The 62833-nt window shown below is 45.9% G+C and overlaps 2 protein-coding genes across 2 annotated transcripts; both read left to right on the forward strand.

Annotated features, from left to right (window-relative positions):
* The first annotated feature begins 5051 nt into the window (after positions 1–5051).
* LOC133090602 (CDK-activating kinase assembly factor MAT1-like) lies at positions 5052–30044 on the forward strand. The gene is given in 6 exon segments (XM_061188998.1): positions 5052–5085; positions 5924–6052; positions 6055–6447; positions 6559–6711; positions 8067–8233; positions 29775–30044. Coding segments are annotated over 6 exon segments (1146 nt in total).
* Positions 30045–30350: 306 nt separating this feature from the next.
* Positions 30351–35802, forward strand: LOC133090603 (protein LEKR1-like). The gene is made up of 3 exons (XM_061188999.1): positions 30351–30568; positions 34489–34511; positions 35657–35802. The coding sequence occupies exons 1-3, from the start codon at positions 30351–30353 to the stop codon at positions 35800–35802; spliced, it is 387 nt and encodes a 128-aa protein (XP_061044982.1).
* Positions 35803–62833: the final 27031 nt, after the last annotated feature.

A 62833-nucleotide genomic window follows, 5' to 3' on the forward strand; every position in this document is an offset into this window, starting at 1 on the left:
CTTCACTCTGTATGACAATCTCTAGGTCCATCCATGTTGTTGCAAATGGCATTATTTCGTTCCTTTTTATGGCTGAGTAATATTCCACTGTGTATATGTACCACATCTTTATCCATTCCTCTGTTGATAGACATTTAGGTTGCTTCCATGTCTTGGCTATTGTAAATAGTGCTTCAGTGAACATTGGGGTGCATAGATCCTTTCGAATTATGGTTTTCCCAGATATATGCCTAGGAGTGGGATTGTTGGATCATATAGTCATTCTATTTTTAGTTTTTTAAGGAACCTCCATACTGTTCTCCATAGTGGCTGTACCAATTTACATTCCCACCAACAGTGTAGGAGAGTTCCCTTTGCTCCACACCCTCTCCAGCATTTACTCTTTGTAGATTTTTTGATGATGGCCATTGACCGGTGTGAGGTGATACCTCATTGTAGTCTTGATTTGCATTTTTCTAATAATTAGTGATGTTGAGAATCTTTTCATGCGTTTTTTGGCCATCTCTATGCCTTCTTTGGAGAAATGTCTATTTAGGTCTTCCGCCCATTTTTTGATTGGGTTGTTTGTTTTTTTGATATTGAGCTGCATGAGCTGTGTGTATATTTTGGAGATTAATCCTTTGTCAGTTGCTTCATTTGCCAATGTTTTCTCCCATTCGGAGGGTTGTCTTTTCCTTTTGTTTATGGTTTGTTTTTTATTTTCATTACTCTAGGTGGTGGATTGAAAAGATCTTGCTGTGATTTATGTCAAAGAGTGTTCTGCCTATGTTTTCCTCTAAGAGTTTGTTTATCTATTTTATATATGGTAGTGTGTATCTGTTAATCCCATATTCCTAATTTATCCCTACCCCCATTTTCCCTTTGGTAACCATAAGTTTGTTTTCTATGTCTGTGAGTCTGTTTCTGTTTAATAAGTAAGTTCATTTGTATTATTTTTTAGATTCCACATATAAGTGATGTCATATAATACTTGTCTTTCTCTGTCTGACTTCACTTAGTATGATAATCTTTAGGTTCATCCATGTTGCTGCAAATGGCAATATTTCATTCTTTTTTAGACCCTTTCTCTCTTAATGCATTTTTGGGTGGGTTCCAGTTTCTGACTGTTATGAATAGTGAGTGCTGCTATGGACACCCTAGCACATGTCTTTTGTTGAACATATGTGCACATTTCTATTGGGTATATATCTAGGAGTGGAATTGCTGGGCCAGAGGATATTCATAAATTCAATTTTAGTAGATTCTACTCAACAGTTTTCCAATTTACAGTTGTACCAGTTTATACGCATGCTGGCAGTGTTTGAGAATTGCAGTTGCTCCACATCCTTGCCAACACTTGGTGTAATCAGTTTTTAATTTTAGGCCATTCTGATGAGAGTGTAGGGCTATCTCAGTGTGGTTTTATTTTGCCTTTCCCTACTGACTAATGAAATTGAGCAACTTTTCAAATGTTCATTGGCTTTTTGAATGTCCTCTTTTGCGAAGGGCCTGTTTAAATCTTTTGTCTTTTTCTTACTGGTTTGTGGGAATTCTTTATATATTTGGATACCAGTGTCTTGTTGGATATTTATTTACTGTGAATATCATCTCCCAGTTTGTGATTTGCATTTTTACTCTCTTAATGCCATAGCAACCATTTTTGGCTCTGGCCTTGTGACATGGTTCTGACCTTGAGGTAGTAGCACTGCTGGTTCATATGCCTGGGGTATCTGTGGCTGAGTAGCTTCTTGGGTTCTGGGCAACCAGCCCTGCCGTCCATGGTAAACTCCTTGAAGACATAACACATGTTTGATTCTGCTTGTTTTCCTCATAGTTGCCAGAGCATTGTTTCTGCTAAGAATATTTTAGTCACTCATTAAATAGGGGAAACTCCAATAAAACCCTTTGGATTTGAAGGAGAGGGCAGAAATCGCGATTATGTATCCTTTTTTATGCATTGTGGTGGATCAAATATTTGCATAGCAATTTAAGTGGGATAATTTAAACTCCATGGGTTTTTAAAACATAGACAATGTAAATGTAGAGATGTAGATGAGATATCCTACACCCTCTTAAGGTCCCAATCCTAGTCCCGCCTCCTGATTGCTGTAGCCCAGGAAGAGCCCCTCTCTTAGAACATGAGTGAAACATGAGTATAATTGTGTACAATCCTTCTGGAAAGCAATTTGGGAATTCTCATTTTATGAATCTTTGCAAATATATGAGGTGAAAACATCAGACTATAATTATTTTAAATTATTTTGATTATTTTCAAATGTTTGTAATCCATTTGTATTTTTCTTTTTAAAAATGTATCACCTATTTGCATTATCTATTTATCTATTGAGATCTTCGTTTTTTCTTATTGATTTTTATGAGCTCTTTATATTAGCTAGTATCCTTTTGTCATTTTAGTGTATGCTACCAGTATTTTTACCATTTGTCTTCCTAAAGCCTTCTTTTTTATTTTAAGGCACCTGATGATAATATATAAAGGAGATACTCAAACACTGGTGGGGTTTTGTTTCCCAGTTAGGACTGGCCATGGGCCAATGGCAGAATGAAGGCTGGGTGCATCAGGGCCCCAGGCCACTGAACCAGCTGCCCTGAGTCAGTGGGGATTCCATAGGACAAAGGCCGTTCCTACTCTGGCCTAAAAGACCATGAAGAGCCCACAAGTGGCTGACATTAGAGATTGGTCAAACCTGGAGGGCTGCCTTCCTTGAAATTTCCATCCTGGGCCCCAAAGCTGGTGAAGATGGGATGTGGGATGGAGGTGGAAGTATCATTGGCTACTTCTAGGACAGAAGGGAATTCAGAGCAGGTAAACCAACAGAAAGAGGTGAGGAAAGAAAGGTCCTGCAGTTTGGGCTGGGGGTGGTTTTGGGGAGCATCCAGAATAAAGGAAGGCATCAGAAATGCCAGGCAGTGAGTCTTGTGGGCAGTGATTTGGAGCTCAAGCTTTGGAGTAGGGCTGTTTGCATTGTTTAACCTCCCTGAACCTCGATGTTCCCATCTATAAAATGGGAATAATACTCATACTTCTTCAAAAGATGACTGTTTTGGAATTAAAGAAGATAGTGTAGTAAAGCAAAGATTCTTTGGCCCTTCTCCCATGGGGGGGTGGGGTAGGTGGGTATGTCCTTTCCCTTTGAATGTGGGGCAGGTTTGACACTGCTTCAATCAATATAACCGGTAAAATACTATAGAAGTGGCACCACATGACTTCTGTGGCTAGATCAGAAAAAACCATGTAACTTCTGTTTTTCCGTTTGCTGGAACATTTGCTCTTGGAGCCATGAGGTACCACATAAGAAGTCTGACTACCCTGAGGCCACCATGCTGTGAGGAAGCTCAAGCCATAGGAAAAGACCACGTGTAAGTCCGCTGACTGACAGTTCCGGATGAACCAGCTTTCTAGTCATTCCAGCTCAGGAGCCAGACCTGTGAGTGATGCAGCTTCCAGATGATTCCAGCACCCAGCTGTTCCAGTTTTCATAGCTGAGGCCCCAGACTTCATAGAGCAGAACAAGCCATCCCTGCTATGTCCTGTCCAAATTCCTGACCCACAGAATCAGTGAATATAATAAAATGGTTGTTTTCATATCACTAAGTTTTGGGATGGCTTGTTAGGCAGCTGTAGATAACCAGAACACTGTTCAAGCAAAAAGATTTAGCATACTGTTTGCTTGGTAGTAGGTGCTTACTAAACAGGGGCCCTTAATAGTATTATTGGTGACGGAGTTAACCTGGAATGGAGAACACAAGGCTGTTAAGGGAAAAAAAGCAGACAGGCCTGCTGTGGGAAAGTTGATCCAAGATGATTTCAGGCCTTCCACCTGTACTGTGTCTTCATTTTGGCTCCAGTGTTAGACCCCCTTCCTTCCATAGTTCTAAACTGCAAACAACCACAAAAGAAGGTGGTTGGAGGGCCTTAGCATTTTCTCTTTTTGCACCCCACCTCCTCTTTTAAAAACATTCTAGAGTGGCGTTGGCAAAGGTTGTAAGCTGGAGTGGAGCTTGGGGAATGTAGGGGTGAGGAGCAGAGGTGTGAGAAACCATTTTGTTGCTCCAACTATAAAGCCATAGAACTACAGTAAGCATAAAAATAATTGTGCAGAGTACGAGTAACCCCTTGCCTCTGGGCGCTGCTTTTCTGTTTAGGAAGTGCCTGTCTTCCCGTGAGTTACCTTGTCTTCAGGTATTTGAGGGCAGAGAATACATTCTAACACACTTCCAGGCAGGTTGTGGGTGTACAGCAAATGCTTTCGGATTGATCATTTGAAACCCACCCAGCAGTGACTTTGGACGAAGTCTCTGCACGTGCGCAGTGCCTCCTGCACAGGAAGGGGGTCTTTCCGTGGCTGTGGTTCAGCCTTCCAGTGCGCGCTGATCAGGTTCACCTGCTTATGTCTCCCTCCCTGGGGGGCTCAGGGGAGACAACTAAGGGGTGTTACATCTGGGGGCTCAGACCTGCAGAAGGGAAAGCCTTGGATGAAGCAAACATGGTCAGATTTAGAGCTGCAGCAGAAGTGTCGGAGATGGTGTCCAGGCCCCGGCAACATTCTGGGCGGGGTGGGGGTGGGGGATTCCAGGAGAACTGGGCCTGGGCCTGGGTGCCGAACCTTCTCGGGTTTCCGTGGTGAGCGCCACCCAGCACTCTTTAGATCTAAGAGGCGTCTCCTCCCTCTGAAGAGCGATAAGGCAGAGCAGTACCAAGAGGACATCTGGACAGACTGTCACCACGGCGCAGGCCACGCCCCGCTCCCGGGCTTCCTCCTCGCTCTCGCTTCTCTTGCACCTCACCTTGACCTTCTCACTTGCCGAGGCTGCCCCAGACACGGGTCCGCCTGCCCGCTCTTCGTTCTGCTGGGCTGCCTTAGCTGCTGGTTGCTTTTCCTAGAGGACCGGAAGAGAGGCAGGGAGGTTGAACGAGAAAAGAGAGATTGAGACCGAAGAGAGATGGTGATGGAGGTGGCCATGGGGCGGGGGTGGGGGTGGGGGGGGGGCGGGGGCGAGGCGGGAGGCGCGGGGAGAAACTTCCAGGGAAAGGAGTTTCCAGGTGTGACGGAATGCCCCCAGCCTGGCCTCGGAAGGCTGCTGTGGGTGAGGAGAAGGAAAACTCTCCTCTCTCTCCTCTCCCTCCTCTCTCTCCTCTACAAGGAGACAGACAGCGGCCAGGTGTCAGGGAAGGAGAGTGGGCATCAGATGATTTTTTTTTTTTTTATATTAGCACTTTAATATCCATGCTTTTCAAGGTGGAAGTGAAAGGTATTACATACTTTGACATTGTGATTACTTTTTTTTTAATTTTTGAATTTTATTTTATTTTTTTTTTACACAGCAGGTTCTTATTAGTCATCAGTTTTATACACATCAGTGTATACATGTCAATCCCAATCGGAGAGCGGGCATCAGATGATTAAAGGACATTTAGCTTTGATGAAAACGTTCATCTGCTTGTTTAACTATGGTGAGAGGGCCTTTCTTTTAATCGGCTAAATGTGGCTGAGTGGGGGTGAAGTAGGCAGTAAATCATTTTGTGTCAGAGGGAACTCTTCTGTGTGAAGCAGGGGCACGAGCCCCAGCGGAGAATCCAGTGGATAATCTGCCTCTCACTAGCTTTGCGAGCCCACCAACTCCTTCCCTTAGTTGTGAAGATGGGAAGAGTAACTATACCAGCTTCTCGTTGTTGTCGTGAAAATGAACCGTGACCCTCTGTATTCACTACCTAGCTCAAGACCAAACAGGGAGGGTAAAGGTTAATTTCTCCCTCCCCACACGCCCCCAACTCGCTTAACCTCCTGTCTTTTTTTTTTTTTTTTAATGAGGATAATCACACCTGTCAATTTCAGGTTATTGACCAGAATAACCAGAAACCAGGGGAAAGATACTATACACATGTAAGCAATAACTTTTCACTATTGGGAATATGCCTTTGAAGAAATTGCCTCCCCAGAGGGCGGGGAGAGGTGGGCAGCCGGACCAAGCTGGTGCGGAAGGTGTGAAAGTTGCGTGGATTTACTCTTTGTGAGAGGAGCTGGAAACTGTCCTGAGTGTGGCACTCCACTTAGAGCAACTTCAGGGTACAACTCTTTGAAGATCCTACTGTTGAAGTTGAGATTCAGAAAAAAGTGCTAAAGATATACAATAAAATGGAAGAAGACTTTCCTAGTCTAAGAGAATATAATGATTTCCTGGAAGAAGTGGAAGAAATTGTTTTCAACTTGACCAACAACGTGGATTTGGACAACACCAAAAAGAAAATGGAAATAGACCAAAAGGAAAACAAAGATGTCATTCAGAAAAATAAGTTAAAGCTGACTCGAGAACAGGAGGAACTGGAAGAAGCTTTAGAGGTAGAACGACAGGAAAATGAACAAAGAAGACTATTTATACAAAAAGAAGAACAACTGCAGCAGATTCTAAAAAGGAAGAATAAGAAGGCTTTTTTAGATGAACTGGAGAGTTCTGATCTCTCCGTTGCTCTACTTTTGGCTCAGCATAAACACAGATCTACCTAGTTGGAAATGCAACTTGAGAAACCTAAACCTGTAAAACCAGTGACATTTTCCACAGACATCAAAATGGGTCAACATATTTCATTAGCACCCATTCAAAAGCTTGAAGAAGCTCTATATGAATACCAACCACTGCAAATAGAGACTTGTGGACCACAAGTTCCTGAGCTTGAGATGCTAGGAAGACTTGGGGTTCCCTGGTGGCGCAGTGGTTGAGAATCCGCCTGCCATTGCAGGGGACATGGGTTCGAGCCTTGGTCCAGGAAGATCCCACATGCCGCAGAGCAACTAAGCCCGTGTGCCTGCCCTCTAGAGCCTGCGAGCCACAACTACTGAAGTCCGCGTGTATAGAGCCCATGCTCCGCAGCAAGAGAAGCCACCGCAATGAGAAGCCCATGCACCGCAATGAAGAGTAGCCCCCACCCGCCACAACTAGAGAAAGCCCACGCGCAGCAACAAAGACCCAACACAGCCAAAACTAAAGAAATAAAATTAATTTATTTAAAAAAATTACATTTGAAAGATTATGGAAATGGCCATGAATAATAACACAAAAATAAAATGTACAACAGTTAGTACAAAGGATAGGAAGAGGGAAAAAACTTTGCTGTTGTAATGTTCCTACACTATACATGAAGAGGTATAATAGTATTTGGAGATATTTAGTATAAACCCTAGAGCAACAGCTACAAATGTAAAGCAAAAGGGGATAGTCAGTAAGCCAGTAGCAGAGTAAATAATGAGATCATTAAAAATACTCCATTAATGAAAAGGAGGGCAGGAAAAGAGAGGCAAAAAATAAAGAAATGGTATAATTAGGAAACAAATAGCATGGTGGTAGATTTAATCTTAACTGTATCAGTAATTACATTAAATGTAAATGTTCTAAACAAGCACTATCCAATAAAGCTTTTTGAAATGGGAAAAAAAAAAAAAAGAAGAAATTGCTTCCCCGCGCCCTCCACCCCTTTTAAACAGTGAATTGCATGTTTGGTTTGTTTTAAGAGAAGGAAAGAAAAGGATGTAAAAAACAACAACAAAAACCAAATAGACACAAGGTCTCACCTTAAGGGAAAACCTTCCACCCAGATGTCCCAGTCTCCTGGATGGTGAAAGTAGAAAGAAACACCTTTTGCATTCCCACAATAGGAACAGGGGCTGAGGGCAGGCCTTGGTCCACCAGCCTGGGTCTTTGATTTAGAGCGTTAGAAGCAGGGCTAATTCTGGACAAGGCAGTCTTTACCAAGAGGTGGTCTGTTTCTAAGTTGTGGGGTCTTTAAGCATCATTCAGTACGTACAGTGAAAGAAGATCATCTTCCTATAGGGTGGGGCAGGGGAGTTCTGAGTGGACTTCCTATCTTCCACCAGTTTTTGGCAGCATGATTCTAGGTGGAATCAGATTCTAGCCAGGAATCTGGCAGTGGAAAGTTGGCTAGAAGAGAAGGATGTGTCTTTGTATCCTAGTTGGGCTTAGGAATCCCCTGGAGTTCTTGTTTATTACAGATTCTTGGGCCCCACCTCAGAAACTCCTATTTTGCCCGGCTTAAGAGTCTGCTTTTTAAACAGGCTCCCCAGGTTATTTTGATGGCACAGGTTTTCCTGTGTGCACACTGACAGAGCTTCAGTCTAAGTATCTGAGAGCAGTGTCCTGTCTCGTGGGATGCACCGTGGCTCCCGTTTCTAGGTGGAGAACAAGCAAGGCGGCCCTCAGGAAGCTGTCTTTCAGCGGCTGGGTAGGCTAGTGCAGCCCCATGGCCCTTGAGGCTGGCTGTAGCCAAACTTAACAAAAATGCAGACCCTCTTTGGCTGATTAATTGATTTTATTCTTATTTTTATTTATTTATTTTTTGATGCATTGATTTTAATACTGTGTTTCCACAAACCTCATTCATAGATTTTGTTAGTTTCACATCTCATGTTCTGGCTCCTTATTTTTAAAAATTTCCAGTTCTTGTTGTTTTATAAAATTATGTAAGTAGTGAATATATCCTCAATGTAAAAATTTCAAAATCCTAGACAAATCACTCCATTTTCCTAATCCCACTTCCCTCCCCAGAGATAACTTGTTACCTGGTGTGTGTCCTTCTAGCCCTGAGCTGTTGAATAATACCATAGCCATAAGCCACATGCGGCTTTTGAGCCCTTGAAATGTGGGTCCTAAGAATTGAGACTGCTGTAAGTGCAATTTTGAGGATTTAGTACAAAATAAGTAAAATAAGATTAATAATTTTTTATATTGATTTACATCATATTTTGGATACATTGGGTTCTATAAGATAAATTTCACTTTGTAAAAATATGGATCTTGAAAATTTTAAATTAGATAGTGGCTCACATTATATTCCTATTAGACAGTGTTGTTCTAGACCTTTCGTACATTTACACTCACAAGTACAAAGAAAAGACAACTGGGATCATTCCTGTTGCATTGATCAACCATTTGCTATTTTTCTCTTGCCAAACTGCCTTGGAGATCTTTCCATGTTAGTACATATAGATCCACCTTTTTCTTTTAAATTGATGGAGAGTATTCCATATCACAAGCCTTGATCGATTAAACCATTTCCTATTGATAGACATTTGGATTGTTTCCATGTTTCCCTGTTACAAACTAACGAACATCGCTGCTCTTTGGCTTTGGCTTTTTAAAATTTATTTTTGAAATATATGTTATCTCTGGCTTTTTTTTTTTTTTAATCCCCACATCTCTTGGCTTGCCGGGCTATCTGGGGCTTTCCAGATTCTTATTGAAAAGCATAGGTGGTGACCGGGCCAAAGGTAGAGGGACTGCCTAGTTTAATGTCCAAACAGGGACTTTTGAGAGTGAAAGGCAGTGATATCAGTAACAATTCTGGGATAACAAGAGGAACAAACTGGGGCTGTCCTACGCAGAGTAGGGCATATGGTCACCAAAGCCACAGGAGTCCCTGCATGTATCTTTACAAGATAAGGATGGGAAGCTCATCTAAACCCTTGTTTCAAACAAATGCTGGACTATAGTCTCCAATTCCTCAGCCTCTTTCTGATAACGGGTGGGCACTGGGACCATCTTCTGAGGCTGGCGGTGGGGAAAGGATCAAAATTTCCAAAGAGAAAGGCTCAGTGAACGGGGAGCCCCACCCGCTGGAGGCCCCGCCTTAAGGAAGCTCTTTGTACAAAGTAGATGGTGGACAAGTCAGCAGAGGGTTTGCAGAGGTTGATTTCATTCTTGACCACTCGGTGCTAACTCAGGGACAGTCTGAGCTGTTGTGACCTCGAGGTGAAACAGCCCAGATCTTGTTACTGGTTCCTTCAGGAAACCTCCGCTGTCTTCGCTCCCTCCTTTCTGTGACTAATTTCTGAAATCTCTGTAACGGAGAAGGCATTGGATGAAGTTTCCCACTCTGGGAGGGCTGTGGGTGCCAGACTGGGGTGGGGGTGGTGTGGTGTGATGGTGGGTGAGGGGTGAGTCCTGTGCACTCACATGCCATCCCTCAGGAGCGGGAGCGGAGGCCCCCGGATTGGGTGGCGGCAGCTGGTGGGGTGTTGGGATAATCTTGCTGATGACTGGGTAGATATGAACCTCTTGTGTTAGTGGATTCCAGAAAGCAACGTGCTCCTTGATGAAAAGGCCATGGTCATTGTCTTGTGGGATCGGCCTGGCCTGGCTTTGACAGTTCTCAGCTGCTCCATAAATCTCCCATCAGTTCCATCTGGCCAAAAAGATGTCATCACCATTTTCTCATAGTGACAAAGAGTAAAAGGTAAATAATGAAACAGCTCTGCCACCCCTGTTCAAGCCAAGGAGGATGAACTTAACTTTTTCAGTGGAAGGTGAAATCAGTGTCATGTTGGGTTGTTTATGCTGTAGGATAGTTTAGATTGATATATTAGAGATTATTATAAGGAGGTTGATTATGGTTCAGGTATTATCGACTATTCTGGGCACCCAGATACTTAATACCCAGAACAAGGAGTCTGAACGTTGGAGGGAACCTCAGCAGTCATCCAGTTCAGTTGTTTTCAAAGTTTTGTTTTAAAGCAATGGAACCTTTATTGAAAATGATCTTTTTATGAAGAATCCCAATTCATAAAATAGAAGGACTGAGTGTAGGGGAGTCCTCCTGTCTTCATGGTGGCTCCTGTTTGGAAACCGCTGTGTTTAAATTCTCTGTCTAGTTCCTAAATGCCCCAGCAGTTGGTTTTTATTGTCTTGCCTCTTGCCGGCATAACTCCAGTGAGAGGGCCTCGCTGCCTTGGGAAGCTGCCTCTACAGTGCAAAGATCGGGCCAATGATCAGAAAGATTACTTTAATGCCAGTAAAGTCCTCTGACCTCCTCCTCTCCCAAATCTGTGCCCCCACCCTCCAGTGGCCCATTTAGCCCCTGCCTTGGAGATGGTGAATATCTCAGGCTGCTGAGACATTTTTGTGCTGAACAAATATGGGTCCTTTTGTTGGATCATGTGGTTTATCTAAGAATCAGGAAAAGTTCACGTTGTCTGGAATTGAGTGGCCACTGTCGGGGGTCACACATCTCCCTCCTCCATCAAGAGCTTGAGGACCCATCTGGCCCTGGGCGGGAGGGTTCCTGGAGCGGGAGGTGGGAGACACCCTGTTCTTGCAGTTTCCCCTCCAGCCAGAGGTTCCCTGGTACACAGGGACAGCACAGGCTTCAGTGTTCCCCTGTGTAGCACTCTTGAGGTATTCAGTAATACCAGAATATATGTCTCAGTAATTTCCAGAATATACAAAAACAAAAAACCAGAGGCATAGTTATCAGATGGGACACAAGGGGAGCTTGGGAACTTGACTGTGTCTTGCCTCTGGTTTTGCCTGAAGGCTGCAGAGCACGGTGTGTGTGTGTGTGTGTGTGCGTGTGTGTGTAGGTGGGGGTGGGTTTGAAAGACAGGGGTTCTTTTTTTTTTTTTAAATCATGTCATTGTGAAAGAGGGAGTTTTTTTTTCTTTTAAATTTTATTTATTTATTTATTTATGGCTGTGTTGGGTCTTCGTTTCTGTGCGAGGGCTTTCTCCAGTTGTGGCAAGCAGGGGCCACTCTTCATCGCGGTGCGCGGGCCTCTCATTATCGCGGCCTCTCTTGTTGCGGAGCACAGGCTCCAGACGTGCAGGCTCAGTAGTTGTGGCGCACGGGCTTAGTTGCTCCGCGGCATGTGGGATCTTCCCAGACCAGGGCTCGAACCCGTGTCCCCTGCATTGGCAGGTGGACTCTCAACCACTGCACCACCAGGGAAGCCCAAGACAGGGGTTCTTATTGCACTCTACGTGCTTTCTGCTGGCAGTCACCGGTAGCAGTGTTGTCCCATTCTGCTTCTTTTAAAAAATTTATTTATTATTTTATTTTATTTGTATTGAAGTAGAGTTGATTTACAGTGTTGTTTCAGGTGTATGGCAAAACTCCTAATTTATCCCTCTCCCCTCCCCCTTCCCCTTTGGTAACTATATGTTTGTTTTCTATGTCTGTGGGTCTATTTCTGTTTTGTAAATAAGTTCATTTGTATCACTTTTTAAAAAAGATTCCACATATAAACATATCATATGATGTTTACCATTCTGTTTCTTGATCAGTGATGCAAATTTAAGTTCTGGACTGAGGATAAAAAACTCTAAATGGGCTCTGCTATTATTTTTTTTTAGCCTTAAAAAACCATTTTAGGGCTTCCCTGGTGGCACAGCGGTTGAGAATCTGCCTGCCAATGCAGGGGACACGGGTTCGAGCCCTGGTCTGGGAAGATCCCACATGCCACGGAGCAACTAGGCCCGTGAGCCACAATTACTGAGCCTGCGTGTCTGGAGCCTGTGCTCCGCAACAAGAGAGGCCGCGATAATGAGAGGCCCGCGCACCGCGATGAAGAGTGGCCCCCACTTGCTGCAACTAGAGAAAGCGCTCGCACAGAAACGAAGACCCAACACAGCCATAAATAAATAAATTAAATTAATTTTAAAAAAAAGCCACACCCTCAATTTAAAAAACAAACAAAAAAAACCCATTTTATTTAATATGAACTTCCCTCCCATTTCTTTCTTTTTTTAAAAAAAAATTTTATTTATTTATTTGTTTTTATTTTTGGCTATGTTGGGTCTTCGTTGCTGCGTGTGGGCTTTCTCTAGTTGCGGTGCGCAGGCTTCTCATTGCGGTGGCTTCTCTTGTTGCGGAGCACGGGCTCCAGGCCCACGGGCTTCAGTAGTTGTGGCACCTGGGCTCAGTAGCTGTGGCTCACGGGCTCTAGAGCGCAGGCTCAGTAGTTGTGGCGCACAGGCTTAGTTGCTCTGCGGTATGTGAGATCTTCCCGGACCAGGGCTCGACCCCGTGTCCCCTGCATTGGCAGGCGGATTCTTAACCACTGCACCACCAGGGAAGCCCCCCCCCATTTATTTCAGCTAGTAACTTTTAAATAATGTTTATTTATTTATTTATGGCTGCATAGGGTCTTAGTTGCGGCATGTGGGATCTTTCGTTGTGGTGCACAGGCTTCTCTCTAGTTGTGTTGCATGGGCTCAGTAGTTGTGGCACGCAGGCTTAGTTGCCCCGTGGCATGTGGGATCTTAGTTCCCCAACCAGGGATCGCACCCATGTCCCCTGCATTGAAAGGCAGATTCTTAACCACTGGACCACTAGGGAAGTCCCTCTGCTAGTATCTTTAGTAGCTAAAACAAAAATAAAAGAGCTCTCTGGTTCTTCCGGTCCAGCTCCCAAGGAGGGCTGGCTGCCTTCCCGGCTTCCTCCCTGCCCGGCCTGTAGACTCTGTTGTGCAATAATAGCCGCTCATGTTCCTGCCCCCTTGACAGATGGCACGATTCTGTTGGGAGTAAAAGGACTATTTCTACTAAGCTCCGTTATGAAGGAGAGAGTTCTGCCTTCAGGTGAATGACCAGAGACCAGGGAGAGGCGAGGAGGAGTCGGGGAGGGATGCTTTGGCCTCTACCGTCTTTCGAGCCAGTGTTCTGGGCATGTACATTTGTCTGATCTGGTTGTTCCCTTTAACCAGGGATTCTTAAACTTAAACAAGCAGCGGGATCATCTGGAGGGCTTGTTACACCAGATTGCTGGTTGCCATCACTGTGTTTCTGATTCATTTGGATTGGATAGGACCCAAGAATTTGCTTTTCCAGTGAGTTCTCAGGTGATGTTCATGCTGCAGGTCTGGGGACCACACTTGGAGAACCACTGGCTTAGAGCTGTCCCTTGAGCTATGGGGCTCGAGCTGAAACATATTTAATCTTACTTGTAGTAGATTGTTTAATAGTCATAGATTTCTCCCAGCACAGTATACGCACCCCCTTGAATGTGACTTTGTTGCTTCTCCCCAGCAGAGGTGGAGTCTCTTCCTCCACTGCCTAGAATCTGGGCTGACCTTGTAACTTGCTTTGGCCAATTGAATGTGATGAAGGCAACCTTGGGTGAGTTCAAGAGCTCACATCTCAAGAGGCCTTGCAGCTTCCACCCTGGCCCTTTTGGGACTCTGCCCTGAGACCATGATGGAAGGAGTTTGGGCTGGCCTCCTGGAGGATGAGAGGCCATGTGAGGGAGAGCTGAGGCCCCTAGCCAACTGCCAGCACCAATGCCAGACATGTGAGTGAGGGCATCTTGAATTTCCTGGCTCAGGTGACTCTCTAGTTTGGGTTTCTCAACCTCAGCACTATTGATATTTGGTTCCTGTGTACCATAGGATGTTTTGCATTATCTCTGGCCTCTACCTGCTAGATGAAAGTAGCACCCACCAACAATGTCTCCAGACATTCCCAAATGTCCCCTGGGTGGAGAGATCACCCCTAGTTGAGAACTGCTGCTCTAGCTGAAAGCAGCTGCATAAGTGAGTTCAGGGGGAACCAGCAAAGGAACCATCCAGACAACGTACAAAGTCATGAAAAGTAATAAATTATTGTTGCTTTAAGCCATTACGTTTTGGGTGGTCTGTGCTGCAGGGATAACTGAGCTACTTCTCCTCTAGGAGTGTCTCCCAGAGCTCTTTCTCTTTGTAAGCCTTAGCATCACATGATAAGAGTACTAATTCCTTTTGTTGAAGTGTTTGCTCTTTTTTCATTCCACTTTTATATTTATCATTTGACCTTCCTGTAAAGTGGTTGGACAGACATTTTGTTTACTTATTTATTTTTAACATCTTTATAGGAGTATAATTGCTTTACAATGTTGTGTTAGTTGCAGCTTTATAACAAAGTGAATCAGCTATACATATACATATATCCCCATATCCCCTCCCTCTTGCGTCTCCCTCCCACCCTCCCTATCCCACCCCTCTAGGTGGTCACAAAGCACCGAGCTGATTTCCCTGTGCTATGCAGCTGCTTCCCACTAGCTATCTATTTTACATTTGGTAGTGTATATATGTCCATGTCACTCTCTCACTTCATCCCAGCTTACCCTTCCCACTCCCCATGGACAGACATTTTAAAATCTATCCCTAGCAGAGAAAAATGAGGATCAAGACATTAAGTAATTGCTCAAGGTCACATAGCTCCTTGGAAAAGCCAGCATCTCCGAGTCCTAGCCCAGTGTAACCCAGACCCTGAGGTCGGGCTCCCTGATAGGAACCTTACAATAAATACCATCTTGGGCAAGTCACTTAACATCTGATGCTCCATTTCTTCATCTATAAAATGGGGAAAGTAATATCACTTACTTCATGGGTTTTTAAAACAATTGTTTTTAACCTCATGGGGTTTTTATGAGGTTTTAATGAGATAGAGCCCAGGTTGGTAAACTTTTTCTCTAAAGGGCCAGATAGTAAATATTTTTGGTTTTGTAGACCATAAGGTTTCTGTTACAACTGCTCAGCTGCTGTTGTAGGTGAAAGCAGCCATAGACAGTACATATCGAATGGGTGTGGCTGAGTTCCATTAAGACTTTCTTCACAAAACCTGTTTGTGGGCCAGATTTGACCCACAGACCACAGTTTGTCAACTGCTGTGATGGAGCATGGAAAGATCTTGGTCTTTGTCCAATATAAGGGGAGCACTCAGTAAACAATAGCTATTATTGTTATTATTATACTATTATTATTACTTTATTCCTTCAGCAGTCCTGTTCTGCTTTTTATTTTTGTACTTTTGTATTTTGTATTTTTGTCCGAGCTTTCACTGCGGGGGGCCCAGGTTCAATCCCTGGTCAGGAAACTAAGATCCTGCAAGCCATGTGGTGTAGCCAAAAAAAAAGAAAAAAAAGAAAAGACAATAACAGTGAGCTTACTTGCCTCACAGATTACCATGGAAGCAAATGAGATAAGCTACATGGAAACATGGGACCCAATGTAAATGAAAAGTGCTAAAGTCCATTTCTCCTTGATCCTCATCCTGAAATTTCCAGAGGCATCTGAAATCTTTGGGAAGATGAGCCCATGCTGACTCCAAGCCCGGGGTGATGGTGCCAAAGCAGTTTGCATCAGGCAGTCCCTTCTGTGACTTTCCAAGCATCAGGCCAGTTAATGGTGCACAGTTCATTACAGCAGTCAGATCTTAAATCTGGATCATCAGATGAGTTTTTATTACACTTTTTCTCACTCCTTTAGAAAAAATAATTGCATTTCAGGAATCATGCCTGGATCCTTTCTTTTCTTTCATTTTTATCCCTAATAACTTTCCATGAGCAGATCCACAGTGGGCAGTAGCAAGGAACTTAGTTAAGAGCAAGCCTCCAAGCCTTGACCTCCCTCGGCCAGCCAGGCCTGCCACCCTCAGGGGCCCCTCTGTGTCTCACTCTTATTTTGGCCTTGGTGCACTGTGCAGAACCAGGGTTGACCCTGCCGATCTGTGGATGTGTGGCCAAGACAGGTCCCAGTGTCCTGCCGGGGCTGTGCGTGTGAGGGGAATCTGTGATGCAACGTGATGGCATGTGAGACAGGGTGAGGGAAAGAGATTGCCGGCTGGGGCTCTAAGGGGTGTGATTAGATTACAGCTGGAGTTGCCTGTCTGGCAGAGATGGAAGACCTGGGTCTGTTGATTTCATATGCGGTGAAACCCACATTTACATACTGGCCAGTAGGCAGCGGCCCAACAAGCGCAGAGCCAGGAAGCTAATTCCACAGTGCTTCCCCATGCCTTTGCTTTTGAGCCTTTGCCCCTTTTCCTTCTCTGACTTTCTTTTTCTGGGCTCACGTGTCTCCCCAATGTTGAAACATCTGGGGAGAAATATTGTCAGCTACCGGGAATCTTGTCAACCTCAGCATATGTTTCCCCTCCTCCTCTTACTTCCTCATTGCCTTCTGTACGTAGGTAAGTCCTTTCAGAGGCAGGGCGCAATGTAGTTTGGTGCAAAGACCTTGGGCTTGGGTGTCAGATTCAGTAGGTCTGAATCTTTGCTTGGCCACTTCTAGCTGGCTAACCTTGGATGAATTATTTAACCTCTCTGAGGCTCAGTTTTCTCATCTGTCAAATGTTTGCTGTGAGATCCATCTCTTAGTTGTTGTGAGGGCTGCATTAAATAAAATGTATCCTGTTTCTAATATAGTTTTTGGCACACCGTATGCATTTAACAAATAGCATTTCCTTTTATTCTCTTGTTATTTTGGGGTTCATTTCTGTTAAATATCTAAGGAAAACCTTTTATGATGAGGAGGAAGAGACTCAGATATAGTTAGGATGCACCGTAGTTATGATCTCAAATGTCATCTTTGATGTCAGTCTTCTGGGGTCTGTTACCAAGGGTCTGGGGCGGATGAGCAGTATCTAGACCCAGGTTGAAGCCAACTGGACCAGGAAGGAACTCCATCTGGAGCCTCATGGATTCATCCAGGGTTGAAGAGGGAGCTGAGTATTGACCTCTGTTTAGGGGCCTCCAGGCCTTCCACATCCTCATTGTGGAGCTCTGTCCCTCTCTCTGATTCTTTCTGTGGGTACCCTTTTTGGGGCAGGAATCTCAAGAGTGGAAATGGATTATCCCTCACCAAGTCAGGTATTGGTACATTTTTTTAAAGTTAATACCCTAATGTAGAGTTTCCTAAGCATCAGTTGTTTGCCACAACTAGGCAAATATTATTTTTATTTAATATTTTAATTTACTTTTTATCGAATATTTTAATTTGACTCTTTTATATTTTTTAACTAGAAAACTTTTTTCAGCCTTAACCAAAGCAATCATATCCAAGAAATCATGGGTTTCTTTAATGCACAGGTGATTGTCAGGCCCAATGCTTCTTCTTTAGAAAAGAAACTGGGGAGAAACCCATGGCATGATGAGTTCATGCAATAGAAGAAAAAAAGTTATAGTCTTACTAAGTAACAAAAAGCCAGGAAAGGCGGTCCAGTGGTTAAGACTCCATGCTTCCAATGTGGGGGGCGTGGGTTCGATCCCTGGTCGGGGAACAAAGATCCCACGTGCTGCGCGGCGTGGCCAAAAAATTAAAAAAAAAAAAAAAGCCAGGAAAATATTTAGGTGTGTGGCTTTGTTATTTTTTTACATGTATATTTTACATAATTGAGATCACATAATATGCAATTTTTCCACTTAGTATAAAATTATAAGCATTTCCCCATGTCATCAAATACTCTTTTCGAATTTGATCTTGGTGGCTGAGCTTCCTGTGGTGGCCCTGGTGGCCTTTCAGCCTCACAGCCCCCTCTTTCGACAGGGTCTCCATCTCCCATGGGCCTGGGGGCTCTGAAGTGGGCAAACCTTCCATCTATTCCATTTGCCACCTTGAGTCAGGGGATCAGACACTCATACAGCTCAGGGTTTGCTTTTCACTGAGACATTTGTGGCTGGTCTTTATGATTATGTCACGGGGAGAGAACACAGTGACTTTCTTCTGCAGTGATTATATGAAAGTCTGTGTGATAAAGGGACATGAAACTCCAAACAGAAATAACATTATTCATAATAAGTTGGATTCTCCAATCGAGGGAATCAGAGAACAGCCTCTCAGAATCCAGTCAGGAGGAGTCTTGTTCACTGCCACCCCTGGTTTGTGCAGAGATGACAAATGATTCCATTTCCTATTCTTTCTGGTTTACTCTGGACTATTCCTCTCCCCTTTTCCTGGATAGACAGAGGATGGTCATGATGCTTCCAGAAGGAATCAAATGTACCCAAACTCACGAAGGACATATCTCTGAGGCCCAGCTGCCACCCTTGTTTCTGAGCCCCTCTGTGGCCTCCCCCATCAGCGTCCATCCACTGTGGCCCAGCCTGAGCCGACTCCAGGGTCGCTGGGCTCTGTTTGCAGCCGAGTCTGAGCAAGAGAGCGCCTCACGACCATCAGAAGGGATGAGTGTGCAGGGCCCTTCAGAAACACAACTGGGAAGTCAGGACAAACCACAGAGAATGTGGGGATAGACATGACTGGAGGCTGGGGATTGCTTGTCCGTCAAGCAGAGAATCAAGGAGCACAGTGAACCGGGCAGGGGAGGCCCGAGCTGTTTGCACCATCTCCACCAGCCCTAATTAAATGTGCTGCTTGAACAGAATGGCTGAGAACAGCAAGCCCAGCAGCTGCTCCCAGACGGACGGTGGTCTCCGCAGGAGCAGTGGTGGCATCATTTGGAACCTCAGTGGTAACCACTCGGGGCAGCCAGCGTGTCAGAGCTGAGTTCAAGAGCCTGTGGTTGGCGGCCACAGACCGACCACCCTGGCACTCAGGACCAGAATGTGGGAGGGACATGGGAGAGGCTCCGACCTCCCAGATTGGAGGACCATAATGACACCAGTGATGGTAATAATACCCAGAAGTTAAAAAAAAAACAACTACAAATCTAGATGATTCCTTGTATATCATCACATGTCTCAACTAAGACTGGGAGACCAGGTTCTCATTGCTGCAAGCTCAGAATTTTCATGGTGCTTCTAGAAAAATCATCTCTTCCCACACAGAGTGGCGATTAGAGGTGTTTTTCATCAGGTCTCTGTCCTCCAGTTGCTCCCCGGCCCCCCAGCTTTACGCTGGCTTACACTCGCAGCCTGGGCCACCCAGGGGCAGTGGGCTGCTGAAGGGGGCAGACCCCACAGCTGCTCCCTCCAAATTCTCCGGGATTCCAGGCCGGGCGCTGGGTGATTACACTGCTGTTATCTGGGATTAGCTATTTTCACTCCCTGTATTTATATCGTGGAAGCTTCAGCGTGATGCTGCCAGATGCCAACATAGGCAAACTGCGCCTTCCTTCTGGACACACCTGCTGTTCTGCTCACGCCCGGCAAGGTGGCAGTTGGTGGGGACCAGACCTGCCAAGCCCTCCGCCCCCTTCCCCAAATGTCTAGAGATATGAACTGAGACACACAGAGAGGCTGGGCTCTGGGGTAGTGGCAAAGGCTGGACCCAGGCTCCGGGAGGCGTGGGCGGGGACGCTGGCAGCGTTCCCTGCAGAAGACGCCTGTCACTGTCCTAATCCCCTGAAGTCTTCGAGTCTAGGAAGCTGCTTGCCTGCCGCCCACCCCTGTTCCACTCCCACCCATGTGTACTCCCCTGCTTGCACGTGAGGAGTGCTGAAGGGCCCTCGTTTTAGGCGGCCCGGAAAAGCGCCAAGTGCCCAAGAGTCCCAAACTTAAGTGCAGGGGGATTAAAAGGCCCTGCTCTATTTAACTTGGTCCATCTTTGTTTCCACCCCTCTTTCTGCCCCCTCTGCCTTGGAGGAGATGGGGAGATCCTGGCTTGCCAGTCCTTCTTTCAGGAAATGGAGAGATTTTTCAAAAGTATGTTATATCTCACTAGGATTGGGCTGGATGACCTCAGCAAGTGACTTAAAAATGCAGTCTATCATTTAGCAAGTGGGATTTGCTCCCGGCCCCGTGGGATGGTGAAAGGGCTTCTTCCACCACCCGGGGAATGTTGCTTGCAGACTCATACCTTCTCCTGGGTGAAAGGGGACAATGCCACGCCTAGACTGCCCACCTTGGGTGCTTTCAGACTGGGTCAGGAAGATGCTCCGGATAGAGCCTGGTGGAATTCTGCCCCCCCGCCCCGGGGTTTACCCCGGGTGGGTGGGGAAAACAATATATTCACCGTGGCCTCCCATATACCCCTAGTGGGGCTCCCCCTCTGTCTGTGCTTCTTTGCCCAGGCCTGCCTCTTGGGGTGGGGAATCTCAAGGATGACAATGAATTATCCCTTCCAAGTATGCATTAAAACATTAAAAAAAATTAATACCCTAATGTAGAGTTCCCTAAACCCCATTGTTTGCCATAACCAGGTAAGATAAATCATGTATAAGTAAAGGTATATAAATAAAGATAAACATAGTGAGTAAATAATATATTTATTGAAATACTATTTTTATTGAAATGGACCTACATTTTTTTTTACTTGAAAACTCATTTTAGCCTTGCCCCAAGTAATAATGTCCAAAAAATCATGGGTTTGAGACCCTAGTTGTATTTTGTCATAATATACTTTAAAGTCAATACTTATTAATTTTTTAAAAATCCAGGTAATAATCAATCATGCATTGGAAAAATTCTGGCCTAACTCAAATAAAGGTGGGAAAATGTGGGAAATTCATGGAACCATGCTGCGCTGGCATATGGGGTGGACATACCTGGATGGGGGCTTATTGGTGGGTGGGGGCCGATGGGGAAGCCGAGGTGGGTGGTGGCAAAGGAGAAATTTTTTTCTTTTTTTAATTATCAAACTTTAATTGATAGATTAATCTTACAGGATAAACAATAAGACAGCTGTCAAGGTTACACTTATAAAAAGAAAATCCAGCAGTGCAAATCTAGTAGGCTAAATACTTTCATCTCTTCCCAAACAGGCATTTGATTAAAAACAAAAACCAGAACAGCGTGTACCCCACAAAGAAATCATGGTACTTACATATAACGGAGAAACTTATTGATTGACAGGAGAAGGTAGAGCAGCATCTTATCTGCAGAATATTCATTCCTTGGGGTGAAAGGAGAGATACAATGAAAGCTCCAACCCACTCATACAAAGACTCTGTCTCTGATGCACCTATCTTAACCTGGAACGGTGATTTCCCAGCTCAGCTATATGGGATCAGAGATCATCTGGGGAGCAAGCTGAACAGAAGCAAAGGAGAAGGTAGCATCAAGGTCTGGGGCTGAGGAGTTCCAAGCAGAGTAAAGGAAAATGCAATCCAGCCATTACTCTAACCCTCCCAGTTCAGGGTCGCTTTGACATGTGAAGGCACCCAGACACCTTGGAGGTACCTCTGGAAGGAGGTGGGTGGGTATGTGTCTCCCTCCCCTGTCTTATGCCCTCCCCTATTATATAGAAGAACTATAAGCTCATTGCTGTCATTTTGGGAAACAGAGAAGCAGAAGAAGAAATAATTGCGCCAATTGAAAAAAAGCACTGCTGATATTTAGGTGTGGTGTTTTCCTTTCATTTTCTATATGTATTTTTTACATAGCTGAAGACACATTGTATTTCTGATCTGATTATTCCACTTAGTATAAAATCATAAGCATTTTCCCATGCCATGGAATACTTTTTACAAATTTAATCTTGGTAGCTAAGTTTCTTGTTTGTGTGCATTAAGGGTTTCTCCCTTCCTCCTTCCTTCTTTCCTCCCTCCCTCCCTCCCTCTCTCTCTCCTTTCTTTCTCTCTCTCTCTTTCTTTTCTTTCTTTCTTTCTTTCTTTCTTTCTTTCTTTCTTTCTTTCTTTCTTTTTCTTTCTTTCTAGAACTATTATAAATAACGCTGAAATTAATATCTTTGGTCATACAGCAACATTTCTAGTTATTTTCTAAGAATAGATTCCCAGAAGTGGTATCACTGTAGAGAGGTGGGTATAGAATGTAGAAAACCATTTTGTGTAAATAAGAAGCAAATATAAGCGTCTATATTTATATGTGCATAAAGAAATTATTGAAGAATCCACAAGAAACCAATAACAGTAGTTACCTGGGGGCTGAGGGTGGGATGGGATATGGCCATGTGAACTTAGAATCAAAGGAGACTTGGGAATTCCCTGACTGTCCAGTGGTTAGGACGCTGTGGTTTCACAGCTGAGGGCCCAGGTTAATCCCTGGCTGGAGGAACTAAGATCCCACAAGCCATGAGGCACGGCAAACAAACAAAGAAACAAACCCCCCCAAAAAAGAACAAAAACCAAACCAAAACAAAAAACACAACAGAATCAAGGGAGACTTCTCGTAATATACATTTTTGCATATTTTGAGTTTTGAAGGATGTGTGTATGTATTGCCTACACAAATTAATTAAGGACAAACTTTCCTTGGTGCTTGATTGTAGAACTGAATGAAGCAGGGAGTCCCTCTGTAACTGGCTCTTGTGTTTTCCTGTCACATCCAGTGCCAGGAGTTCACAGTCAACACTTGAGTAAGACAGGCTGGGGATTCTCAGTAGCTGGGCTGTGGGTCAGGAAGGCAGCTCTGCTCCCCTACATCATCTGGGGCCTCGGACTCCTTCTGTCTTGTTGGTCATCATGTCCACGAACCAACCTGTGTGATGGGGGAAAGAGAAAGGATGTGGAGGGTAGGCAGTTTTCTTTTGAGGAAGTGATGTGGAAGTCACACACATCCCATCTTCTCAAGTCATTGTAAGCACTGGGTCAGGGGCCACCCTTGGCTGCAAAGGGGGCTGGGAAATGTAGTCTTTACCTGGGCAGCCAGGGTGGGGTGGGTGTTCTATGATTAAAAGGAAGATGGGGGAAAATGAGACTGGTGGATAATTAGTAGCTTTGGCCACAGGGGCTTCTTTCACTTAGTACAATGTTTTCAAGTTTCATCTCTGTTGCAGCATGAATCAGTACTTCATTTTTTGATAAGCTGAATAATATTCCATTGTATGGATATATGACATCTTGTTTATCTATTCATCAGTTGATGGACTCTGTGTACTCTTTAAAGAGATTAAAAAATTTTTTTTTTCTATTTTCATTCCCTGTTCAGCCTCTATCTAATGTGAGAACTTGAGGCTTCCTATTCCTGAACCTTTTTGGGGTTCTGTAGAACAAATTGTAGGTCCCTCCAGCCAATCATGCAGATCCTTGAGTTTGCCTTGCTTCCTCTCTGCTGGGTCATTTCTCTATGTACTTGAGCTTTTCTACATTGGGGTTAGTCTTACAGTTGTCTCCTGTTTCATTGAAAATGAAGTTTGTTCATGTTTCTTTTTTTTTGTCCTTGTGTGATTCCTAAGAAGAAAATCTTATTCCACCATCTTGAAACTGGGAGTCCACCCATGGCTGTGCAGCTTCACTGAAAGTACACAATGTGGGGACTTCCCTGGTGGTCCAGTGGTTAGGAATCCAAGCTTCCAATGCAGGGGGTGTGGGTTCAATCCCTGGCTGGGGAACTAAGATCTCACATGCCACCTGGTGCGGCCAAAAAAAAAAAAAAAACAAGAAAGTTCAAAATGTGGATCAGATGGTAAGTGCTGGTCATTCATTTAATCAATTCATTCAACAAATACCAATGATCACCTGCTATCTCTGGGCACTGTGCTAGGTCCTGGGGAATCGAAATAATAAGAGAGATGCATCCCTACCAGCAAGGAACTCACGCATTAGGGAGAGATCTAGATCAGTAACCAGACAATTGCAATGCAGTGGTAAGTCTGAGATGGTAAGGGCAGAGAATGAGTGCACAGAGGGAGAAGCAATTAGCCCAGACTTGGAATAAAGCTTTAATTTTCCAGGACACTTTCACGCATTCAAAAGAATCTGATGAGACAACAACCCTGCACTGTGTCCTTCCTGCTGCCCAGTAACATCTTCCTTTGGCGTGGAGACGGCTCCCTGAGTGGTCCCAGCTCCCTGCAGCCTCTGGGAGATAAAGATGCTTAACACACCGACTCTGCTTCTGTGGGAAGTTGGCCCAGAGCCTGGTTCTCTTCTGGATGCAGTGTGGACATGATGCAGAGATCAACACTGGTGGAGGAGGGCTCCAGGCAGGTCTGGCCCACGTGCTACGTGGTCCTCTGGACAGAAATGTGTTCTGACCCCAGTCCTGTTTGCCCGGATTACTCTCTCAGTGGCTGAGTGTGCTAGAAAAGGAGGGTTACTACACAGAAGCCCCTAGAACAGAAACCAGGACAAAGACCTCACTCCAAGGAAGCTGTGGCTGTCAGGGAGAATGAGTTGGGGGCTGAAGCTGAGAAATCGGCAAGTGTCATGAACTGAGATTCATCACATCACAAAGTGCTCCAAACACAACTGTGCTTTTTATTTTCAATATTATGCTTCCCACGTCTTTTCTCCTTCCATTCTGTCAATGTAAGACAAAAGGGGGTCACCTTTGCATTCATATTAGCCGGGGTCAGGGAAGTGGCAGGGTCCAGCTGGACGCCTGCATCCTGTTCTGGGCTTCTAGGGACAGGGATGCTGAAAAGTGAGGAGGCCCTGGAGGGGGCACGAAGGGCAGGGCTCCTCCTCAGCTTGGAAGCACTGCTGGGAACGAGGGACTGGCTTTATTCAGTCTCTCTTCCAGGGCAGAAATAGACCTGGGGGAGGATGTATGTCGTGGGAGCCAGATTTAGCCAAATGTATTAGGAAGACATTTCTAATCATGAATGTCTTCATGAAAGAACAAGCCCCTCATGGAGCAAGGATGATTCCTTTGCAGTTTAAGCAACTGGAAGTTGTTGTAGGGATGTCAGACCAGGTCACTTTGGTCCTTCCAAGTCTTGACTCTATAATCTCAATAATAGTTAAACAACAACTACTATCCATTGAGTGAGACCATGTACTGCTTTACATGGAGGAACTTATTTAATTCTCACAACAACCCTCAGAGGTAGGTGGTGTTATTATTATTATTATTTTTATAAATTAATTTAATTTATTTATTTTGGCTGTGTTGGGTCTTTGTTGCTGCACACAGGCTTTCTCTAGTTGTGGAGGGTGGGGGCCACTCTTTTTTTAATACATCTTTATTGGAGTAAAATTGCTTTATAATGTTGTGTTAGTTTCTGCTGTATAAAAAAGTGAATCAGCTATACGTATACATATATCCCCATATTCCCTCCCTCTTGCATCTCCCTCCCTCCCACCCTCCATATCCCACCCCTCTAGTTGGTCACAAAGCACCGAGCTGATCTCCCTGTGCTATGCGGCTGCTTCCCACTAGCTATCTATTTTACATTTGGTAGTGTATATATGTCCATGCCACTCTCTCATTTTGTCCCAGCGTACCCTTACCCCTCCCCGTGTCCTCAAGTCCATTCTCTACGTCCTGCGTCTTTATTCCTGTCCTGCCCCTAGGTTCATCAGAACCATTTTTTTCTTCTTTTTTTAGATTCCATATATATGTGTTAGTGCACGGTATTTGTTTTTCTCTTTCTGACTTCACTCTGTATGGCAGACTCTAGGTCCATCCACCTCACTACAAATAACTCAATTTCATTTCTTTTCATGGCTGAGTAATATTCCATTGTATATATGTGCCACATCTTCTTTATCCATTCATCTGTTGATGGACACTTAGGTTGCTTCCATGTCCTGGCTACTGTAAATAGAGCTGCAATGAACATTGTGGTACGTGACTCTTTTTGAATTATGGTTTTCTCAGGGTATATGCCCAGCAGTGGGATTGCTGGGTCGTATGGTAGTTCTATTTTTAGTTTTTTAAGGAACTTCCATACTGTTCTGGGGCTACTCTTCATTGAGGTGTGTGGGCTTCTCATTGCGGTGGCTTCTCTTGTTGTGGAGCACGGGCTCTAGGCGTGTGGGCTTAAGTAGTTGTGGCTCACGGGCTCTATAGCGCAGGCTCAGTAGTTGTGGCGCATGGGCTTAGTTGCTCCACAGCATGTGGGATCTTCCCGGACCAGGGCTCGAACCTGTGTCCCCTGCATTGGCAGGCGGATTCTCAACCACTGTGCCACCAGGGAAACCCCAGGTGTTGTTATTATTATTATTTTTCAGTTCCTTTTTTTTTTTTTTAAGCCATGCTGCACGGCATGCAGGATCTTACTTCCCTGACCAGGGATCGAACCTGCGTCCCCTGCATTGGAAGCACAGAGTCTTAACCACTGGACCGCCAGGGAAGTCCCATGTGTTATTTTGTTATTGGCCCATTTTACAGATGAAGAGCCTGAGGTGCAGAGAGGTTGCTGTGAAGTTTTTGTTCTCTTTTCCATCTAAGCAGTCTGGCACAGTGGAAGGCATTATATTGTAGTGGTTGAGAGCTTGGGCTGCAGTGAGCTTGGACTCTGGAGTCTGTCACACTTTCCCAGCTAAGGGGCTTTGGGAAGTTCCTTCCAGTCCTGGATTTCTCATCTGTGAAATAGACACAATAACAGTGCCTCCTTTGTGAGTACCCGGACATACAGATATTAGCTAAAAACCAACCCAGCCCAAATTATGTCTCATGAAAAGTTCTCTCTTTTAAGCCCATTTGCAGATTGGCCAGCACTGATTTCACAGGATCTGCTCACATGAGTTCTGGGGGTATATGGTTTGAATGCAACTCTTTGACCTTGTAGCTTTCCCACACAGGCAGGCGCTCAGGTTTTGCACTCTCACCCATTGATGCTGAGAGGCAGGAAAACCAGAGCAAGGGAACGGGAGACAAGCAAACATTGAGACTAGGACCCACGAGCATCTTCTGAAGATGTTCCTGCCCCCTCCTGCCAGCCAAATGCTTTGCTTTAATCCCAGCCAGCAGCAAAAGTGTCCAGAACCTTCTGGCACACAGATGTCATTTGTGTCATCATTAGGATGAAGACAAGGGTCTCTCGTGAAGCTTTTTGCCACCCCCCCTTTTTTTTTGGAATAAAAATTTTTATTAGTATAGTTGCTGTGCAATATTATATAAGTTACAGGTATACAGTATAGTGATTCACAATTTTTAAAGGTTATACCCATTTAGCTTTTTGCCCCTTGCTTGGTGCTTAAGGCCAAGCTCAGGTCCTGCCCATGGTGGGGCCCTTCCGGTCTCCTCTGTCTGCCTCTCCGAGCAGTTCTGTGTGTGTGTGTGTGTGTGTGTGTGTGAAGCACAAGCTTCAGGAAGGGAGACCAACCCAGGTTCAAATCCTGACTTGGCCACTAACAAATCATGCAACTTCAGCCTCCATTTTTCATCTATAAAAAGTGGAAAGTAAATTCTACTGTCTCACGAAGTTGTCGAGTGCGTTACACGGGGTAATATACATGACGTGCCCAGTGTAATGCTTGGCACCTAACACATGGGTATGCTTAATAAATGGCAAATCATTATTGAGACAAACCTGGTCTGCCCAAATTAGGGATTATTATTATGGACTAGTACTTCCTTCCACTTTCTTCCATTCTCCTCCCCTCACGTTGCAATCCTGCTTTTCTACAGTAAAGAGAGGTAACCTAATAAACGTACATGTTCTTATTTTCTACTGTGTTTTAATGAATCCTGGAACAGCGCTTGTCCCATCCCTCCAGTGGAACAGTTTCTTAGCCACTCTCTGGAGAATATTTGTATCTTAACCCACAGGTGTGTCTGTACTGTGGACGATCCATGACTTCAGCGGGCACAAGCGTCAGGACTGTGTTATTACAGAATCTGTGTGTTTTCTACCACATTATGCTCCACCAACGGCCGTCAACAGCCCTGAATATTAAAAAAGGGAATAAACAACACAAATGCAAAACAGGCTATATGAAACCTCTAGTCCTCTCACCTCTGCAATTTAATTTTTAATTTATTCTTGTTTCCTTTTTTCCCCCTACAAGCATATATAAGTTTTAGATGGCTGGAATAAAAATATAGAGAAAAATTGCATTCTTCTTTCCGCTTAGGGAATTGTCTCACGTTGCTGCATTATCTTCATCATTAGAATTTTAAATGCTCATTCGAGTAGACATATTATAATTTACCTAGCTATTGCAGTCATTTACGTTGCTTGCAATTTTTTAATTACTCATAGATAAGTCTGCAAAGGTGCACACAGGTCCCCTCTCCCCATCTTATTTTTGCTCCTTATCTGCTGAAACCCCTTTATATTTTCAGCTGGTGCCATGTTTAGGTGGTGGAAAGCAGCATGCCTTTTCTTTGTCTCTAGAATTGCTCTCTCTGTGTTATGAGCAGCCTGATTGTGTTAGTCTGTGATCTGGTGATGGAGGCTGGAGAATTGAGGAGGGTGAACACTCCTGGGCAGGTTGAAATCTGAAGCTCAATGTTGCCTTCAAGTGAGAACACATAGGAACTGCAGGGTTGGGAGCTGGGCCTGCGCCTTGGATGGAGTGGTGGTGAGTGTAGGGGTGGGGGAATAGGCAGAGTCCGGGGTGGGGACTTTGGTTTCACATGTAGGGTTGAGAGAGGAGTGACATCCTCTGCACTCTTTTTTTTTTTTTTTTTAAATTTTATTTATTTATTTATTTATTTTTGGCTGTGTTGGGTCTTCGTTTCTGTGCGAGGGCTTTCTCTAGTTGCGGCAAGCGGGGGCCACTCTTCATCGCGGTGCGCGGGCCTCTCACTGTTGCGGCCTCTCTTGTTGCGGAGCACAGGCTCCAGACACGCAGGCTCAGTAGTTGTGGCTCACGGGCCTAGTTGCTCCGCAGCATGTGGGATCCTCCCAGACCAGGGCTCGAACCCGTGTCCCCTGCATTGGCAGGCAGATTCTCAACCACTGCGCCACCAGGGAAGCCCTCCTCTGCACTCTTGAGGAGACACTGATCTGGTTCAGAGACGGACCAGATGACAATCACCAAGCTGGAGACTTTCTGGATTCAGTTTTCTTTCCATTCAGCTTTATGGTTGATTTTCCTTCTAGGAGAAGGAAAGACATTCATTAAATGTCTTCTATATGCCAATCTCTTTCTTAGGTGGTTTACGTACATCAATGCTCCCTTTTTTTTTCTTTTAAATTTTATTGAAGTATAGTTGATTTACAATGTTGTATTAATTTCTGCTGCACAGCAAAATAATTCAGTTATACATGTATACACTCTTTTGCATGTTTGTTTCCATTATGGTTTATCACAGGATATTCAATATAGTTCCCTGTGCTATACAGTAGGACCTTGTTGTTTATCCATTCTATATAAAATAGTTTGCATCTGCTAACCCCAAACTCCCAATCCTTCCCTTCCTCACACCCCCCTCCCCCTTGGCAACCACAAGTCTGTTCTCTATGTCTGTGAGTCTGATCAACACTCACCTTTATAACAATGTTCTTATAACTGCTATTTGACAAATGAGAAAATTGAGGCTCAGAGAGGTCAAGTCAGTTGCCCAAAGTCACCCAGCTGTCAGATGCAGGAGCCAGGTTCAAAGTCAAGTCTGTTGGGTTCTGAAGCCCCAACCATTTTACTACACAAGGTCCATCTGCCACTGCAACTGTTAGGACAGCGTTGACCCGAGCCCAGTTTGGATTGGCAAATCCCCAGGTCATACCTGCTGCTTTCATAACTCCATGGGCCCTGCTGTTCACCCAGAGCTCCGCTTCACAGGCCCTGCTGTGTTGGGGGCACGGGGCCTTACTAGCAGGATTTGAGCACCAAGCACCAAGCCCTCAGTACCCCGTGGATCTGTCCTTGTTCCTCAAAGTCAGCCTTGGAAAACCAGATGGTGCCGGCCTCCCTGTAGCTTGGGGTGCCTGGGCCCTGTGCTCCGGGGCTGAGCAGGCCACCCTGCCCTGGAGGGAGGGTACCATGCAGCCAGGCCCTGCCAGCTGGGCCTCCTGCCTGTGGGGTGTGGGGAGTTAAGGAGGCTGGGCTAGTAGCAAGCCCTCAACTACCCTCCTCCTCCTTATCGATAAGGTTAAAAAATCAAGAAAGTGTAAAAAACGAAAAGGAAACAAGCAAACAAAAGTCTCCACAAATCCCAATTTCCAGGTAACCCCTGTTAATTAAAAAAAATCAATACATTCCAATGGCAAAAAAATACTTCAAAAGCACAGAAAGGCTGAAAAGAAAAAGTACAAGCCTCTCCTTCCAAACATAGCCTTCGTGAACTTTATTTTTTAGAATTAAAAAAATATCATTTCGGTAAATGTATGTTCTATTTTCTAGATGTCTCCCGAAGAAAAAGTCTGTAAGTACTGTGGAGTCAGCTATCTAATTCTTCATGAGTTTAAGGCTATGGAAGAAAAATTTGTGAAAGCAAAGGAAGAAGAGAGAAAATTTTATCAAGGAAGTGTCGAATGTGAAAAGAGACTTCAAGAAAAGCTACAGTCTCTTAGCCAAGATTTTGAACAGTACAAAATTGACAATGAATCCAAAACGGAAAGGTTAGAATATGTTATTCTTTTCTGTCATTTATTTAGTTTGGAAGAAAAGTACAGAAAATAGACTTGACTTTGTTTTTCTAGAATTTCTCCATATCAAGTATAATTTACACCTTAATACATTTGAGTTTGTTCATTATTACTGATTACTAAATATAATTCTTAAATATAATTGAGCATTCCTTTGAGGCATATATTTCTATCTGAATAATTAGAAGCCAATTCATTCAGTAACTATAAGTTGAGATGGGTTTATTTTACTTTTCCACAGGTATATATCTTAATTTTATCATTAGGAAGATTTGTCTATTAGAAATCAGGTGAATTTTGGTAGTTTTGATATCTGATATTTGTTTTTAAATGTCCTTGAATGTTTAGATTTATAGAATAAGTTTTTCATGTTATGGAAAGGATGCCAAAACATTAAAATTGGCACATGATTTTAAATCACTGAAACTGGAATAAAATTAAAGATTGGGTTCCTAATGCTGTCAAGTCTAATCAGCAATTTAGTCTGCCTAAAGACACCTCACTGAGCTTATACAAACACTTTTACAGAAGAGTTTTTGCTGTTGTTTCATGGCTTTTCCTTTGAATAAATATTTCTCCCTTTAAAATATCGACAGCTGATGTTAGTAAAACATGAACTAATGAATATAGTGAACATTGTGTCCTTGTAAAGTAGAAACTTTCTTAAATCTCTTAGGATTAAGTACTTCTATTAAATTTTATTACAAATTTGAATAATTACATTAAATAGTGTAAATTCTCAGTTCTTTGTTAAGAAAGTTTGTTACATTTTCTTGAATTTCAAGTCTGAATAGTAAAGTATTTAATAATATTTGAGTGGAAAAATAAGAAGTTTAAAGTATTTAGTTTAAAATCTTAAATTTGGAGGGTTTTTGCCTGTCAGATGTTTTTGTTTGGTGTTTCCTTTACTTTCTTTAATAATATATTGTATTATATAAGTAATACATAAACATACGAAATAAAAGAAGTATATAGAAGAAAAGGCAAAACAAACAAACAAACGAAAAAAACGACCAAAACAAACAAAAAAAACGTAGCCTTCAAACAGCTGCTTGGGATTCCTTCAAGAATTTTCTTTTGCATAGACCAGCACACAAATAATACATATACTTATGTACACGTATTTACAATTTACACAAATGAGGTTGCTCTACACCCATGTTCAGCACTTAGCTTTTTCTCATCTGACGTATGTTGGGGACTTTCCCGCATCAGCAGGGGCCACAGGCTTCACAAGGGCTGCTCAGGGCTGAGCCGTGTCTGCCGAGATCGTTTTAGGTTGCCCCCTAATGGCAGGCACTGAGATTTTGGTTGTTCCAGTGCTTTCTTAAGCACTCCCAGCCAGGGTTCCCCAGACACTAACAACCGACGCAGGCTTGCACTTAGAGGGCGGGGCCAGAGGAGGGTCCTTGGTGGAACTTGCTCACCCAGCAGCAGCCTCTTGACCCAGCCCTGCCCGCCTGGGGTACGCGGATGCGGGGAGATGCTGCCCCCTTGTGGCCTGGTGAGGGGGACCCTCTTGCTAACCAGGTGGGTCCCAGTAAGCCAGAATCCCACCCAAATCCTCCACCCAGAACCTCAGCTCATCAGCCCATTCTTGCTGTGAGGGAGGGAGGAGAATCTTTGGTCCTCACCCTAATGGTTCACCCTTGCCTGTGGCTGAATCCAACACCCAGCCTTGTAGCTATGGAAACTGGTTGGAACAAGTATGCTCGGCTGCTGCTGTGTGTTTGGGGGAATGTTTGACAGTGATTGGGCCCTGCCCTGTGCCTGCTCTGGGTGCTAAATGTAGGAGCTCCCTTGTGCTCACATGGAAAGACCTCACTGGAGTCAGGTAAACCTGGATCTACCACTGATTTGCTGTCTATTTATCCACCCACCCATCCACCCCATTCATCCACTTACCTACACACCCATCTAACCATCCATCCATTCTTTCAATCATTCAAAATTATTTGTTGAGTGCCGACTTGTACACCTTGAGTGCTAAGCTCTGTGATTTTGGACGAGTTACTTTGCCTCTCTGAACTGTTAGTTTCCACATCTGTAAATTGAACATAATGACATTTAAATCACGTGGAGTTGTTGCGAAGATTAAATGGAATAATGTAGGCGAAACACTTGGTACATGGTGTATACTCAGTAAATGATATTTAGTAGATCTGAGAATTAGAAAATGCCTCATCTGGAAGCTTACATTTTAGTGAGGGAGACCTGATGTAGGTACATAAAGCAGTCAGGGAATTCTAGCAAGCACAGAATATTGTAAGACCATTGTGCATGCTTGTGTGTGTGTGTGTGTCTGTGTGTGTGTGTGCACACACACGCACATGAACATGGTGTGTCCAGACTGTAGGTCTGTGGGCTGAAGCAATGCAAAGTGAGGGGTGGGCTGGTTTGGGCTTCTTGGAGAGGCAATTCTTTGATCAGGGTTTGAAAGATCGAGATTGCTAGAGAGAAGATGAGGAGGTGTGTCAGGAAGAAGGGACCACAGAAGCAAAAATACTTTCTCCCACAAAAGTCCCATGCCATGATTTTACTTGCATCTCCAGCCTGTTAGCCAAGGCACCTGCCAAAAAAAAAAAAACCCCAAAAAACAAAAAACAGTGGTGGGCCCTGTCAAGACAACCTATTTCCTGGGGGCAGTGAAGCAGCCAGCCTATTCTGGGATCAAAATCAGTCACAGCCATTTTTACTGCCCTCATCAGTCAACCGATAGATAAATTTATGCAATGACATTGCTCCAGTAGTCTCCTGTGAACCCAGATGGAATTTGTTAGATTGATTGCAGAGGGAATTTCCAGGATTCCGATTTAACCAATGATTTTTGAACACTTGTTATGTGCCGGGCATCAAGCTGGATTCTTCACGTGCTATGAAGTCAGACTACTACATTCATTTTCAGAGGAAGAGACTGAGGGTCAGAGAGGATAAATGACTTGCCCAGGACGACGCAAGTAGTAGATGTAGAGTCAAGATTCCAACCTAGGCCTCCTGATTCATTGGTTTTCCCCTCTATCTCCTCTGTCCTTGGCCATATTCTTTCTTGGAATTTAGCTCCAGTTACAAATTACCTCCCCATAATTGAGTCTTCCATGTTGGCCTGAGTCTCCCTCCCCATCAGGGAGGACACAGTGGCTCCTCCCCATCCAGAGTGATTGGAGGGGACTCAGGAAAACCCCCAGGGGGCTTCCCGCTCTTTAAAAGTTAACCCTGAGTGCAAGCTCTGAATTTTAGCCCCAGTGTCTATAAATCAACTGCACATAAGTCGTGATACCTGCGTGGGTCACAAGGATGTTTTTAATTGTTTGTGATGTCCACTTTCAATTGCTTCACTTTTCTTAGCAAATACATTTTTAAATTAAGATAACTTGAATAAATCAAAGAAAATGAAAGGACTCCTAATTTCACCAGCCATTCTGACTCAGCATTTCCGCATCTAAGAATTAGCCAGGTATGAATATCCCCGTCCCCCTATACCTTCCCGGGCCCGAGTGACTAAAGCTATAGGTATAAGGATGCTCTTGGTGGCTCCGCTTGTGTCTGCAAAGAAATTGGAAGCAATGTCCACCTACAGGGGACTAGTTTCAAAAATAATGAAATTCTGTGGCACCATTCATAAGAATACAGTAGCAATATGCTAACATGGAAAGACGTCCAAGACAGAGTAAATCAAAAAGATAGCTGCCATGTGCATCTGGTTCCCGTTTCATAAAAAAGTACCGTACATAACTTCTGTTTTTATGTATAGAAATAATTATTAAGTTGAATATGCACCAAATTATTTATGGGGATGGGGGGGTGGTGCATTTTCTGCATTTTTAACATTTCTCTAATTTCAAAATTCTGTGTCATGTGAGAGGCTGGCCTGCAATCTCTCCTGCTCCATGCAGGCGGGCAGTCTCCATCGTGGGAGGTATGGGGATGAGGTCAGCAGGGACTCGGGGTGTGTGGGCTCCACGGTGTTTGTTTGTCCTGACATCACAGGCTGTGTGAGTGGAAAAGCAGGACGTGGGGGCAGCAGCTGTGAGATGGGCAGTTGGCTGCACAGGATTGGGGGTCCTTCCCTTCTAGCTGTCCTGGCAGACCACGGGCTAAGACCACCTGCGTGAGGAGGCTCCCACATCTAGAAGGTGTCTTACAGTCTATCAAGCTTGGTCCCTGCAACCTTTTCATCCTGGGCCCAATAACCCTGTGACACAGGAACTATTATCTCTATTTAACAAATGAGAAGATTAGGGCCCAGGGTGGGTAAGTAACTTGTCCAAAGCCACACAGCTATTGGTAGAGCCCAGCCTTGGACTGTGGGTTGTCACCTCTCTCTCTCTTAATTTCTTTCCATGGAAGGATGCCTGGCAGACTGAAGAGGCTGTACTTGACTGAGACCGAATCCCACCCAGTGAGGCCAGAGATGGGGCCAGAGAGCCAGGAGCATTGCTCTGCATCAGAATTGCAAAGTAGTGGCTCAAAGAACTGCTTTGTTTGGTCTGCACAGTGTTTTTAAAAGCTTTGAGTTAGTTACCAACATTTGAAAATCAAATTTCATGTTAAATTTAGATTTCCAGCTTCTCTTGAAAAAAATCGGCATCCTCATCCCTTTAAGGCAGCCCATCGGCGGGCCGCTTCTTCCCTTAGTCTGGATGTGCTGTTTCCAGGGCACTGCAGTCCCCACCACTCCTTCTTGTCTCCTACCCTTGGTCTGTTTCACTCACTGACTAAAGCATAAGCCATAGAAATAATAGTTAAGAGCATGAGCCAGAGTGGATTTGAATTTTACCTCCTGGCCTTGTGACTTGGACAAGTTAGCGAAACTGTTTGCTGCCTTAGTTTACAAACCTGTGAGATGGGAATAATAATAGTACCTATCTCATAGGGCTGTTTGGGGAAGCTTAAGTGACTTGATATATAAAAAGTGCCTGGTGCATTGAAAATTATATAAATGTTAACTATTATTATAATTGGTTTTGGGTGTAGGTATTTGCGTTTTTAAACTGCTGCTCACAGAGACAAGTGCTTTTTTCTTGAACTACGAAGCTCTGTTTCGATCTGATCTCTTGTAAGAGTTTGCAGAGAGGGTTCTGAACTTGCCTGAGATGCTGGAAGAAGCAGAGCAAGGATACCGGTGTGAACCTGGGCTGTCTCCGGCCCTGGCTTTGGGGGGCTGTCGCTCCTGGCTGGGATCCCGAGCTGACCTGGGGAATCACTGAACAGGCTGTCACTCAGTGCCCCCAACACCATGGCCTGTCAGGCTGAGCCCAGTTCCTCCTGCTCAGCACCAGACACCTCCAGACCCCGGAGTCAGGAGGCCACCGAAACAAAGGACTTTATCTCACTCCGGCTGTCCTGTGGCTCAGCAGGGCTGCTGGGCCCTGCTCTGGACAGCATAAAAAGTCAGGCTCAGATGACAGAGGCAGAATTTAGAGCCCTTTCGGATGGCAGCTGGGATTCAAGCTGTCAGCTGGAGGCAAGTGATCACAGGCGGGCTGGTGGGGACTCTGGTGCGTGCGAGAGGGCAGGGGTGATGCTGTGCAGAGCTTCAGCCACCCTGCGCCTCCCTCTATTTATAATTCCCCTTGATAATAGGGCCCATTCATCCCCTCTGCAGGCCACTAATTGCTCTGGAGCGGAGGGATGACAGCCTAATTATTAACTTCACAAAAATTAAAGTTGGGCCGTGTCAACAGGGTCCATTTGCTGTCACCCAGATGCAATTCGTTGCCCTTCATTGTGGCAAAGGGCAGTTAGAAACAAACCGAAAACCCTGGCCTGGTTCCAGCTCCAGCAGACTTTTATTTTCTGGCCTCAAATTATCTTGGGGAAGTTCTTCTTCGAGGAGACAGAATGCCTCTTTCCTCTTGGCTGTAAGCTGCGGTCAGCCTGCCACTGCTTCTCTGACAGGAGCTGACATTTTTGTCCCTGGAAATATGGGATCTGAGGGTTAGAAGGGACCTTAGCGAGATTAAAAACTGGCAACCACTGGGCCCAGTTCAGCCCACGGATATGTTTTACTTGGCTAGCAGAATGTTTTAAAGACTTGAAAAAAATTGAGGTAAAATTCCTATTACATAAAATTAACCATTTTAAAGTGCACAATACAGTGGCATTTAGTACGTTCACACTGTTGTACAATCATCACCACTATCGAGTTCCAAAACATTCTGATTGCCCCAAAAGGAAACTCTGGTCACTCCCCCTCCTCCTCCCCCTGGCCATCACCACCAATGCTTTTTATTTTTTTTAATTGAAGTATAGTTGATTTACAATGTTGTGTTAATTTCTGCTGTATGGCAAAGTGACAGAGTTATACCTATACATTCTCTTTCATATTCTTTTCCATTATGGTTTATCACAGGATATTGAATATAGTTCCCTGTGCTATAGTAGGACCTTGTTGTTTGTCCATTCTGTATATAATAGTTTGCAACCACCAATGCTTTTTTCCTGTTCTGGATATTTCGTATAAACAGAATCATATGACAGGTGCCCTTTTGTGACTGGCTGCTTTCACTTCGCATAATGTTTTCAAGGTTCCTCCACGCAGCAGCATGTATCAGACTTCATTCCTTTTTAAGGCTGAATAATTTTAGAAAGCTTCTGAATTCGCTTATAACAGCTGTATTGAGATGTAATCCATATACCTTCCAATTCACCTCTTGGAGCGTACAGTTCCATGGCTCTCACAGTGGCGTGCATGAATCCAGAGGGGTGCAACCGTCACTGCAATTAAGTTAGTTTTCAACATTGCAAAGTCAGGAGATTTCACAGAAAACCTTGAAAGACCAGAAGACCTGGTAACATGGGGCCTCCCTCACAATACGAGGAGGGAGCCTGGCCTTCTAAATGGACTTGTGCTCACGTGTGGCCCCATGACTGGCCCTTCACTCATTTGCTAACTGCCGGGGTCTGGAGGCATGTGAGTGTGGATCCTAGCCCAGCACCCTGCTTGAACAGGTGAAGAACCTGAGACCCAGGCAGGCTTCGCTGCTTGCTCAAAGTCATGTGGGACAGCCTGCAAGGAGAAAGCCTGTCTTCCCTCTCCCAGCCCAGGCTCCTTCCATTCCAAGGTGGCTCTTGGCACAAGTGTCAAAGCTAATTATCAGAATCTCTGTCTTAAGAGAGGTGTGACCCTATGTCTGTGGCAGCCTTTGTGCTATGTTATTGATGAGTGTGTCTGTTGGGGATGTCTGCCATTTATTCCTTTCTGTGGTAATTGTACCCCAAATTTCCTTTGGGTAAATACCCCCAATAATCACATGGTTTGAGTAGGGCAGCCTCTGACCACCTTTCCCATGGGAGTGCTTGTGACTTCCCAGGCCTGACAGTCAGACTCTTGGCCTCAGTGTTTGGATTAGGGTTGAGGAAATTTTGTTGGAGCTCCTGGGAAATAGAAGTGCTGTCCCTGTTAAGGGTCTGGAGACTTGAGAAGGTGAGATGTGGGCTGAGGCCTGCTGAGGGCATCTTGCCACTTCTAGGAAAACCCTGCCTGAGATTTGAGCCAGTACAAGGGAAAGAAGAACTAGGAGATGGAGAAAGGAGATCTCTAAAGATACCATTTGAACAGCTTGATACAGCTGTGCCTGAATCCCTATTCTTTTCAGTTTTGTAACTTTGTAATTCTGTCCTCTTTCTTAAACTGGATTAAGTTGGGTTTCTGTCACTCGCATTGAACTGCTCAATACTAAATATATAAAATACTATTCACTCAAAAAACATTCATTAAGACTCACTCTGTACCAGTATTTTCACATACATGATCTCATTCAGCCCTCAGACTAACATTGTGAGGTAGGTAGCTAAAATTACTTCTAGTTTATGGAGGACAGATGCGGGTTAAGGAGGTGGCTTGCCCAAGGATACCCAGCCTGTGAGTGGATGACCTGGGCTTTTGGCCTCAAGTTCAAGGCTAGTTCCTACACCACAGCTCCACTGTGCATCACAGGAAATGTTTTCACTTTTCCAAAGAGCATAAACACGTCTTCCATCTTGCCCTCTCCCCCTCCTCCCCATGATAAAGGTATTCCAGGATAATTGTGAAAAAGTTGGAATATATAGAGAAGTATATTTAAAATCCCACCACGCACAAATGACCCTCATTAACATTTAACATACTTCCAGATTTTTAGTGCAATTTTGTAACATGTGAATGTTTATGTAAAAAGAAGAAAGATCACCCAGTACATACAATTTTATATCTGCATTTATCACTTAAAATGATGTCATAAGTATGTGACCTGTTCTCCACATGTTTTTCTCTGAGTTAGAGGAAGGAGTTCTCCAGGGCTCTGGGGTAGTCTTAGGGATGAGCTCTCCACTGGTCAGTTTAGAGCTGCGTGTGGCACCTCTGCTGGGGTGGCCTTTTCCCTGCTTGGGGCCTGGCAGACCACTGGGACTCCACCAAAGGGCTGGCGTCCCCTGGTTTGTACTGGACTGGGCCCAGCAGACACCAGAACCCACAGGAGACCACCTGGTGATGAGGGAAGGCTTCCGTGTCTGTTTCCTACACGGGCAGGGCGGGCTGTAATGGAATTAATGCAAATGTGAGTCCCATGTGGAGGTGGAGCGGGCTGTGCCGGAAACAGTGGTTTTGCTGTTGGTGGGACTGACAGATTATCTCCTGACCTAGAAGGCGGTGAGGCTTCTTCCCTTTGCCCACTTGATCAAAAAAGCTCTGTTTTCTCCATGGCCGCAAGGTGGCGCTATGGAATTGGAAACGAATTCGCCGCTCAGGCTGTGGGAGAAGCAATAAGGCAAAGACAGATCTTCAGAGAGAAGAAGGAAGCAAGCTGAAAATGTACAGCTACTAAGGGTTTGTGCACCATGCCGGGCTAGGAGGGTGAGCAGGTCCCAGGAAAAAGTAGAAGAACACTGGGAAAGAAAGATACAGCATGGGACTTCCCTGGCGGTCCAGTGGTTAAGACTACGCGCTTCCAATGTGGGGGGTGAGGTTTTGATCCCTGGTTGGGGAACTAAGATCCCACATGCCAGGTGCGGCCAAAAAAAAAAAAAAAAAAAAAGATGCAGCACGAATGGGAAAATTAATGTTGTCACTGACACCTAACATGAGAGGTAGTGTGATGTAGAGGGAATTCCTGTGGGTTCTGGGGCCACACAGACTGGCTGTGGATCCAGGGTCAGGCACTTCCTAGTGGCGTGATCATAGCTAGCCGCTTTGTTTCTGAGCCTCAGTTTCCTCATCTGTAAAATGGGCGGCCCTCGGGGTGTCATTGGGGTAGGTACTGAGCTCTAAAAGGCTGAGCTGCAGGACAGATGAGGAAAGGAGGCAGGGGCTCTTGTCTGGATGGCTCCCACAGCCTGCTGGGAAGGTGCAGTGAGCTCAAGTTCTACACAGTGTTCCATCCTCAGGGTTCTCACTGGGGGTTAGGGTCCTGTCATCTTTCATGATGTCTGTCCTGCTGCCAGGTACAGAGAAAGTGCCCAATACTTTCTGTTATATTGAGTCAGTTGAGCAAACGTATACTCTCGAACATGGTCACGGGTTTCAAGTTGTGAAAAGGACAGTCAATACTACAGGCCATCAGATAAGGGGTCCAAGAATGCTTCTTGGAGCAGGTGAGGTATGAGTCAGGCCTTGAAAACAGGTGGGGATTGAATAGGGAGATTGGGATCCCAGCCTGCTGGGCTCAGGGAACAGCACGGGCAAGGCCAGGAGGTGGGAAAGGGGGAATGGATGTGGTGTAGGGACCCACCTTGCTAGTGTTGGGAGAAGAGGGGGAGGTTGGAGCAGTGAGGAGGGAGGGGGGCCACGCGGGAAGCCCGGGGGCCCCAGCTGAAGCACTTGGACTCGTACAGGCCACTGGGCATTCAGGTCCAAGATACCTGTCCTTGGGGCAGCCACCAAATCAAGCCCGTCTTGGTTCTGGTCCCTCCCGCCTTGCCCAGCTGCAGAGGCTTGAGGTCTGGAGGAGCTGCTTCCTGTACGGCCACCTGCCAGGTCTGAAGGGTGCCAGTGCTGGAAGTGGGGTCTGGATGCCCAGGGTCTCTTGAGGTTCAAGGCCTCCTGCTCTCTGAGGCCTCATCTGCAAGGAGAGGGGAGGTCCGGTCTGACAAGTTTGGAGGGACTGTTCTAGCCCAACACACTCTCTGTCGGCTCCACTATCAGATGGCCTCATGGAATGGGAAAGATCACAACTGCCTCTCTCCTCTCGGGGTATGTGGTGAGAAGCCAGGAAACCAGGCTGGGCAGCTAGCACCAGGTCTGTGTAAAACACAGAGCTTGGGAACTACGGCTGAGCCGGGGATAGGGTTGCGTTTGTTAACAGGCAGCTCCCCAGACCCTGCCTATGGAGATGCTAATTCGGGGGCTTGCTGGAAGGACCTCAGTGCTTTTAATGCAAGTGGTCACTAACTGTACTTGGAACAAGAAGCAGGGACTTTGTGTGATTGTTGAAGGGAACCCACTCCACTGCCGGACGGCATGGGTCTCCTGAGAAGAGGAACTGACATTTTTTGTGCTCCAATTTTTGTGCCAGGAACACACACATTATCTTGTTTAATCCTTTTCAAGCCCTGTGAGTCAGGTATTATTTTCCCCATTTTAAAGCTGAAATAGGGCTCAGAGAGGGTAAGTGACTTGCCTAAAGTCACACAGCTAGTAAGTGGCAGAGGCAGAATTCTAACCCAGGCCTGCCTGTTCCAAAGCCTTCTTTTATCATCACAATAATGATTTTGATAACAATGAATATATATATACATACATACATATGTATTAAATGATTTTTTACTCATTGCTTTTTTTTTTTTTTTTTTTTTTTTTTTAAACATCTTTATTGAAGTATAATTGCTTTACAATGGTGTGCTAGCTTCTGCTTTACAACAAAGTGAATCAGTTACACATATACATATGTTGCCATATCTCTTCCCTCTTGCATCTCCCTCCCTCCCACCCTCCCTATCCCACCCCTCTAGGTGGTCACAAAGCACCGAGCTGATCTCCCTGTGCTATGCGGCTGCTTCCCACTAGTTATCTATTTTACATTTGGTAGTGTATATATGTCCATGACACTCTCTCACCCTGTCACTACTCATTGCTTTTTGAGCTATAATTCACATACCACACAATTCACCCATTTAAAGTATACAGTTCCATGGCAATTTATATTTTTTTCCAAAGTGCTTCCCCATCCAGATATTATTTTAGTAATAACGCTAATTGACATTTTTTTCAAGAGTTTATTTTATTTATTTATTTTTAAAAATTTTTGCTAATTGACATTTATTGAGCACTTTAAAATACACAATATGCCTTTGCTCATGTTCTCTCAACTAGTTTCAATCCTATGATATCCTAGGAGCAAATAAGGCGGTTAAAAAAAAAATCACCCCTATCTTACAGATAAGGAAACGGAGGCACAGAGAGTTTGTGGCTTGTCTAGCAGACAGCTGACTGACGAACAGAGGAAACGGAATGAGTCTGAGTCTATGGACCCAGGTTGGTTAGTGGCCATCCCACCCCCCACCGGCAGAGGCAGGCTGGAGTTTCTGCTCCATGTGGAGGCCTGCAGGTGCCTGGGGTACTCAAGAAAGGTATGTGTGTGAGCAATGGCTGTTGGGTAAGAGCACCCGAAGCCTGGGCCCTGGCAGGCAGCTGGGGTGGGATTCTGGCCTGGGGTGAAGGGGAAGGGACTTGCTGACTATTATATCATCTAGGCTGCTTTTGGCTGCAAGTACAGGAAACCCCACTAACAATGGCTTAAGCCATAGAAACATTTAATTATTTCACCGATAAAGAATCTGGAGAGGGCAGTTCCAGGTCTGGCTCAGCAACCTCACAATGGCTGCGTGAGACCAAGGCTTGTTCTTTCTTTCCACTCCACCAACTTTAGCATTGGCATTTTGGCCTTAGGTTTGTCCTCTAGGTCACAGTATGGCTGCTGATGCTCCAGGCCTCATGTCTTCACACAGAGCAGGAAGGATAGCAAAGAGGGCCTTTCTCCACAGTGTTCTGTTTTTAGTCAGCAACCTCAGAAAATCTTGGCAGACTTCTTACATCTCAATGACTGGAGCTTGGTCATATGCCCATTCCTGGACTCTCACCGGCAAGGAGGAACAGGACGGCCACGGTTGGCTTAGACCAAGCATAATTTATCCCCTAGGTCTGGGAGAGAGAGAGTCTGGTTTTACCCAGCAAGATGTGTAAACGATGTCCATTTTTATTAGCACTAACAAAAATGGGGCAGGCAGGATGGGAGGTGATGTACGAGAATGCTTTTTGGGTGGGAAACTACCAGAGTCCCCCCCTAGATTGTGGTGGGGCTGAGTCTAGCATGGCCTGGCAGAGGTCCAGGTTTGGGCAGCGGGGGAGGCTGCTATGGCAGGTGTGTGCCTGTGATGTGGGCCCACCTGTGAGTGAGGGCCTGGGTAGTTCCTAACTCAGCTGCCAGCAGGATGACACAGGTGGGAGGGGCTGGGTGCAGGGAGCCTTGCCTTGCAGTGGATTCAACAAGGCTAGTTTTTGACGTGGGGCCACTTGGCCCCTTTAATGGGGGAGAGAGCAGGTTCTAGTGTTTCTGACTCTTTACCCTTCTTTGGGCTTTGCTACTTGCCTTTGTGATCACTCTACATCTTCACCACCTGTCTTGATGTCAGGGGCAAAGCTGGGGTGACGGCTGCCACGGTAAGAGAGGTGGAGCTGGAGGAGAGCATGCAGCAGGGATGGATGCATCCAGGGCTGTGGCTCAGGGCTGCCCTGCTTTTTCATTGCACAACCCATGGGGCCGCCCATGGGCGAATCATGGCACTTGCATGAATCATGGCATTTAGGGGCCCCCTGGAGCTGTGTGGGCACGTTCTGTAAGACCTGACAAAACCATACATGTGATCTGCAGTGTGTGGACACAGGGCATGCAGGGACTTGTCCTCGGCTTGGGTTTGGGACAGTTGGGGACACTTGGTGTAGCCCATAGGGCAGGGGGAGTCTCTGCATGGAACATGCCAACTACCCTCTCCTTCCCCCCATCCCGAGTCCCAAGGTGGATTGTATCCTCAGGCTCTCCTCTTTCCCCATCTGTCCTCTTCCCTGTTCTGACTCTCGTCACCTTTTCCCTTGCCTCCACCTCCTTGCTTTTCTCTTCCACTCCCCGAGCCACCTTCACACCCAAGGAAAGACTCTGCTGCTGGAATCCCTGCCCACTAGTGTGAAAAGCTGGACCATTTTCGGTCCCTGCCTGGCTTTCCTCCATCTGTCCATGCCCCAGCATCCCTGAGCAACCTCCCTCCCACCTCCTGCTACCCTCAGCATCGGCCGCTGTGCTGGAGGGGTCCAGCTTCATCTTAACATCAGCCGAATCAAAGGCTCAGTGAAGGAGCGGGTGTCACCTAGGGTGGGGTGAGGCTCCTTCCCCCTTGAACCCTCTAGATTTCTCTCTCCATCTCAGGTCAGGGACTGTTCTCTCTACTTCTCCATGACCCACAGATGGGCACCGTGGTTCTTGGGCAAATGCAGAGGGGGGCCGAGGAGACTTGGAAGAGGATCCGTGAAAATCCCTCTCCAGGTCTTGCTAAGGCTCTGGTGCTTGAGATTGCAAACCAGTAATGTCATCTTTCTATAGGAAGAATGACACATTGTTACCACACGGCTCCTGGAAACCACCAGACTTTTTGTAGTCTGCAAGCCCCCATGGAAAACTGCATGTGTGATCTGTGTCAGACAGCCACAGTGACACTACTGCTACCACCACCCGTGTCTGAGAGTTTCCTGGGCACCCACTCATTTGATCAGATGCCAACATTGCAGGTCAGTCTGGTTTTCAAGCTGCTGTCTGTTATTAGCTTTTTTCGTTTCCTTGTCTGAATTTTTTACCATCTACTTCTGGACTGCTGATGGACGGAGGGCAGACGTTTGGGCAATCTTGCAAACAAGGCACCCAGGAGACAAGAAAGCGGAATAATAGGTAAAGGGGCAATAAAACTGAATTTTAGGTTCTAAGCCACCTCTCCTGAATCTGTGAATTTTGAAATGTTTTGCTGAAGACCTCTTTTTAAAAAAATATTTATTTAGTTATTTTATTTATTTGGTTGCACTGGGTCTTAGTTGCAGCAGGCGGGCTCCTTAGTTGTGGCATGTGAACTCTTAGTTGTGGCATGCATGTGGGATCTAGTTCCCTGACCAGGGATCGAACCCAGGCCCCCTACATTGGGAGCGCAGAGTCTTAACCACTGCGCCACCAGGGAAGTCCCTGAAGACCTCTTTTCATCCCCTAAGCCTAACAACAACAACAATAACATCAATAATAGCAGTTACCAGCACTGAGTGATTTTTATGTGCCAGTCACGAAGTTATTTAACTTAACATAGAAAGTATTATCTCCATTTTACAGATGGTAAAACTGAAGCCCAGGAAGGCAGCCAGGGTGGCTTTAAAATGCAGGTGCATTGTCGCTTCCCAGCAAGCTGTACTTCCATTCTGATCAGGAACTCCGACTCAGAGAAGGCCGGTGATGTGCCGAGGTCAGCTGCCAGGGGTGGACCTGAGGGGAAAGAGCTAGAGGTCTTTTAAGAGTTGCCCCTCAGCTCCCAGGCTGGATGTTCTTGCCCCAGGGGTTCCCCTGGCTGGTGGGTGGAGCAAGGAGGAGCCCCTGAAGCTTCCCCCAGGCTCACGGCCCTAACGGCTTTCCCTGCCTCATCCTGCCCCTGTCTGGGCCCAGCACTGGGCAGAGGTGACCGGTGGTTATTCCAACTTTCTAGGCTAGGAAATGAGACTTGCCCAGGGTCTCTCAACCCAGGAATGACAGAAACCCAGAGTCATCTGCTCACACCTGCTCTCCTGCAAGCGCTCTGGTGCAGCCCACCTCCCCTGCTCAACTGCTCTGACTGCACTTGGGAAGGTCTGGAGGGGAGTTCTCAGCGAAAAGAATCTTTTTTTTTTTTTTAAGAAACGTATATTTATTTATTTATTTAGGCTGCGCCACGTGGCATGTGGGATCTTAGTTCCCCCATCAGGGATCGAACCCACGTCCCTTGCAGTGGAAGCGTGGAGTCTTAACCACTGGACCGCCAGGGAAGTCCCGAAAAGAATCTCTTGAAAAGGCAAAGGCGAAGGGAAGGAAGGATGGGTGAAGTTTGGGGATGGCCTCCCCAAATTGGTGGCCTGCTCTTTCTTCCTTGTGACGGCTCCTAACTGGATTCCCACCTGCATCTGGGCCATGATTGCTGGTGTCATCGTGTGGTTCCTTTCCAGGAACAGTGGGTGGAGTTATCCTGATGTTTTTCTGAATTCAAAGAATTTCTCCAATCCCTAGAACTCAGGGATGGCCTTGACTTGGCCCTGGAGCTGCCAGTTTGTGTTTTCCTGGCCTTTGGTGAGTGGTTGGATTCCTTGGGTCACTTCTCTGCCCCTCATCTTTGCTTCCCTTTCCTGTTTCCACCCTGTCAACCCAGTCGTCCTAACCCCATTCCTGCCTTGATGCACCAGAGGTGCATTCTTGGAGGCTCTGCATTTGGCTTTCCCAGGGGCCCTGCAGTTTTGATAGCTCATGATGCTTCTGGTAGAACCTCCCACTCCAGCCTTGGCAACCTGGTTGGCACCTGGCATGGCCAATCCCTGTCTCCCAGCCCACAGCTGCAAGATGGAGCATGCCAAAGGGAACGGAGGGGTGGGTGTAATAAGGTCTGGCAGCCCAGGCCCCTCCTCTCTCTTTAGTCCAGTGCTTCCCAGGACTCTGAGTAGTGCCAAAGGGTGAGCCTCTGGCAGTCTTAAGGTAGAAACAGGAAAAGGGGAACTAAAGTGAGAAACAAATAGAAAAAAGAATAATAGCCACTATTTGCTGAGTGCTCTGAGCTAGGTACTTTACATAAGTTATCTTACTTGATCTCCACAGCAGCCAGCTGCAGTAGGTATTGTTACTCACTTACAGATGAGGAGACAGAGGTTCACAGTGGGACACTGACTTGCCCGATGCCCCACAGCCTAGTAATGGCAAAACTGGTAACCTTGTCTCCATCTTTATCCCAATGAGTTCATTTTTTATCTCCAGCCTAGTCTTTTCTCACAGGGTTCCAGACCCTCATATGAGACTCAGTACATGATTTCAGTCTGACCAATCACTGTATTCCTTCTCCCCAGCCACAGTGATGATGACACAAACGGAGTCCATGAGGACCCTTGGGAAGGAGAAGCTCTTTTTTCTCTGTGATTGCCAGCAGGAAGGAGATTGTAAGCCTGCAGCCTCCAGGGTATGCCACATGGCATCTTAGAATGAAGCTGGTGTGGAGGGAAGCAGGGCTGAGAGGAGGTGGCTGAATCCTCATGGCACTGTCTGAGCCTGGATACAGCTATGCCTGAAGCTGGAGCCCCCGACTTTTTTAGTCCAGTGAGGCAATAAATTCCCCTCGTTGGCTTAAGCCAGTTTAAATTGGGCGGCTGCCCTGGCAACCAAGATCCTCTAATACAATTGCCAGGACTTGTCCTAATTCCCATTTAAGCAATTTTCTTAGATGTGTCCTTTGGAAGCACCTTCTGTACAAGGGCCTTATAGTCAGTCTTGCCCCCAGCTGGGATCTGCCCTTTATATTTAGCTGTATGCTCCCTAGCCTAGTGCATAGAGATGTTTTATCCAGATTTTTTTCTTTTAATTTTCTACTGCCTTTTTTTTTAAAATAAATAATTTTGAGTTCTAGACTAACAGCCAGCAGCCACCTTCTCTCTTGCCTGTTCTGACCAGTCACATATTTGGTCCTCCTCAACCCCCTCCCAAAATTTGCAGCCCCTCCATCTCTCTGGTTCCTGTTGCCTTTATAAATACATATAATGCTCTGAGCAGTAGGTTGTGAGTCCTCAGAGGCCCCCTTTACTTTGGTGCTCCCAGGTATAATGTAGGAGGCCAGGCCCCAGGTTTTGGGACACTTCGGTCTGTCCTGCTTCTAGCTCTCTGCCAGCCTCCTGTCACCTCTGAGAGACGCCTGGGGAGCCATAAGCCTTCAGCTGGTGGCTCAGCTTTCCAGATTTCTGCTTCATCCAGTGCCCAGTTTAGACCGAGAATTAAAGATGCAAGCTCAGCTCGACTGCAGTGCTCTCTCGTAAGGTAGGTTTGGCAGTCTAGAAAGTTCTCTATAAAAAGGGTTGGCTTGGTTTTGGACGGCTGTTGGACCCAGCAGAACCTGGGTGGAGAGGCTCCTACTTTATCATACACTGGCTCACTTCCCTGAAATGATCCCCTCTCCCCCCATTTTGCCAACAGGAAAACTGAGGCAAAACCCCCCAAACTGACCTGCTTACAATCATAATTGAGCATCTGACCTTTGGACCTGGAATCCCACGCTGAGCATTTCTGCACCATGTAATTCCTCCTGCTGCTTTATTTGGTCTCTTCCCTTCCGAGCCAGGGGGAAACACAGCTGTTGGAGCTTTGGGGGAGGATGTCATGCTTATTAGGACCCCTGCTCCCCAGGCAAACAGTTCAGCGGGTGAACTCCTGACCCTTGGGCTGCTGCAGGAAGTGTGACGTAGTGACTCCGGCTGGATTCTCAAGTCTGTGGGGAGAGGAACACAAGCCCGACTGAATTCTTTCGTCCAGGAGGTTAAAAGTATGTAAGGGAATGGCAGAGCTAAAAGTGCTGATGCACTGCGCTCGGCTCCCTGAGGAGTGGGCCCTGCTGGAATGCTGTGTGAGCATCCATGCGCCTGCTGCTGGGAGGATCCCGGCAGGATTTGGTGGCCCTCAGAGGCTGCAGGTGTGGGCGCTGGGCCTCCAGGCCGCCGTTGGACACCTGCAGTCTCCCTGCAGGGCCAGGAGGTTTCACAGCTGGGAGTCTTGGCCAGAGCAGGTGGTGAGCTGCAAAGATGGGGTGAGGGGGGCAGATCTATCCCTGCTCTGGGAGCCCCAAGCTCTCTTCAGAAACCCAGCTTTCATTTCGGGAATCTCCTGTGGGGAGGCAGGGGGTGCCTTGGAGGGAGGGGAGTCATCAGACGAATGGTGGGCCCCAGACGTAGGAATGGTTGGTGTGAAGTATGCCCAGCCTCCCTTCACCCTTCTGTCAAGTGTGTGTTAAGCTCTGCTAATTTTTGCTGCCCAGTGAACATTCCCCTTTCTTTTTGGTAACAGGATCTTGATATTTCTTTGAGGAAATCTCAGACCACATGATTAGGGTGGGTCTGGCCTCAGTTCTCTGGTTCCTGGGTTGGGCCTGTAACTCAGTCCGGCCAATCAGAGCACCATACCCTGACTTAGTCTGGCCAGTCAGAGCACCATACCCTGAGTCAGCCTAGCCAATCAGATCAGCATATCCTCCTGGCTATAGGGGTGAGCCTATGTCCCAAGCTAGACCAAGGAGGCATGTATTAGTCAGGATAGGCCAGATTAAGCTGCAGTAACAAATAAACCCCTCAGAATCTCTTTACAACGAAAGTGTTTTGTTTTTAATACCCCTCAACTGCTGGAAAAGAGAAGCTTTCTCTTCCTCTTGGGGTTGCTAAGCTGTAGGATCTATATCTAGGGAGCCACCCTAGAGGGACCCTGCCTTGGGATGATGCTATCACAGAGGAAACCAGAATAGAGAAAGGTGGGTTCCTGATAATCCGCCTTTGAGCCCCTGGATCCAGCCATGCCTTCAAGCAGTATCCCCTATTTTTTTTCTCCTTTATCCAACTTCCCTTTTTCCCTCCTCCTTCCTTCCTACTTGTTTTTTTCTTTTTTGGGTTAAGCTACTTTGAATTAGATTGCTATTGCTTGCAACCAAAATAATTCTAATATATAAGCCCAAACTCTATTTCTCCTAGTAGCTGGTTCAAAACTCACCTTCTCCAAGCACCTTCCCAGATTAATGCCCCTTCTTTCTGATTCACTTATTTTTCAGTGCTCCCTGGGGATTTATGACTTTTATTTGCACGGCATCATTTTGTGCTTATTTGTACATTGTCACTTTCTCATGCAGTTCTTTTAAAATCTTAACTAGATTATTTTCAAGTCAAAGACAAAGATATTTACTGAGCTCTTTTGAGTATACTGCATTGTGCTGGGTGCTGGGGTTGAGTGAGAGTAAGGCATTTTAAAATAACAATAGAAGATTTGAATTGGGTCACAGATAAAACTCATGCATTAGGAAGGTCCATTCAATCTGGGGGTGTCCAGGAAGGGGTCACGGTGAGCAGGGCTTTGTTCTGAATGTTGTCACAGAGTCCTGGGGCTGCTTTGAAGGTCACCTGCTTAGCTCTGATGATTTGGAGGAGAAGGGCCTCCTGAGCCGGGGGATGGGAGGGAGGTGGCCGGGCACATGCAGCTTCCTGAATTGCCTCTGAGGCTTCCCTGTCCTGTTGTCCCCAGACTTTCAAAGCTGCCTCAATTAGAGAGTCAGGCATAAGTTCCATGACCGATCAGGGAGTATAAAAATTTCCTCTAAGCTCTCTCTGACTGAGAGCATTATGTCACCTCACTCTGACCTACAGCCCAGCAGGCCCATCTCCTGTCTTATTTCTCGACGACCAAACCTCAAGGCTCTACCTGGATCCTTCATCTGAGAGCAGATTTCTTCTGGGAACGGGGTCCTGCTGTGGCCCAAGTCCTTGCAGGGGCCATGCCCCGTCCCTGAGCCTTGGGCTGGGTCCCTCCTGCTGGCCTCCACACTCTCTGCCTGTCCCTCCCTGATGGCCTGCTGCTTTCCTATTGGGCCATCTGGGCTCTGAGCTTTGGCTGGTCCCCAAGAGCCTGTTGTATCCAGAAAGACCTGATAGGGTGGGTTCTGGCGACAGTAAGCTCCCTCTGCCCTCTGCCCGATCACCTTTGTTTCCCTGAGAGCCTTCTTCCTCTCCCCTGAGACCTGGGGTGCAGGGAGAGGAAATGACTGCTCCAAGGTCACTTGGAGGGTCTGCAGTTTTATCCAGAAATATTGGTTAAACATTTTGGGATTCTCAGATGGGATGCAGCAGAGAAATATTATTAGAGCAGTGCAGAAGGACCTTCCCTTCTGGTTTTGGAGGAATTGGAAGGGGAAGGTTTGGAATTCTATATCCTCAGGCTCATGGCCCAGGCTTGACAAAAGCCCTTTCAGGATGGAAATAACTCTGCGGCTCCCAGCTCTGCCGCCCATCTCTAGGACCAGCAGCACTTTTTCTTTGTCTGCAAACTGCTGTGCTGGTGTTTGCAGAATGGGTTCCTGCTTGCTAACTGTGTACTCTTTCAGTCCTACAGAAGGCAACTTCCTAGGAAACAGGACCTCTCATCTCACCAGGCCTCCCTGTTGTTTATCTTGTCTTCAGATGAGTCATTGCATCTTGTGACTTATTGACAGGCCTGATGTGGCTCTGCAGAGAATCCAAAAGCCGCGGGTGGCCACCCAGACCCCTTGGAGGAGTGCCTGTGTCATGGAGGAGAGAAACCAGGACTCAGTCTTAGGGATTCCTGAGGTCAAGTCCTAGCTCCTCCAGATATGACCTGGAGGAAGTTACTTAACCTCTGGGAGTCTGTTTCTTTTTCTGTAAAGGAGGAATAACAATTTCCACCTTTCTGGGGTGTTGTGCGATCTTATCTTTTTTAAACATTGGTCTAAATATGGAAGGCTAGGAAAGATTCCAGACCTTGGGGCTATCTGCAAGGTTGTTGTCGTGGAGTTACTTGGCGCTCTGGTGGGTTCTTGGCCCTGTGTGCACCACCCAATAATTTAATTCCATGTATCATCTCCTTAGTTTTCCTTCTGGCTCCCCTGTTGTGGTGGGGGGCCTGTGGTGGTGGTTATGCACTCATTAGGTATTTGCTATTGCCTGCCCAGGTGTGTGCTCAGGACCAGTGCAGCCCGCAGTGCTCATCCACCCAGCAGAACTACTCTTTACTTTGTCTGTTGACTGCTCATGCTACTTCTTTTTGTTTCAATTTTTATTTTTTAATCAAAGTAATACCTATATATGTGAAAAATTTTAAACACAAGTCCTAATGACAGATTCTCCCCTCTTCCATGGTTGGCACATGGCTGTCCAGATTAGAGGTTTTTTTTTTTCCAGCCTCCCTTGCAGCTAGGAATGACCATGGGACTCAGTTCTGACCAGTGAGATTTAAGCAGAAGTATTGTGGGGTTGCTTTGGGGAAATATCCTAAAAAGACAGCTGGTAGGCAGCCTTTTCCATCCTACTGGTTGAAACGCGGACTTGATGGCTGGAGCTGGAGCAACCATAGTGAACCATAAGGTGGTCTTGGAACTGTAACTTGCATATGGTTTAGCAGTGAGAAAAAGGAGCCTGAATCTTTGACACCTTTGTGGAGCAGCCCAGAGTTTTCTATCTGCAGACTTTTACATTTCTGTTTTAATTAAAGGATTTTGTTTTGGGTTCCCTTGCGTTTCTTTCTGCCAAATCTAATTCTAGCAGATCCAAATGACCTGCCCCACCCCTCCCCACCATTGAATGCTACTCCCCAGAGACAACCACTTGCTGCCCTTTAGCTCATATTTACCTTCAGAAGTCTGAAGAACACACCTCACTGTTATTTCTTGTTTATTTGATTTTAGACATTATCTATTGACTTCCTACTGCAAATTATTAGGATTTAGCTCTCTTTGCTCACCCCCCCAACCCTCTGCTACACACAAACACTGCCCTTCTGCTCATCTTGCCAATATAGATGTCTGGTTGAATCCATATATGGTGTACTTATCCATTGTTACAACTGTGTAATTATTGTTCACAGCCAAGCTAGGTCCATACTACCCGGAGTGTCCTATGATTACATTTTCTTTTTTAATATAAGTTTTTACTTTTCATGGAATTAATAATGCATCTTTTTTGGTTTGTTTCATTTTCTTTTTTTTTTTCCAGTATGTTATTGGGGAATTAATTACATGTAGTAAAATGTATCATGAGCGCCCAGCTTAATGACTTTTCCATATGATATGCCTGTGACACCAGGACATATCTGTCACCCTAGAAGATTCCCTTGTGTCCTGTCAGTTAATACCTGTCTGTCTTGGTCCCCCAGAGAAAACCACTATTTTGAATTTTCACCCCATAGATTAGTTTTTCCTGGGTTTGAACCTTATGTAACTAGACTCATGCCGCGTATATTCTTTTCTGTCTGGCTTCTTCCCCTTGTCGTGTTTTGAAGATTCATCCACATGGTTGTGTGTGTCACTTATTCCTTTCAACTGCCAACTCGTATTCCTTGGATGGAAGTATCACGCTTGGTTTATCCATCTCCTATTGGATGGACATTTGGGCTGGTTCCAGTTTTTGGCTATTATGCATAAAGTTACTCAATGTTTTTGCACTAATATTTTTTTAATATTAGTACAATGTTCTTGTACTAATATTTTTGTGGCTCTATGTATTCATTTCTGTAGACATATTCCTAGGAGTGGGGTTTCTGGGCCATAGGATGGGTATATGTTTAACTTTATAAGAAACTGCCAAAGAGTTTCCCAAAGCACTTGGACCATTGGTGCCCTACCAGCTACATGTGAGAGGGCCAGTTGCTTCATTCCCTTGCCAGCGCTTGGGACAGTCTGTCATTCTTCATTTGATCTATGCTGCTGGGTGGATAGTGATGATCACGGGGCTCTTAAATTTGTATTCTTCATATTGACTAATGATGTTGAGGCCTTTTTCATGTGCTGATTGGCTATTTGGAGATCTTCTTTTGTGAAATGCCCGTTCAAGTCTTTTGCTCATTTTTGGTTTGCTTAGTTTCCTGTAACTAATTTAACCATCACTAACTTACTCCCAAGCTCTCTGGCAGAACCAGGAAGTGATCGTCTGCAGTCCCAGTTGGACCTGCTTCTCAGCTGCCACCCTGGACTCTTCTTACTGTCATCCTGGGAAGCCCCTTCCCTCTCTCCTGGGCTAGGTCTCTGCTTCCTGGATCTAATTATGTCTTTGTTCTAATTTTAATCCCTCATTCTGGCGGCACACAGCCTTCAGGAGCTTCCTGTGAAAGGATATTTCAGGAGGAAAATTTTTGAGACCTGGCATGCTTGAAAAATATCTGGCTTGTACTCCACTTAATTGATGACCTGAATGGGGGTAGAGTTACTTTCCCTCAGGATGCTGAAGCATTGCTCCTTTGTCTTCTGGCTTCCAAAGTTGCTGGTGAGAAGTCTGAGGCCATACTGATTCTTGATTCTTTGTCATGTAATTCTTCTCCCCTCTTTGGAAGCATTTGGGCTCTTCCCCCTTTATCCTTAGGAGTTTTGAAATTTCACAACGATGCATCTTATTGGGGAGTTTTTCATTCACTGTCTTGGGTCCTCTTTAGGCCTTTTCAGTCTGAAAACTCTCATCCTTCAGTTCTGTACTATTTTGTAGATAATTTTCTCCCTACCATTTTCTCCATCCCCTTATTCTGGAACTCTTTCTGATTGGATATTAAATCTCCTAGACTGAGTCTCCTTCTCTTTCATAATTCATCTCTTTCTGAGGGATTTTCTTAAATTGATCTCCCAATTGTTTTATTGATATTTTTCATCTTTCTTATATTTTAATTTCCCAGAGCTCTTTTTAGATTTTCTAAATTTCCCTCTTTGTATCCACCTAAGAAATGGAATGGCCATGAATGGCTGAAATACATCCATGAGGGTAGGCAGGAGGCCTGCTGAGGCCAGTCTGGTCAAGTATGTGAGTGAAGCAGGTAGGGTGCAAGACAATAGGGAGTGTTGGGACTGTGGTGAAATGGAATGTGGGCTCAGGACTGATGGATGTTTTGATTCTTTTAAATTAATTTAGTTTTGGCTGCGTTGGGTCTTTGTTGCTGCACACGGGCTTTCTCCAGTTGCGGTGAGCGCGGGCTACTCTTCGCGGTGCGTGGGCTTCTCATTGCGGTGGCTTCTCTTGTCGCGGAGCACGGACTCCAGGCACGTGGGCTTCAGCAGTTGTGGCTCGCGGGCTCTAGAGCGCAGGCTCAGTAGTTGTGGTGCACGGGCCCAGTTACTCCGCGGCATGTGGGATCTTCCCGGACCAGGGCTCGAACCCGTGTCCCCTGCGTTGGCAGGCGGATTCTTAACCACTGTGCCACCAGGGAAGTCCGATGTTATTATTTTTGAAGAGAAGCTGGAAGTTTGGATTTTTGTGGCTTGTATGTGCTGGCAACTAATTTACCTTAAAAAAAAAAATCAATGTGTGAGTCAAACAAAACCCGCAGGTCATATGTGACCTGTGAGACACCATTTTGTGAACTTCTAGTGTGGGCCTTCTAGTTTGCCAATCACTGTTACCTTCATTCTCTTAACTTGTTTTGCACACAACCAGACAAAGCCTCCTGCCAAAGGGCTGGTCATGGGTAGAACCTGTCTCAAGAATTAAGTGCTCTGTTGAAGGTTTTTATTTTTTAGTTGTTGTCATTTTAAAAAATTAATTAATTAATTATTGAAGTATAGTTGATTTACAATGTTGTGTTAGTTTCAGGTGTACAGTAAAGTGATATATATATATATATATATATATATATATATATATATATATATTCTTTTTCACATTCTTTTCCCTTATAGGTTATTACAAAATATTGAGTGCTATACCCTGTGCTATACAGTAGGTCCTTGTTGTTTATGTACTTTATATATAGTAGTGTGTATATGTTACTCCCAAATTCCTAATTTAACCCTCCCCATCAGCTTTCCCCTTTGGTAACTGTAAGTTTGTTTTCTGTCTGTGAGTCTGTTTCTGTTTGTAATTAAGTTCATTTGTATCTTGTTTTGTTTAGATTCCGCATATAAGTGATATGCTTGCCTTTCTCTGTCTGACTAACTTCACTTACCATGAAGCAGGTTTAAAAAAAGCGTTGGCTATTCGGTAGCTGTGGGAGTGTGCTGTTCAGACCTCCTTGCTGTGAAGAGTGCAGCTAGTTTAGCCTCCACCTCCCACTCCTTCCAGGCCCATCAGTGTGTTGGGGCTGAGCCACCCTCTTCCCAGGCTGCTCCTGGAGATGACTGAGCCCACGGATAGGGGGCCAGAGCCAGGCACGCCTGCCTGACACAGAGCAGCACACTTTGCCCTGGGCTCCCCACCATCCTGGCTGAGACTTTCTCAGAGCTGCCCTGCGGTCCTACTCAGCCCTCCTTCCTTCCCTCTCTCCCTTCCCAGGTGTCAGCCCCGCACTGCGGTCTGAGGCTCTACCTGCCTGCTTCTTCTTTCCACTTGATCCTTCACAGTGTTTCTTCCAACGGATCTCTCGCACTTTTAATTCTGTCTCTGCCTTCCCTAACTGGCCCAGCTTCCAAGGCCCCAGGCCCTGGAAATACAGGTGTGTAGGTGTTTCCAGTGCTGTCTATGGTGGTCTGTGTTGAAAGTCCAAGGTTGAAGGAACCTCAGGGCAGCTACAGCTGGCGGAAGGGGCCTCAGAGGGCAGCTGACCCCATTCTTTCTGTGTAGCTACAGTCACTAGGTGCCCGGAGATCCCCCTGCCAGGTGCTGGCAGCCATCTGAATGGCCCAGAGGGACAGCTTCTCTTCTCAGAGGTGCTGGGATAACCCAGGGTCTGGAGGGCCAGGAATTCTCTGCCGGTTTTCTGTTTTCTGTTAGAATGTAGGGGTATAGTCAGAGAGCTCTCTCACAAGGGATCGGGGGAGGCTTCCCACCCCAGCCTTGCTTCTGGACAGTGGGGCAGTGGGGTTTGGTCAGCCGACCCCCTCCTGGGTCCTCCTCTGCATCTGTCATTGTGCTACCCAGCAGGCTGGCTTTCCTGCTCCACATCCTCCCAGGAGGATACACGATGATTTTCCCAATGACGGGAGCCTCTGGGTAAACGTTGAGTGACTCAGAAAGGCCGACGGCATTGACATGCTTGTGCGAGGGGTTCATAGTTCTTAGGCCATGCTGAGCTGAACTCTTCTTCCTAACCCCCCTCTTCTAGAAATGTGAGTTCAGTGCTAGGGAGGAGGTGGACCCCAGCGTGAACCCAATGCTGGGTAAGCCGGGGGGAAGGAGATGCAGAGCTGTCAGACAGCAGCTTCCCTTTATTCTCATATCTCTTCTCACTCTCCATTGACACTTTTGCAATCAGGGTCATCTGACCTTGGCTGTTGGGAGTGGGGGATTGGAGTTGTGTCAGCTTCTGGGGAGGGAGCCTGCTTCCACACACCCCCCCCACCCAGGGTTCAGTGGATAGAATGGAGCAAGGGAGGAGTCGCAGGGCATCACAGACGCTCCTCCCAGGCTTGCCCTGCTGGGTGAGTGTGAGCCTGAATGTGAAATGAGTTTCTCCCTAACTCCTCTGTTCAAGAACTGCCCCCATCTTCAGAATCAAAAGTGTGGAGAAGCTCCTACGCTGCTGGGTCACCCCCAGCATTTCTTCTGCAGAGGCGGCCGCCTGCCCCTGGGGACCACGGACCTGGAGGGCTTCAAGGGCGGTGGGCCTGGCAAGCCTGGAAGACACTCTTCATTTTAAAGGTGCTGTTCTTGGTCTGGAAACCCTAGTGAGTCCACTAGCGTTTTGCAGATTGGCCCCACTTCCTCTGAGAAGGCATTTGGACCCTATCCTGGGGCTCCATCTCATTCCTTTGTGCCTTTCATCGTTTCCCTTTTTAAAAATACATTTCTCTTCATTTCAGCTGAGTCATTTTCCTCCCCCGCCTTCTCTTCTTGACAGTCCCAGGAGCCGGAAGGAGGCCTGTCCCAAATCCTTGGCTCCTCCAGGCCAGATCTTTTCCAAATGTCAAACTCTCAGGAACCTTGGCATCCAGTGGAGTGGGCTCTGGCCCCGAATCTCTCTCCTCCCTCATCTCTGTCAGTCTCTGCTTTCTTTCTCATTAAGGAGTTTATGAACTGGCTTTTCTGTGGGTCCCTTGCCTTGAGGTTTGCAGAGAGAGAGCCTGGCAGGAAGGCCCTCTGCTCCCAGCGTGTTGGTTGCTGCCTGGCCCAACCTACCACTTGGAGCTGCTCAGGGGCTACTCTCCCACCCTAGAGAGGGTCCCCAGCTAGTTAGGCTCTGCCCCCTTATGCCTGGTTCAAATTCCCACTATGTGGGGCTGACCCCTCTATCCTGGCCATAGAATACTTTGTACCTGCCTCAGAGAACCGCCAGGACAGTGGAAAGGATCGGGCCGCTCATCCCTTCTGTGCTCTTGACCTTAGGCTCAAACCTTCCAAAATGGCCAGGAGGAATAATCCTCACTGTTGACATGGCATCCATGGTCGTCAGAGCATCTCCTGTGTATTGTCACTTTCGTATAGCTTCAGTCATTTCTCCTCACTACCCAGTGTGAGGGAAGCAGGATAGCTGTTAGTTTCCTTATTTTGTAGCTGAGGAAACAGGCTTACAAAATTTAACTGATTTGCCAAGATCTCAGGGTCAGTCCTGATTTATTTTTTTCAGTCATTATTTTTTTTAAAAAAGAGATTTACCGGGTACAAGACAAGTAAGTGTCTGGATCAATATTATGTCTCCTGACTCAAATTATTAGGCTTCCCAGTGACTTTTAATTCTGACACCCACTCACTGACTCTCTGACATGTCAGTGCCCCTTACAAGGACACAAGGATATATTTCCTTTAGGAGTTAAAGTGAATTGAAACTTATCTGATTTGACAATTTGGCATCCTTTTAGGACAAGAGGTTTCATTCATTCATTCATTCCCACTGTGTGATGGCCGGGCCGCTGGAGAGACATGAAACTGTGTGCAGAGGTCAGTGTCTGCCCTTGTGACATTCATTTCCAAGGATGAACTTCAAACCCTAGTTTAGATCTGCAGAATATGCTGTAAAACCCTCCAATCTCTCTTGGGGAAGCCAGTTACCATGGAAGAAGGGAGACTAACCACCCTGAGATGGCCATGATTTGCGAGGCCTCGGGGGATGAGGTGTCACATGGAGAGGGAGAGAGAGAGAAGGGGATGAGGGTGGGGGCCCGGAGCACTGAGGTGCCATCTTAAAGGGCCCATCCATCCATCTGGGAAGGCAGCTGACGCCATCTGGAGAAGAGACCAACCGCCCAGCAGAGCCCTTTCTAAGTTTCTGACCCACAAAATCGTGAGCAAAATAAAATCATTGTTTCAATCTACTAAGTTTTGGGGGTTGTTGTTAACATTGCAATAAACAACCGGGACAAAATGCCAGGGCCTGGTCGTCCACCCTGCACGAAGCCCTCGTTGGTGCCCCCAGTCCTCTGCTGAGTATTCCGCATGACTCACCAGGGCAAGCAGGCAGGTGGTCTCCATTCTCATTAGGTTGTCACTTCTTTTTACATGGCCACTTCCCCTTAACTTTAAGAACTATAAACGATCCTGGAAACTCTCCAATGGAACATGGAACTAGCCAATTCTCCTCTGTACCTTGTGAACAATTGCCCTGCCTCTGAGAATTCCTGGAGGGGCTTCTCTTGTTTTTCCCATGCTTTAGTTCGCCCAGGCAGACCTGATGTTACATGGTGGTAGGTGGGAATACACCCTCGAGTGCCAGGAGGCTTGGGTTCTCTGGGACATCAGGGTTCATCCTGGTGGGGCTCGTTTCACGCATAAGCTTAGGTTGGCTTTGTGGCTTTTTTTCCCCCATTCTCTTCAGTGAGTGACTTTTGAGTGTGTGTTCTTTCTGGGGAGTGATAAAAACCGAACTGCTTATGCTAGCAGCCACGCATGACTCCCAGCTCAAAGCTTGTATTGCTCTTTCTTCCTTCCCCGCCCCCGGCCCCGCCCCCCCTCCAAATACTTTTACATAAAACGTGTTCTCTGGACAAGGCTTGTCCCCTCTTCAGTAGGGTGCTTTCTTTGTTTTTGACTTTAGAATAAATTCAAATTTCCGTCTCCAGATTGCGGGACCCACAATTGCTCCTTTTGGAAACTTTGCTTAAATACTAGCAGATTTGGAAGATCTTCTAACCCTCCCACAGTCTCGTCATTCCTGAACCGGTGGACTGGAGCAGTCCTGAAGGTTGTGGGGAGGCAGCTGTGATTCTGAACTCGGGGGTATTAAACCCACATTTTCACATCAGGGGTGATCGATGGTAAGGCAGAGCAGGGTGAGCCCTGCCACCCCCTGGAGCTAGCTAGCCTTGTGACGGGCTCTAGGCAAATTCAGATGCCTTTGACCTCAGTTTCTTTATATGTAAAATGAGGCTCAGAAATAATACCTGTAAAGCACCAGGCAGCAGCGCATGGGGCACATAACAGATCCACAAGAAACTGCAACTATCACGATGAGGGTGATGACAGTGGTGAAGATTTCAGGGAAGCCTGACGTCTCAGGCAGGGCTGGCGATCGGGTGGGTTTAGTGGAGACAACTCAGTCTACATGGTCACACAAGCCAGCCACTCCCCAAATGATTCCCTCAGGGACACTTGAGAAGCACCTTAAAAAAAAATTACCCACACGCACAGAAAAGCGATGAGATGCCGTGGTTTTCCTGCTCTTCCTTTAACCTGAACCAAAATCTGAGTCTTTGCAGAGAGGAAAGGTGAGAGCATCAATTTTCCTTTCCGTTCTAAAGCAGAACTCCTCAGAGGCCTGGTGCTATAAATCTAAGAGTATAATTTATTCTTTCTCTAAACCCTGTGTAAAATAGGAATAATACTGACTGGTTTAAATTTAAAAAGAAATCAAATGTGGAGAATCTAGGCCTGAAGTGGGGGAAAGCATGCGGGCTTAGAGTCACACATCTGGGTTTGAGTTCAGACCCCGCCCCCCTCACTAGCCACATGGTTTGGGAGAAGTTGCTTTACTTTTCTATACCTTGGTTTCTTCACCCGTAGAATGGGGATAAGACCTGTTACTTGTGGGACATATTGGGGATGAGATTACGTATGCAACATGCCTAGCGTGGTCCTGGGCACATAGTAGGTATGCCAACGGTGGAGTAAATGAGTGACTCCAGCTCTGTTGTGTTGAGGAGGAGCTGGGGAAGAGGCTTCCCTGCCTGTACAGAGCCGCTGAGCTTTTATTCCGGTGGCGTCCACTGCAGGCTCAGTCTGAAAGAAGGGGTGGCCAACTCCAAGGTCTGTGGACTCCAGAGGGAGCTGTGAGGACCGCCCTGATGGCCCTGGGCCGGTCACAGGAAGCTCATCCTCTTCTTTGTCTGGGTGATTCAGGCAGGGTTTTGAACAGAGTCCCTGTGATGGAGGAGAAGCCCAGGGTGGTCTTCTTCCCTGGGTTCCCCTCCCTGTAAACTGAACATCCAGCATTTAAAAAACATCTTTATTGAAGTATAGTTGATTTACAATGTGATGTTAATTTCTGCTGTACAGCAAAGTGGCTCAATTATACATATAATATATATTCTTTTTTTCATATTCTTTTCCATTATGGTTTATCACAGGATACTGCATATAGATCCTTGTGCTACACAGTAGGATCTTGTTGTTGTCTTTTTTTTTTTTGGCTGCAACACGCAGCTTGCAGGATCTTGCCCCGAACCTGGGCCACCACAGTGAAAGCCCAGAATCCTAACCCCTAGGCCACCAGGGAAGTCCCAGGACCTTGTTGTTTATCCATCCTATGTATAATAGTTTGCATCTGCTAATCTCAAACTCCCAATCCTTCCCTCCCCCAACCCCCTCCCCCTTGGCAACCACAAGTCTGTTCTCTATGTCTGTGAGTCTGTTTCTCTTTTGTAGATATCTGAACATCCAGCATTTAAAACGGACTCAAACCCCACTTGCTCACAGCCAACTCCCTTGGCCCATCCAAAGCCCTCTCAGACAATAACGCTACTCAAGGGGAAGTCAATTATTTAAAACCTTTATTAATGCTTGGAGAAAGATAATGCAGTGTGACAATGTACAGGTCCTGCTGCCTAAATCCGTAACAGAAACAGATATTATGACTTAGCAAGCTCACGTGGTGCCAATGCTGAGATCGGATGAGGGTTGTTCTTCCTTAGGAAATGGGCCCTGGAAGCATTGTTTTCCCATGTTGTTCTAACGAAGACTTTTCCTTGGTTCGAGTTGAAATTTCTCTCCATGTGTGTGTGTGTGTGTGTGTGTGTGTGTGTGTTTGTGTGTCAAAGTATGACTATAGCTCTGGGCTGGCGTTTTCTATTTTAGTTTTGAGTGTTAGCGTTTCACTCTACTCAGACCTCTCACTTCAGAATAACAGGGCTATTTATTGATACAAAGGAGAGGTGTTTGGACCATCTTGTTAAGATGCAAGGCTCAAAATAAACATCACATCTTTATTTGGAATCCACATCCTTCCTCAAAGGAAGGCTCAAGAGCAAATTTGTATGAAGTACGAAGCCCCAAGTTGAGGGCCTATTTTTAAGGATGACTTTGCTTACATTTTAGATTGTACAAATGCCTCTGTCCATGCTTACAGGAATTTGGATTTTCCTCAGTTTTGAGATAAAGAATCTCAGCAATAAATACTATTGTAGGCTTCAAAACATTAGGAACCAGAATGCAAGGATTTCTACCTGACTTTTGAGAAGAAACAAAACAGTGGCATGAAAAATATACAACAGAGATCAGTGAGGGGGTTCAAATCAACATAGTAAGCAATTTTATGCCTTGGGGGAAAACACTGAGATAATAAATACAAATGACAAATATTTACAATAGAAGCAACACATGGGACGTCAGGAGCGAACACGTAAAACATTTACACTGAGGAAAACATAAAAGTGATGGCTTTCACCCATCCAGCCCAGGAGCCGGCGAACAAATGAACAGCTGACCCAGCAACGCGAGAGAATGTTATTGCCTCAGCTTTTGAGTGATGTAAGGAAAACAGTCCACGTGCTGCGTGGCCTGAGACACGTTCTCAAGGCATAAGCAGTGAGGGCATCCACTGCTTATGTTCGTGGCTTGAACATAAACCGAACATGGTTTATGTTCGGTTGCCATGGCAGAGCCTGACACACCGGTCCTCCTCCCTCCGAGGGCAGAGCCGGATTAAGTGCACGTCTCCTCCTCTTTCTGCAGCTCCAGCTCTCTCTAGGTGCTTCTCCCAGCCTTTTGTCTCCCTCCCCCAACACCCAAATGGTTTCTTTCCAACATGGATCATGAAAGATTGGGGAAATGACGCTCCGGCACCATGTCCTGGCAGCAATGAGATTGGATTTGGGTTATATAAACACTAGCTGTGCTTTGGGTAAGGGCATTCTGTGGAACAAATCATTTTCGAGTAGATAAATTTAGCTTCCTTATCTCTGGCCTCAGGTTGCTTTCAGGGAAAGCTATGAGCTGATGTAAATGGAGGATGCATACTTTTTTGCCCAGTCACTAGAACAGCAGTCAGCAAACTCAGGCCCAAGTGCCAAATCCAGTTGGGTCCCTGTTAAATAAAATTTTAATGGCGTGGAGCCAAGCCTATTTGGTATGTGTTGTCTACGTATGTCTGCTTTCAGGCGACAAAGGCTTAGTTGTGTAGCTGCAACAGAAAC

The sequence above is a fragment of the Eubalaena glacialis genome, chromosome 4 (assembly GCF_028564815.1).
Source record: "Eubalaena glacialis isolate mEubGla1 chromosome 4, mEubGla1.1.hap2.+ XY, whole genome shotgun sequence".
In the NCBI taxonomy this organism is placed as follows: Eukaryota; Metazoa; Chordata; class Mammalia; order Artiodactyla; family Balaenidae; genus Eubalaena; species Eubalaena glacialis.

Coding starts and splice junctions, on each gene's coding strand:
- LOC133090603 (XM_061188999.1), top strand. CDS start 30,351: ATGTCTCCCGAAGAAAAAGTCTGTAAGTACTGTGGAGTCAGCTATCTA. Junction 30,569..34,488: donor AATGAATCCAAAACGGAAAG/GTTAGAATATGT, acceptor TGCTCCATGCAG/GCGGGCAGTCTCCATCGTGG. Junction 34,512..35,656: donor GGCAGTCTCCATCGTGGGAG/GTATGGGGATGA, acceptor ATCTCTTGTAAG/AGTTTGCAGAGAGGGTTCTG.